General features: G+C 46.7%; 1 protein-coding gene across 1 annotated transcript; it reads right to left on the reverse strand.

Annotated features, from left to right (window-relative positions):
- Positions 1-6,415: 6,415 nt before the first annotated feature.
- On the reverse strand, positions 6,416-59,975 carry LOC119394427 (39S ribosomal protein L32, mitochondrial; the record flags this gene model as incomplete). The annotated part of the gene is made up of 3 exons (XM_037661730.2): positions 6,416-6,708; positions 47,812-48,042; positions 59,843-59,975. Coding segments are annotated over 3 exons (555 nt in total), but the record flags the coding sequence as incomplete, so codon positions are not given.
- Positions 59,976-72,089: the final 12,114 nt, after the last annotated feature.

Raw genomic sequence — 72,089 nt, forward strand, 5'->3', positions numbered from 1 at the left:
ATTCTGCAATCTCTAGAAACGTAAGCGATTGACATTTAGGTGTAGTTATGCCATGCTAACCTTTAAATGAGCTACCAGTAATGAGTGCAGAGCTGAGGCCGTCTGCCGTTCCCTCACAATGAATGAGCTTGACCCAACCCGGCAAGCCTCTGCTGATAATATTGCTTCAGGCCTAACCGGAATACCTGCATGCCAAGCTGAGATTGTGGCCAAGACAAACAAGCACAAAATTATCGGCATGAGTAATGTCAGACATCAGAAATGAGATATACTGTGTAATCTGTAGAAGCAGAAGTGATGCACTGCTTTATTTTATACACTTCTGCCTAGCCGTTTACTGCGGTTGTAGCCAAAGAAGTTACTTTTAGGACCTTTGATCAAAGGTAAACGTTTCTGTGATGGTTGTGCAGGCTGCTATCAGTCAGTTCCCATGACCCGACCCGGTCTTCTAAATAATTCCATGACAAGTGACTTTTCTAGATATGTCCCAATCATAGGTCGGCAAAAAATGTGGAGCTCACTCAGACTCACTCATGAAATATATTTTGCCCTTAGAGCTCACTCAGGCTCATACTCACCAAAATTTTCAACTGGACTCACTCGGACTCGGACCCACTAAAATTTTTCTCAGCCGGACTCACTCGGAAAAAAGTTGTACTTGTAAAACCTGTTGTATAGGAAGAACTATTTATTTCCTTTCGATTGAAATATAAAGCTAATTTTTAATCGGAGGATCACGTGGTGTAAATTGCGTCTCAATGTGGGCCAAAATGATTATTTTTTCAACTTCGTGACTTTTTTATCATAAAATTACAAAATGAGTGGTCTGAAAACATTTTTAACGCAAGATACATCTTCTGCAGTGTAAGTATTCATTACTCAGATAATCATACATAGCACAATATTATAAGGGCAAAAATGCAAACATAGAACGTTTTGGCAAACATTCAGGAGGCATATATGACAGAAAACTTGCAGTAATATTATTCAGCCTTTAACACCTGTGACAAACGCCTTTGCTTAATACGTAAACCGAATTTGGTACTGAAACAAGAAATGATACTCTCAGAATAATTTTTTCGACAGACAACACTCGAACGACATTCTGCTAAATTTGGAAGGCTCCCAAGTCACCAAACAATTTTTTCTCTCCGAAATATTCTAGTAATTCGCTGTCCTCAATGCAGTAAATCCGCACGATGTTTTTCGAGTGCACTTGAGATGGTCGCCAAAATGGCTGGGACGTCTGGCGTGGAATGACCCATACGGAAGAAAAAGGAATGTTCGTACCCTGGGGCAACCATTGCTTTATATGCCGCAAACCTGAAACGATTGAACATGTCTTTCTTGATTGTTGGGGAGGGTATTTCTTTTGGGATATTCTCCAAAGGACTTTAAAGAAAGACCTTCCATAGACAGTTACGGCATTATATTTTTGCCGGTTGACAATGAGGAAGGCATGCCTTTTGACATGGTGATGCTTCTGGGCTTGCATAGTATTCGGTTGTCCAGAATGACCGTACGTCACACAGATCTCAACGAAAGGCGAACAAGGAGTTATTCCTGCAAACCTGTTAGCCGAATAATTCAAATGTACAAGCTCCAAGAACCAGAATCGGACTGGCTTCTCAGAGTAGAAACGCTCATGCACATGCCCGAGTATTGATTTGTCCCTTGACAGCCTATGCTTGGCTGGTATGTTCGTGGCTTATTTCTTGGTCTGAATTGAATACAGGCAGTAAAAAAATGAAAAAAAAAAGCGCCGGCGTGGCTCCATGGTAGAACGCCCGCTTGCCATGCAGAATGCCTGGGTTCGCTTCTTACTAGGTTGTATTATTTATTTATTTCTATCCTGAATTTTCGCTCATGGAAAACGATGATTTTTCGCTCACAACCAACGATGCCGACGCCGGAATTTCTGCGAAACCAGCTCTTTATAACGCTGCCACGTTAATATTAACAATAAGAAAAAGACATTCGGCCCAAGTGAGAATCGAAACCGAGCATTCTGCGTGGCAAGCAGGTGTTGTACCATAGAGCCACGCCAGTGCTTCAAAGTGAAGCCCCGGCCACACGCTCGCGTATTCCCTCTAAAAGTGGAGAGTACTTTACATTATGCCGACTTGACTAGGCAAACAATGTTGCATAGATGACATTGCGCGCGAAAGCACGGAGTCTTTTTTTTTTTTTTTCAGCATAAACTCAACCACCTGTCAGGTACTACCCCCCCGTCCCCCCTTCCTCCCGAAGAGCCAGTGTTTTTCTAGTGGTAAGGTGGCAACCCTAAACAAGGGCGATGCAAAGCTCACATCATGAAAGCGCCCCTGGGCTGACCCTGGGTTGGGGTACATTAAATGTGAAGCCAGGCCTGAAGGGGTATGTTACCGCCATCAGGTAGCCTTAGCACTGGCTCAACCTCCAGCATCATAATCTCGTTTTGCTTTAGCGCAGCTAAGTTTGAGCTTGAAGGAAACACAATAGCAAAGAAGGAAATGACAAGCAACAGGATGAGCGCTAAACTTCCAACTTGTTTTTATTTCATAACCCTATGGCACATTATATGCGCTTGCTTACCGCACACGTGACGCTGCACGATCAAAAAACAGAATTGAGCGTGTGACCACGCACACGCACACACACACTTAAAACCAATATCAAATCTTTCAGTTTACAAGTTTACATCAGCACTTCGCGAAACACCTGTTGTCCGCCAAAGAAAATCAAGTTCTTTTCTAGATAAAGCTACAAGATGGCTCCCTCACGCACAACTTGACACATTTCGTGATAGAGTTCCACATGGCTGCTAGTTTTGCTCTATGGCTGCTAGTTTTGCAGGACAAAGTAAGCGATTATCCATAGCACGCTATCCGATGTTATTGCAGGTGTCCATGGCTGACTGCTTGTTGTATGCTTCCCCAAGGCGGGGATGGCAGCAGAACTATGGAGTGCCCGATGGTAGAAAAACGAGCGTGATACCACATGTGCAACAAGTTTTGCATCATTTGAAGAAGATTGCAGAGAGAGAAAATGTCGGCGTAGTGTTCTCTGCTCCAGAGAAATTAGGTCGGCTGTGCAAGCTTAGTATCCCACGAAGGATATGGAACCCGTATGTGTGAAGAGGCGTGCGATCAGGTATGTTGGATGTTACCACGCTGTCGTGTATATGTTCCCTCTGTTAAAGGGACACTAAAGGCAAATAACAATTTATGTCAGAGTGAAAGCCCAATGTATGACAACTTCTGAAACGGCAATATTATCAACAGCAGTGCCCTACTTACCGAGAAATTAAGCTAAATGTATCACATGATGAGCGCCACGAGTGGGACATTTTCGAAGTGATCCCGATGACGTAGGGAAGTCGGCCTACAATAAATCACTAGTAATCAAACTAGCAGCAGTAAAAAAAGGACATTCCAAGCATCAAAAGACGTAATAATATGCTGTTTGTTCGTTTCCGCTTGATTCATGGAAAACAAAACCTCCGTGGCGTTTCCATGGGAACGGCGCGCGTAGTTCAAAAGGTTCCGTTTTCGCCGAACTGCGCCTCGCCCGTCTCGGTCGTAGTTTCGGGATCGCGTACTGCCGTGCGTGTTTTGCGCGCTCGCGAAAGTCGCTCTGACAGAAAGTTCGACAAAATGCCGCATGCGTGTGATATTGCCGGATGCCCGAATGGTGCACAACGCCAGTGCTGCAGCAAGGAAACCGGTGTGTCTTTTCACTGGGTGCCGCGGAATGAACCCTTACGCTCGAAGTGGCTTAGTGTCATGCCATTGCGCCAGTGTGCTAAACAGTCAAACCTCTGCGTGTGTGCTCGCTGCACTTTCGTACTGAGGATTACGAGACCAACTGCAACTTGGTGACGGCTTTGAATGTGCCCATCCGAGCAAGTCTTTGCCGCAGCGCCGTTGTTGCTACTGTGGCTCTCGCTACTTCCGCTCGGCTGCTACTAGTGTCGACGGCCGCGCAGTAAAAGCGGGCAACGTTGGGCACGGCAGCAGTGACGTATGAGAGTCGTATTTTCAGGCGGGAGATTTGAAGCGCGCTAACGCGATGCGGACCACTAAAAACGTGATTTTATTTCAAAATGAGCACTTCCTTGGCACAAAAGCAGCACTACGAGGTTTCTGAACCGCTATTTCAACAATCAACGTCGACTTAATATTTGCCTTTAGTGTCCCTTTAAGCAACGCGGTCTACATAGGACAGAATTGTAGGTGTGTCAATGATCCGACTGCGCGAGAATTGTTACAATGTAAAGAACAAGGTTTCTTCTGGTGGTTTCCTGGCAATGCGTTGTAAGACATGTGGATGCAATCCAGTGTTTGACCATTGTGTCATTTTGGGCTGCAGTCATAATCAGTTGACACGCGAGATTATTGCAGCGAATTCTATGACAAAATGTGTCAAGTTGTGCGTGAGTAAGCCATTGGTAGCTTTATTGCGAAAAGAACTCTTTTTTTTGGGTGGACAACAGGTGTTCAGTGAAGCGTTCATGTAAACTTGTAAATTGAAGGATTTGATATTGTTTTTTAGGTTAAGTGCACTGCACCACACATTTGGTGAAGTGTGCGGCGTCACGTGTGCTGTAAGCGAGCCATATAATGTGCTGCAGGGTTATGGAATAAAGACAAGTTGGAAGTGCAGCGCTCATCCTGTTGCCTGTCATTTCGTTCTTTGCTATTCTTGCTTTCTTCAAGCTCCAAATGAGTTGTGCTAAAGCCAGATGAGATTATGATGCACCAACTTGCCCAATCTGCAGAGCTTGTCCCCAGCATCCCATTTTTTGCCAACACGGCACACCCTACATGGGAGAGGGTCAAAATCCTTCGCCATCTCGGCTCCATGGTGGCACCACTCACTAAATGACCGCTGAAGCAGATGTCCCTGAATACTGAATCAAGTCCACAGCACACATTTCAACTACATTTGTCGCCACATTGAGGAACCTTGAACAACACATTAGGATTCGATGAGCGGTACATAATCTAAGGATTCTATAGCACTTATCCATGCAGTAAAATTGTGCCAACACTCAATAGGCAGCCCATATCTGAGTGAGCTTCTTTCTCAAAGACTGCAACGTTGAGAATCCTAGAGTATCAACATTGTCAGAATACTTGTGCTTAGCAAACACCTCTGCTGCATGATAGTGACGGAGTTCCCCATAGCACATATTTCAGCTGCTGTGCGAGATCTTACTTTTCAACATCGCCTTTATAGTCAGATACAACTTGAAGGGCCAGTAAATAACCCCGCAGTCCCAAATGTGTGATGAAGCTAAAACTATGCATTTGTACGATGTGAACATGCTGCTGCAAGAATTGTGTGAATAAGCACTGTAATAAGAGAGTTGCAGGGTATAGAACAGCCCACTTCAGCTGATTTCAGTTTCTAGCTCGGCCTTCGTGCCCTTCTCAGCACCGAAGAGGGATTGGAGTGGCCTGTCGTCGTGACTACGCCCAATTCGGCAACGTAACACAACGTCAGCGATTACATCATCAGCACGCAGCCAACGACCGAGCAAGACTTCAGAGCGACGCTAGGGTCACCCTAGTGGCAGGGTGGCTTCTGTCAGCCTACTAGTGGCGCAGTGAAAGAAGCGCGATAAATGTGTGGCCAAAACCGTATCACCGCAGGGCCAAGGCGCCATTGAATAGTGCAGAGAACCAATCAATGAAGTCGGTTGCACACGGACAAGATTGTGTCACTGCGCGTACAAGGAGGATTGGTCAGGCGATGGAGAGGGACGTGGGAATTGTTTTTCAAAATGGAGCGCCTGCACGACACTGTGATATTCATAAAATGTGATCGCCGCAGCTTTCTGCCCAAATTGGTGAGCTTGTGTGGGAGATGTAAAACCTGTTTACTGACTCTTTAGGAAGTCCAGAGAGGCCCCGCCAGAATGACCGAAACGAAGCAGCCGATCACCTCTACGACTAAAGAAATAGTCCCGCTCATACACTTGGCAATGTTCTCCGAAGGTAGGGTCACCGGCCCTCCAGCTCATGATGTTAGTCTGGAGTGTGTGCTCATTGGTGCCGTCTTGTGTGCTTCCGCCTTTGAGGAGGAAATGATGCGGACTTCTAAAGCTGTATCCGACCATAGAGGCGGACAGTTTTGAAATGTTTAGAGACTGGTGCACATCTGGGCCTAGTGCAGCCATGTTTTGTTCGCTCCTGTGCAGTCCGCTTCACTATTTATTAGAAAGATACTACTGTTATTTATTCACTACATAAATATTACTATTATTTCCTTTCATTTCCACAAAGTATGAGACTTTTAAGACAAAAACGTGCCGACATCTGAATTATTCATTTTTTACTATATGGGCGCGTGTAGACCCAGCCTCTGGTTTAGGATACAGACAGGTTGGCTCAATAATTTTGAATAGACAGGTTGGTTCAATTATTTTGAATACTGGTCTAAATAGAGCTTTTATTCACTATATTACATACAAAGATCGCTATGGCAAATCACAGAGAAATATTTTTATGACTAATAAGGCCCACAAGGAAGATTATTTCATCAGGTTCTTGCTAAACCATGCTGGTCGGGGCCTGTCTACTTCAGCCACTACACAGTGTCCCTGCTTCTTTTCTCCCCGATATGCAACAACCACTTCAGTTTCCACTGGATCCAGCTTGAGTTTTTGTGCAATGGCGTCACGCAGCTGCTCAGTCTCCTCCTTCACCTTTCCATAGCAATGACCTGCAATGATGCAAAGTGATTTAGGCCACCACATTTTCTGAACATCTATTGTAAAAGAAAAGCAATATTGTAATGCACACCAAGTTATTCACAGTACATTCAGGGTAGCACAACAAAAGAAACAACCAATTTCGAGGAACAATTTAGATGCCAAAGCACCACCAGAAGAGGCAGAATAAAAGAGCGCCACTTGGAGCTGATTTTATTCGGAGGAGAACAGCAAAAAAAATATATGACCCGCACCACACATGTAAACAGCGCCGCCTCACCTAATCATTACACATCAAACACGGGGCACTGCAAAGCCATTTCTAATCGAGCAAAAAAAGTACAAAATTCAAATTCAGACATGCATAAAACCACAGATCTATCACTTATACACAATTCACCTTTCTTTTTATCCAAAAAGCTTCTACTACTTCCAGGGCCAAAGCATCTGAGCTTTTCACAAGAACGGAAACGCCGGAAAACTTCGCCTCACACAAGTAGGACACTCAAGCAGTGTATCCGATGTAAACCAGACCACAACTGAGTGGGATTTCATGCACCATGCCAACCGAGCAATCCACATATGACCGAGCGTGTTTCCTCCCACAGGGGGAGGGCCTCGGTGGTTTAGAAATGCGTGGACATAGGCCAGCCAACTTGCGTGGTGCAGAAAAAACCACAGGCACACTGTACCTGCTAGCCACATTCTTGAGGTTGTGAGCTACCTCATGAACATATAGTATAACCACTGGTCTTTTGAGCATGGGCTGCCTGCTTTTCCTAGTGCCCTTCAACTTTTGAAGGAAGGTTTCGGAAACGGATATGACGACAGAGTTAGGATAGCCAGCTGAATGCTGCCACTTAACCTGACTCATGAAACTACCCTGCATGCTGTGAGGGCAAGATTTCACCAGTGCCCCCTCAAGGCACATGGTGGCAATGGCCCCTTTAACAAGTTTCAAATAGGCCGCATCAAAGGGTAAAAGCTCTTTGCGTGAACGTGGGCGGTAAACCCAGCACACATATCACTGCAAGGAAGTCATGTTCAAGTCTAAAAACTGCAATTTATAGTCAGTCAGAAGCTCATGCGTGAATGAAACACCATTAGCATGTCGCCAGTACAGTGCTAAAATTTCATCCACTGAGTTAGCGGTGGTCACAAAAGGGTTAAGTGTTTAAAATTACTAAAGAATCGTCAATGTACCCACCTAAAGACCTTCAACACCTTTGCATCAACAGGTGCTTGAGCTAATTTTCTGTCAAAGGCTGCTAAAAGCATGTTGCACAACATTGGAGAGACACACAAATCAACACAAATCCCTCTTCGCTGAACATAAAGGGACATGTTCAGCGAATAATGAGGGAGGTGCATCCTATACAAAGGTGCAAGATATATACTGGAAAATACAGTACTCGCACCGAGAACTATTTCTTCACTGCCAATGACGACAGTGTCACCTGCGGTTAACATACCGCAGCAGACATTGCCAGAGCTTTTGACATCGCAGCTTGATGCTTTGGCCAGTGAGAAAGCAGACTGTGCACGCTGCTGCAGTGACTGCCGAAATGCAACATGTGCTTGACGTACTGCAGCACATGAAGACATTGGCGAGGTCATGTGTGCTCATTTTTATGACCAAGAAGGTGACCATGGACGATTCGAGCAAAAAGAAAATGCAAATGGATATTTAAAATTTTTCTGCCACAAATAAGTTTTTTTTAATTTTGGGTACTTTTTGATGGTATGAATTTCAGGAGATAAATTGCAAACCATACTGGTTTAGTATGTTCCTTTGGCTAAAACAATTTTTACAATTAGAAAACACTATTAAAAGACACAACTACCGTGCATCTACAACCGGAACAGCTGGTTTATTTCCACTGGCAGTGATTTCACTCATCCAGAGACAATTTCTTGCTGCAACATAATGACTTGAAACTGTGCATCTTTCACGAGTTCTTTTGTCTTCAATTCAAGCTCTCTTACAAGAGCAGCATCCTATTCTCAATGTCTGACAAGTCCAACAGCTCCCGCTTCTTCCTCTGCAATTCTTCCTTCCATCTGAATCTATTTAGCACGATGAACTACTTCAACCATTGTCTGCAACATCAACTTCTGCACCATGACCAGCTGCAGACACTTTCATAATAGATCAACCACTGTGTTGCGAGCGACTCTTCTTTCATGTTTTTCACAAGACATTCCCTTTCATTTTGCACCAATTAGTCCAGTCAAGCACTCCGCTACATTTCTTGGATATTGAAAATCCTGTCTCCACAGACGAATTGCCACATGAAAGGCAACATACAATCTCCACAAATAGCAGTAGCTCTTTATGAGCACTTCCACAGAGCTCGACCCACAGTGTTTCCAAGTGCTGCATTGTGTGACCAAAGCTTAGTGATCACACTTTTTCAGTGCTGGCCAAGCACACTTGCACAAATGAATGGCTTGCCTTATCCATTTGTAGGCCTGTAAACCACTCGTGCTCTACAAGCACGTTCAGAGCAACGGCCACGTGTCACACACCATCTAGCTTTGACAGCAACCTCCAAGATTCCTTACAGGAATCGAGGCTGGTGTGCTTCCACCATTTGCGTGGTCTCCAATGGAGACAGATTTAATTCTGCAATCTCTAGAAACGTAAGTGACTGGCATTTGGGTGTGGTTATGCCATGCTAACCTTTAAATAAGCCACCAGTAATTAGTGCAGAGCTAACGCCATCTGCCGTTCGGTCGCAATGAATGAGTGGACCCAACCCGGCAAGCCTCTGCTGATACTATTGCTTCTGGCCTAACCAGAATGCCTTCATGCCAAGCTGAGATTGTGACCAAGACAAAAAAGCACAAAATTATCGGCATGAGTAATGTCAGACATCACAAATGAGATATAATGTGTGATCTGTAGAAGCAGAAGTGATGCACTGCTTTTTTTTTACACTTCTGCCTAGCCGTTAACTGTGGTTGTAGTCAAAGAAGTGACTTTTAAGAGCTTTGATCAAAGGTAAAGGTTTCTGGGATGGTTGTGCAGGCTGCCATCAGTCAATTCCCATGACCCGACCAGGATTTTCAAGCAATTACATAACAATTAACTGACTTTTCTAGATATGTTCCAATTCCCCGACTATTCCAGGTTTTTGAAGCTGGTAAACACCCTGCTTGTACAATCAAGCCTGGCTATACCAAACTCGGGTAAATCGAATTATCCTTTATATCAAACTGTTCTCGAAAACAACAATGCTTTAGCATCAATGAGTACCGTAAAATGCCGAGCAAGCCTGCCCCCCCCAACGGGGTGCTTACTCGGTCCCGAACCGAAATTAACGATGGAGGCGAGAGAGCGGCTAATAATAAGAAATGCCCATCCATGTTTCTAATGAAATGGTTTATTTTCTTACTGTTTTTATTCCCTCTCATCACTCTCAAGCCATTGAAGCAGCGACTGGTTTGACCAATATGCGACCGGCCACACGACAACGGAATTTCATAAACAACGTTAGATATGCATTCAGTGTACTCATTGTTGTCGTTCTTTTTTACACAAGCGATGCCTGTCTTCACAAAAAAAGTTGCCGCAGGGGAGGAGGGGGAGGGGGGGCGCTTGCTTGGTAAATGGTGCCTATTTCAGATCTCCCGAAAAAGGAAGGGGGGCGCTTGCTCGTGTGGGGCCACTTGCTCAGCATTTTATGGTAGAAAAATCTATGGCTGCATTGAACACAAATAGCCACAACCCTTGACGCATCGAACATTGGACAATGCGAAATGCCCCTACAAGTTGGCTTTCCCTCATAAGGGGACATCACCACATGCATTCATGAAAACAAGTGGTGCGATTACAAAGGTGCCAAAGAGGGCAAGTAAAAACTACCACTTGTCATTACATGCTTTCTCCCATATTTGCTCGTCACATCCATCGGCCCGGTCACTATTCACTCCTTTGCAATAGACCTTTTTCAAGCGATCCCAGAACCCCCCGCGGGCGTGCGAAGCACTATGGGAAAAGTGTGTATGGCGAGCCCGCCGGCTGTTCCGTCGCTCGCTGCTCGTTGGTGCCGTGGAAGCACCAAATGAAAAAAACGCGTCGCCGCTCGTTGACTATTATTAAATCCTAAATACTACACACGTCTGAACGCACCTGCATGTATTTCTATGCATGAAATGCGAAAGGAATGATGAAGTCAGTGTAGGTATCACCGAGCGGATGTATACCGGATGTAGCAGTTAAGCGGCATGAGAGTTATCACGTGCCCATACATGCAGTCAAAACGTGCTATCGTGAGCAATGTGAGCTGGAACACCGAATTCGTATTTATTCAATGATTGCTTCTTCACAAGCCGCTATGGCATTTAATGTTATAGCGGCTCGTGATCGGGTTTAACCAAACTGTAGGTGTTACACTGCTCAGGTATACAGATGATTTTAAATGACAAGTCACGCGCTGTACAAAGCAGTGAGCACATTCTAAACGTGTTTAAAGAAGGGATGGGACTAGAATTCACTTCAGAGATGCCTTGCTCGGATAATTTGCAGTTTCTTGATACATGCTTTCAAGTTTCACTTCGGAGCATGTTTGCGGGCAGTATAGCCCGCGTTCAGCGAAATCGGTGTTTAATTTCGCGTCGGTGCATTCAAATACAGTGAAACCTCAGTGATACGATCACAGCTCATACGAATTTCGGGGTGATACGAATTTTTCGTAGGTCCCGGCCAAGGCCAATTGGGCTGCAATGCAATGGAGTACGGTTGTTGCGAACCGATTTTCACCCAGCGACGTTTGATACGAACGTTCGCTGCAACCCAGGTACGAATACGCTGTCTGCGCTGTCGCGGAACACGCGCCAAGCACGTGCGAGCGCAGGAGCGCAAGCGTGGGCATGCGCGCCGCACCGCCAAATCGTCAGAATCACGGCGTAGGAAAAACATTTTTCCAAACAAGCACTTACCCGACCCCTGCGGCACTGCACACAATGTACCCTGAATGGTTCCCAAGCCCGGACTGCCCCTTGTGTGGTGGTTATGCGGACTTCGAGCATGTCCTGTGGGGCTGCGCCTCTGCCGGTCCCCCTTTCACCCAAGCGGAAATGAAGAGGCTCATTAAGGCCCAGGACCAGACCTCTCAAATCCTGGCCGTCCAGAGGGCCCGCGCGAGGGCCGTCAGGTTTAACCTGATGGTCCCCGAGTGGGCCTAGCCAGGTGACGTTGAGTTTACTCGCGTCTATTGTGGACCGAATAAAGTTGTTTCACTCACTCACTCACTCTTACGGTCAGAATAAACCTTCAGAGACGCGTCACGGCTTGCGAGTGTCGTGGGTCACAACGCACCTGGTTCATTAATTAAATACACGCGTACGGGCCGTGTATTTACGAGTGCTAGCTGGTATGATTGCCGACATCTAAAAACTTAACTGACAATCGTTCAGGATTCTTCCTGACGTTGCCGCAGCCCTGACAAACAAAAATGAAAATGTACGCCAGCTTTCTTTTGTTGCATGCTAATTTTCCATGCTATTTGGTGAAACGAATTTCGGATGATACAAATATTTGTGGTGGTCCCGTGAGATTTGTATCATCGAGGTTTCACAGTATTGTTAAACGAGGAATTGGGATGTCATGATTACGCACAGCATTGGAAAAAAACTTGCGCACATAAGATGAGCAGTATTTTCCAGCTGCAATGTGATCAAAGAGGCGGGATATCCTGCGTATCGCAGTATCGGTTTGCGAAAATCTGTTCGCATGGCAAAGAAAGATTAACACGGACGTCCTCCATCCGTAAACAATACACTAGAAATATTGCAGTTATTCCACATATGTATAAGAAGTCGCATGGCCTGAAGAACGTAGGGAAGCGATGTGGGGGTGAAGGTTGTGTTTGCCGCCCCAAATAAGCTTATTCGCATTAAGGTCGCAGGGGTTTGCGATGGGCAAAGAAAAATGCGGTCAGAGGCATGCCAATTGTTTTGTAGATTGTGTAGGAGTTAACTACAAATTTCTCTTTCTTGTGTCCACATGTACATCCCCCAGACTGGTCGATGTATTAATACGCGCCTCAGGGAGCATCGGAATTCATTGAATGGAGCCGTCTCATCACGCATCGCTATGTCAGTCATGAAAATGTAATCCCATCTTCGAAAGCACAGTAATTTTGTACCATCAACCTAATCGGACCACGCGAGAAATTTCGGAGGCATGTCATGTCACAAATAACGCCACACTTTGTGTCAGTCAACCTTCTCAGTCGTTACAAGACAAGGAGTTCAGCTTTAATAATCGACTGTAAGCACGCGCCTTGGTTGTTTTGACATTTTGTGCCTCTTTATGACACGCGCGACGCACTCCCATTTTTGTATATATGCTTTTTTTCACGCGCTCAATAAACTTTCAGTTGTGCGTGAGCGCTGGTTTGTGCATTTCCTTCCTTGTACTGCTCCTTTCTTTTTTCGCTCTAAGTATTATTCCAACCTGTAGTTATAGCACCAACGAAGGTAAGTAGGCACTTATCGTTCGTTACATATAGGATGTGAGCGACGCAATGAATGTATCTCATTTCCCCAAATGCCGACTACACTCTCTAATGTACTCTTTAAATATCGAAGCTCACACTGTACTCGTCGACAGTGGTGATGGACACTGATTCCAAATGCCTTCGCGAATCACAGACCGCTCCAAGTTGTACTTTTTTTTTCATTTATGCCGTAAAGCACGCTGGCACCAAAAATAAATAAATAAATAAAAGGTGACGCTTCTGGGCCACTCAACTGCTCCAACAGTGGGACAGATGGAAATCGTCGAGAGGCCGTCGCAGCTAAACACTGAAGTTCGTGATTGAACTGCGCAGTAACATGTTGCACCTTGCCAATTTCAGTGTCTAAGAAGTCCTGGCACGGCGCAAGCGGAAATCTACAGCGCGAGGCCCGCTCGCTCGTCGCGGCGACTGCTGCGGCATACCCACATTTCCCACGAGCGCTTGCGCGCCCGTTGGTGGTGCTCGTGTGCTTGAAAAAGGTCTATTCTTCGCTCCCTTTGTTAACGCAATGGTTGTTGTGAAATGGAAGAACGCAATGTTTTTACATTTCACGCTCAAGATTACTGAAGAACAAGGCCAACATCAGGGCCAAGGCGAATAAGAGACTTCCGGCGCTTGACGAGTATGCGAAGTTTCATATGAAGATGTTGAGGTGCTGTTTACATCAATCCCATATTCGCGCATGCATAACCCGCCCCTGCATATAACCCGTACCACCAACTACTAACCGTGGAAAAATAAAAACTAAAGAAAAAAGGTCCTCCATATGCCATTAAGCTGCTCTCTTTGCAATATCGTGAATCAGTGATATGAAGCAAACATATGCACCGAAATTCGCAACAAAAGTATGGTACGTTCTTTCAAAGATATCTAATTATGTATCTAATTAGGTCCCACATTTTTTAGAGCTCCACATATGTGGGTTTGACTGTACAATCTCATTCAGCCCAGTCCAAGCAAGAGATCAATGTAACCAATTCTAGATTTGTGATGTTCGGTGGTACAGCTTTGGACAGCACTCTTTCAGCTCAGCAGTGAGACAGAAGCCAATTATGAACCCAAATGTATAAACCTTTAGAACAGCTAACTGGTACAGTTAGTGGTGGTTGTGGAGATAGGTTTGCATGAAGTTGACCCTACGAGCGTGACCGATGGGATGCAACGCTCCTCCACCACTGTAGCGCACAAAGACGCTACTGCGCTATGGCCGGGTTTGTCAGCTCTCCGACATGACGCAGAAAACATACTCGAGACAGGTTGTCAACAAACACTGGTTTACTAACCCAAGACGCAGCACTGTGCGACAATCACAGGATTGCAGGCCATACAGGGCAACTCCGCAAGACCGATCAAATATGTTTGCCGGCAGCGCTACAACTATCACACAAAGGAAGCAGTCGAGCGCATGGACAAGAAGCCGCCTGCTAAAGCAGCGCGTGAACTTCTTGTGCAGGCCTGAAAGCAGCAGCCTGCGGTGAGCAAGTTCCAGACAGAAGCATGCTCAGGTGGAGAAGGGGGCTGTCACTGGTGGCCCCCTCCTAAAGACCGGTCCTGGGACAAAAAAAATCGCTCCTAAACTACCAATCGGCACACATTCCAAGTTAGTAAAGAATGGCATCGCTAGGTCATGTATCAGGGCGTCTCTGACAAAGTCTTGCATGCACACGATGGGAAAGTGTTTCCGAACAGATCAAGAGATTGGAAGAAGCCACTTATACTACACCAGTGGTGCACATGGAAGCTCTTAACCCCTTCAGGGTTTTCGCCGTACATGTACGGCAGAAGCTTGCTGGTACCAAAGGGTTTTCGTTGTACATGTACGGCATAGCGTTTATTTTTAAAACGCGCGCCTTTTTCGATCATTTCTCTTGCTTGGCCTGTGCTGCCACACTTCGGGAATACGTGGAATTTTTTTCATGCGCCGATGTCTCTCCGTTGTATTTTTTTTCGCTTCCCAAAACGGCGCGCCGCCTATCGCTTGCCCATCCGAGCGCGTTCGCGGTGCAGCTGGTTTAAAGTGCGCGCCTTTTTCGATGATTTCTCTTGATTGGCATGTGCTGCCACGTTTCGGGAATACGTGGAATTTTTTTCATGCGCCGATGTCCCTCCGTTGTTGCTTTTTTTATGCTTCGCAAAATGGCGCGCCGCGCGCCAGCTATCGCTTGCGCAACCTAGAGCGCCCGCGGCGCGGTTTGGTTTCAAACGCACGCCTTCTCCCAATTCTCTTGCTTGGAATGTGCTGCCACGCTTCGGGAATACGTGTAATTTTTTTAATGCGCCAATGTCTCTCCGTCTTTTTTTTTTCTTTCCAAACAGGCGCGGCGGCTTGTAGTCTCGCATCAGAACGCGCGCACGCGGTCCGGCTAGTTTTGGTTTCGTCCTTCGGGTGGTTTTCGCTTCTTGCGCCCGCAAAGCTGATAGCTGTTTGGTTTCTAATCTCTCAAAGGGTTACCGCTTCTTACTCTCTCGTTTACTGCACCCCGACGCGCGATTTCATCTGTTTCCGTGCGGCGGTAAATTACACAAACGACGCCGCCGTCATTGCGTTTCCTGTTTTGGGGTCTCGGAAAAACTAACTACGTCTTGTTGGCGATAAGACGAAGTATTGCTGTAGCTTTTTCACGCGTTTTGCTTTCCGGAAGGGCGCAGAACCATAGTTTTCTTCCGTGCGCTCACTGACGCCGTTCGCTTACGCTATGGAAGCGCGCGCCGGTTGCGCTGCTGCCGGTGAGTCGAGCAGCGATTCTTCCGATGCGGACCCCAAGTGCCGAATCGGAATCTGATTCATTGGATTTCAGTTCGTCAGACGAGGATTTTTTGACGAGTTCCGACTCCGATGACGATCAAGGAGCGACATCTGAAACACGTGCGCGGGGAGCCATGTTTCAAAGACTATCACACGCTGAAAAGTTTTTAGTGTTATAGCACGAGCGTTTTTAACCGGAAACGTACTCTGGTGCGCTTATTTTTGTATGTTTTGAGCTATGTTTAATACAATGCATAATTTTGTTCATAAAAAACTGTGAAGCTTTTTTTTAGGATTCTGCTTGATTTTACTACGGATAAACCATATGTATGTAACAACAAAACTGATTTTTTTTGTCACTTTATGGTCACGAAAAAAAATTTTAGACAATTTTTTTCTTAAATAGAATCGTCTGAGGAATTTATTTCAGCAATAAAAAAATTACACATTTTTGGACTAGATTTCGCGAAAAAATTCGACCCTCAAAGGGTTAAAATGGTCAAGGTCAAAAAAATAAGGTGAGGACGAAACATACAAGAATACCATTGCCCTCCCGTATGTTCATTCTGTGTCACACAGGCTAAATAGATAGGAAACAGGTACAGAATAAAGGTGATGTTTTTGGTGCAAAACAAGTTGAGTGAAATTTGTTCAAGTATAGAAAAGAAGACTCAAGGAAAAAATGGCAGCTACCAGTCAACGTGCACGGTGAAATATCAACAGAGGTTTGTCAACTGCATAAGCGTGGTGGTGTACAAGACACTTATTTCATGCGGACAAATGTACATAGGACAGACAGGGCGGTGTTTTAACAAAAGGTTAAGCGAAAAAAATGGACAACCTGAAAGGTATCTCTGGATGCTTTCATTTGGCAGCGCACTGAGGAAATTACAAGGACAGCACATGTCGTCCTTTGTTCGACCAAGCTACCGTTTTGTATAGACACAAGGGTACCCTATCTAGAGAAATCATGCAAGCATTCTACATAAAAAAAGAAGGAAGGCAACAGCGTAAGCTGGCCATCTGTCGCCCTTCTATGACAGAGAGGTAGCACTTCTGGACTTCGGGTGAGCAGAAAAAGGACTGACACATAGAAACTCTTTCTCATCTTTTCTCATATTTAATTTTTGCAAGTATGTATGCCGCAGTTACTGTGCGCAGGAGCGCAAGTGTGGCCTTCCCTACATTGACACATTTCTTGAAAAAAAAAAATTCAGTTGATAGTCAGCGCTGTGTCCCGTCGTGTGTGCCTTAGCTTTTCCTAGTTCTTGTCACGCTGTGACATAATGAACAAAATCTTGGTTTTATTCAGAAGCGGTTGCCACGTGTTATTGTTACCTACTTTACACTTCCTACAATGCTTAGACACGTGTGAATAGCCATCTGTAGAGCAATTGTTAAAGGGGCACCGACATCAAATTTACGCATGTCAAGATTTTTGCATCCACGAGTAGTTATCGATCCCCTAGTAGTTATTCGTGACTTAAGATGCAACTGAGGGTCGAATAATCTGTTTTATTGATTTATATCCTCAGTATCTAGCACAATTCAAAACGGCCGGCAGGTCCACCATTATTTAGCGCTGGCAGTGCTTCCTCGCAGTCACCTCCAGACCGCGCCCCAGCTGACAGCTTGCCTACAGAAAGGAGTCACGTGAGACGCAGCCGCTCAGCTAACATCTCGTCTGCTAAGCGTGCACGATCAGTCATGCCTTGTCACCAGCATCGCCTCTGTCAAAAGTGTCAACTAGTGTTTAAGACGACATTCTGGAACTCAGAATCGCCAAGATACGTGACGTTGCAGATCATTTTCGCTTCAACCCTTAGCAATACAGCAATTCAAAAATGGATGTCGTTCCAAGCAGCAATTAGGAGGTGCCTGGGGACGCACGCTCGAGTCATCCTCGCTGGCATGTCTCAATTAGCTATATCAGAGAATTTTAGCGTGCCTGGCATTCCGGTATACGCAAGAGGGTTTATGGAATATCGGTATAGTGACTGCACACCAACAGAGAAATGTTCTTCTTTGCCCAGCCAGATGGCCTCACCTATCCGGCCTCTCACGGTTATGGCTGCAGTAACCCAGTATTACGCTACCGCAAAAAAGCATATGGACAAACTGAAATTCACTATTAATGCTGCCTGCGTGTTACTTGTTGGCGATTATATATTTATTTCTATACGCCACTCCACTTGATAGTGTGAGGTCGTGTTGACGTGCACCAGGGTGTCGGAACGGAACGAAAACCAAAAACGAAAAACGAAAAAAACGATATTTAGGACCGGAACGAAAACGTAACCGAAACTTTATCTATTATTTTGTTCCGGAGTGAAAACGAAATTTTTTCAATCATTTTTCGGTTCACGAGAAAACTTCGCAATCCGGAGCAACTGAACTCGTGCACTGTGAGCATATCTTAGGGTACGTTATTAGCGCGTACCTCAGGCAGGAATTCCAAAGCAAACATATGTTAAAATTGTGCGAAAAACGAAAACAGTGGAAACCAGAGATGTTTATATTAACGCAAGTGGATTTTTGCGCGCCTGTCACGCAGGCCAAAGTGAAGAGGGCGTTGTCGGCGCTGAAGTTTGTTACAGCGAAAGCTGTTATGAGATCACAACAGCTGATTTTGGCGCCATAGTTGTCCACTGCCACCGGTGTCCATGACTGCTAACACGTGATATAAAAAATGATAAATGAGAAACAAATTTCTAGGATAGGATGGCATTTCAACCCGCGCCCTCTGCGTGGCAGTCGGGTCTTCCACAACAGTGTCACGCTAGTGCTTCTGTGCTTGAGAGGAGCGCTTGACAAGCGTTAGTGCTGACGAGCAGTGCGGCCCAGTGTTCCGTATTCAATACAAAGGCACAAGGTGCCCGAGTGGTGCACTGTTCCAACTAATACCAGTAGATCTAGAGGGTCTTATTCCTCATTAACCAAATCTTATTTTTCTCCATATTCACAACCGCTCCAGACGCATGGCAGAACTGCTTAGTTTTCTTGAATACTACTTTTGTCAGCATAAAAATAGGCTACGTCATCATTTTAGCATTAACACGTTTAAGCATACACAATATAAAAACACCACCATTCGTTCAAACATGCTGACCATGCAAATACTATAGGCAGCGGGAGAACTGCCCCTATGGGAATTAGTAGGGTGGTTGTACTGCACGAGATATGTAATCAAGCTACTATCCCTCGATCTTGGTAACCTGTTTTGCGTACTCTTGCAGTTCTTAATGCATCTGATGCATACCTGCCAAGTTTGGAGAAACGGAATCCGGGAGATCTACTCAACGGGGGGGGGGGGGTACTGCGATAGCAATTATAGTGGTCGCCGCTGATCTGTACAGAGTCCAAACCGATAACAACGCTTACGCATCGTCTGTTTCACGTGCGAGTAAAAGCGCACTAGCGCTAGGGAGAACGCAGTTGAAGCAGAGATGAAACGACCCGGCCGTCACCGTCGCGCGAAGGGCACATGCGATAACATCGCTCCGCGTGCGAGGCCTGTCGTCGCTTGCTAACCAGTTATTTCGTCGGGAAAGATTTTGTGTGTACACAAACGCATCACCTACGAAATACTGATGGCTGATATAACCTATAACACATTTAGGATGTGGCCAGACGTGGCCAGACAAAGCACTGGACGCACGGGGCAAAACTGGATTTCCGGGAGATTTTCCTATGACCCGTACAACCGGGAGAAACGTTCAAAATCCAGGAGTCTCCCGGGTAATCCGGGAGACTTGGCAGGTATGCTGATGACATCAGCTTTATGGGGCGTTCATTCTTAACTCGATAAAACTATCAAGGTGCCTTTCTTATGTGGAGGAATTACATTGATGGAATTGAACTGCCCGGCCATTCCCAGAGTCTGAATGCGCTAAGTTTTTTCATTCCGAGGAATTGAAAGGAATAGAATTGCAGCAAGTCCTAATTCCCCGCAATGGAATTGAAATGGAATGGAGGCGCCCATTCCGCCACACTGCTTCCCACCCACTGCAAAGTGCTCAGCCATAATTCTTTATCATCATCAGTCACAGCGCAAAGTGCACATAATGCCTCACATATGTGTAGCGTGTACCACGAGACTCCGAAGAATGACGAAAAATGACATAGTGAGAACTTCTCTACTTCAGAAGAATTGGGATGATTTATGACGTAGTGGGTACCTTGCATGTGTACTTGTATTATTGCCCCAAGAGACTCTCAAACGGGCTCTACAAAGCCCGCTCTTCCAGCTTTCGTTGTGACTGTGCTGCGTGTGTCACGCAGGCCTGGCGATCTCTTTATGAGAACAGCGGTCTCGCACATCAGAGAGTACACTCAATGACGTGCTGCTTCTGAGATCGTGCTCACTCCCTTGACACAAAGCATTGAGCCCACTGAAAAATTCGTATTTGTCTTTTGAGAAAATAAATCCTATGACTTTGAAATTAATACTGGTTTGTGCTAGTTGGTAGAAATTCGTGGTACAGTTACTTCCGCTCCTCTGAAGAACGTATTTTACCCTTGTCCAACTTTCCTAAAAGCAGGGCAAGTAACTACATCACAAGTCCAATGTTCGTAATGATTACCTTAACTTCAAATTTTTCCATAAAAAATACCGTTACGAACCGTTACGGAACGTTTTTTTTTTTTCGTTCCGGAACAGAAACGGAACGGAACTTTTTGCGGTGGAACGAAACTAAAACCGAAACGAAAAACATTTCGTTCCGACACCCTGACGTGCACCATATGCATAGGTCGGCAAAAACATTGGAGCTCACTCAGACTCACTCAACAAATACATTCTGCTCTGAGGGCTCACTCTGACTCAGACTCACCAAAATTTTCCTCAACCAGACTCACTCGGACTCAAACCGGACTCGCTCGGACTCAAACTCACCAATATATTACTCAGTCGGACACACTCAGACTCATGGCTCGACTTGAGTCGGAGTGAGCCTGAGTGAGTCAACTTATGAGTCCGTGAGCGTAAAACTGCCTTTTTCAATCTTGCTCTTTAATGCCAATATCTCACGTAGTCGGTAGTCTTCCATACGCCTTTTGACCTTACACCTTCAACTACGAGTTATCACTGCTCCAGTAATCCAGTAAGGAAATTTTTATGAAATACCCGACTCAGACAAGACTTTTATCAAGAACTTTCCGTGAAAGAGTATGCGAGGAGGAGGTGATGGCACAATTCACGTCTCTGATCAATAAATATTGAGGTGGCTCATGAACATGAGTGCGTTGGGATATGTGTGAATAGACTTGAGTATTAACGTAAGCCGATATAAGGCTGAAACTAATGCTGAAGATGAATAGATACGACTATAGGTCGGCGATAAAAGGTGGAACCAACTCAGACTCACTCAAGAAATATAGGTAGTTTGTGCTTAGGGCTCACTCTGACTCAGACTCGCCTAGATTTTCCTAACCGGGCTCACTCTGACTCAGACTCACCAAAAAAATTCAGCAGATCCCACGTACCGAGGGAATCGACGTTATGCGAAGCATGCGCAGGATGGTGACTATGGCGTAATGTTTCACTTTGGGCGAAACGTTACGGAATGACGCTAGAGAAATGTGGAAGTGGTATACGCACACTTATATGTTGAAGAGTCGCATATGTATTATATAACCAGTTGTTTACAGTTGCGTAACGATGCCAACAGTAACATGGGTGTTACCAACACCAGACGCGGTAAGCTGATATGTAGTGCTTATATTCTTCAATACTGGATATCGCGAATCCGAACAGGACAAAGAAGGAACACAGATGCACAGGACAGGTTTTACTCGCAACTAAGCTTTATTCAGGAAAGTTTAACCTAGATATATACACAGCCGAGTGGCATGCACAGGCGCACTGCACGGACGATACCGTCACAGTTGCAGTTGTTACAGTTGCGTTAAGTTGTTATGCTTATATTTGTCCGTGATGACGAAGAACACATGCAGCAGATCGGGATGGACTTGCTGGGGCCATTTCTGACATCAACGGGCGGCAACAAGTGGATCGTTGCAGCCATGGACTACCTTACCTGCTACACTGAAACCAGGGCCCTGCCTAAAGGTAGTGCCGCTGAGGTAGTGACAAGGTGGTTAAAAAAAAAAAAAATTCTGGAGTGGAAGCTCTCGCAACGCCTTGCCAGCAGAAGTGAAGCCAGCTTATGCCCCAAAAGATCTCGGAAACATGCTCTTTTCTGGTGGTGCTTACTTAGAGATCAAATTGCTTTGATCCGTTAGTGTAAATACTACGTTAATTATATAATAAGAGATCGTGGTTGCCGACAGAAGTAACCCGTCGAGAGGAGTATTGGCAATTGATCTCCAATAAAATTTGCCATGACCTGGAGGCTTATTTATGAAAACTAGTAACACAAAGACACACTTGGAGCAGTATCTGAGCTGTAAAACCAGGGCTCTGCCTAAAGGTAGTGCCGCTGAGGTAGTGACAAGGAGGTTAAAACAAAAAAATTCTGGAGTGGAAGCTCTCGCAACGCCTTGCCAGCAGAAGTGAAGCCAGCTTATGCCCCAAAAGATCTCGGAAACATGCTTTTTTCTGGTGGTGCTTACTTAGAGATCAAATTGCTTTGATCCGTTAGTGTAAATACTACGTTAATTATATAATAAGAGATCGTGGTTGCCGACAGAAGTAACCCGTCGAGAGGAGTATTGGCGATTGATCTCCAATAAAATTTGCCATGACTTGGAGGCTTATTTATGAAAACTAGTAACACAAAGACACACTTGGAGCAGTATCTGAGCTGTAAATGTTGCCATATTAAACTCGTCTGGCGTGCGAGGAAAACGCTCGCTTTCCTTCGCCGAACGCCGATGGTTTATCGTGCCCCTACTAAGATGGCGGGCGCAGCTGCCATCTTTTGGTGGGCACGGCTTCACTCTTGCGCAATAATCGCCACTCCAGCAGTTCTTTTTTAACCTCCTTGGGTCGTGAAGTTCTTCACCGAGAACATCCTACTGCGTCACGGTGCCCCGAAAGTCCTTATTATTGACATGGGTATGGCTTTTACAGCAGACCTAATACAAGCGATCTTGAAATACAGCCAGACAGCTCACTGACACACAACTGCCTACCAACTGCTGATAAATGGCCTCACCGAGCATCTGACATGCCTCGCTTACATGCTGGCAATGTACGTCAACATCAAACACAACACTTGGGACGCCATTCTTCCGTATGTAACTTTTACTTACAGCACAGCAGTGCAAGAAACACAGATCTGATGTGAGAAGTGCGCGAGTGTGACCAAAGGCGCCGGTGCAAGGAACAAAAAGACAACAACTGAATGTGCGGACGCAAGCTCTCGTGATGGAAAATCAACGAAGAAGACAATCTGCAAATGGGGCGTGCAAAGTTACGCAAGACGAACTCCACCAATGAGGAGTCCCTATGCTGGGTTGGAAGAAACATGGATGTAGAACGAGATGTGACGGAGTGAAGAAGGCGACCAGGGCATGGGAGTGGCGCCTGGCAGAGTTCCTGTGTCGAGGCCGCTGCAGGCTCCCACTTGGACACAGATCCAAGCTTCTTCAATCATCTGGCGTTGGCCAGGTTCTTCCCATCGTCTGGCGTTGGCCAGGCAAGCCTGCGTCTCCGGCTCAAAGTCCAAGCATCGGATGATGAATGCCGAAAGGTTGCTGACATCGACTCGCCCGACACTACCTTGCCTCAGAGCAGCGTCTTGCTCTGAGTCTACCATGTGAGCGTCCCTACTGCATCCTGAGCCATCGCTGTCTGCGCTAGCATGTCTCTGCTGTGGGTCTGCATCTACTGAACGGTGACACTGTCCTTTTTTCCTGAACAAATCTTCTGTGAACTGTCAGTGTCTTTTAATATTTTCCTACTCCTGTTAACTTCTTTTCCGTTTTGCATGATCTGTTCTTTTTTTTTGTAACTTGCCCTCTTTGTTTTCTGTTGTTTAAACATATTGTGCTTGGTTTCCTGTGTGCACAAACGCTCTTGTCTCCATTCTTGATGACGGTTATACAATTCCCTATCCTACGAACATACATGTGAGTGAATTGATTCAATAGCCTCATGACAATTGGCATCCGTGGTGACAGGATGAGATCATTTTGTGCAAGTTATTGCTTTGCACAAGGAAAGAAAATGAGTGTCAAAGTTAACGGCGTTGGTGATGCACATGGAGATAGGAGATGAGTTGAGGTCATGGCTGGAGGAACAGGAGGAACGAGGTCGCAAAGATAGGGCAACCAAACGAGAGGCAAGAAAGCAAAGGAGAACATAGGTGGAGTTGGAACAGCAACTTGAGGCAGAATGTCAGAACACTATTCAATTGCGTCTTGGATTTCCTGAGGTGGAAGGTGCCAGAGATGCCGCGGCATCAGACCAAGGTAGACAAGTGCGAGCACCATTTAAGGGGAGATGCGGGTCGAAAAACGCGAGTTTTCTAAAAAATTATCGATTCTTTGTTTTCACCTGTTTTGTTAAGATTAGTACCTCTACTGTTCTGAAAAAAAATATCAATGTCGAGACTCAACTGGAAATGCTTTAAAATTGCGTCTAAAGAGCACAAGGTGGCTGTCAAAAGGCCGAAAGTGTGTCATCTTCGAGCACCTTGCCGCTGATAATGCGCCGCCGCTCGCCATTGTCGACCGCATGAGGCGAAGAACCGAGCCTCACTGTTCAAATAACGACGGTTTCCCGCGCTGCTGCAGCGCAAGAAATAATAAAGAGAAGCACGCTTTTGCCGCCTTTTTCGAGCGCCGCGACTGGCTTTAAATCACGTGGTACGGATCGGGAGCCGCCATTGGCCGCTGCGCGCCTCTGTGTGCTGTGAAGCCTACTTGCAGGATCCGTGTCTCGTCCAGCAGCGCAGCTGAACAACGCTTTTCTTAAGTGCTTATCCGTTATGGATGAAGAAAGCCGTAGGAAGCGCGGTCACCGGTCTGTGAAGTTTCACGCGACACACAAATTTCGAGGACGCCAGCGCAAATCAAAGCCGAACACTCAAACCACGAAAAGATCGTCTGCTGCCGCAAGGCGTAGTGGCAGTGACGCCGATGCGTCTGACGAGTTTGCCGCGGCATTCGAATATGTGAGTGCCTCCCAGAAAAAGATCGGACTCTTCGAAGACGGAGAAAAATCACAGGACGACGAGTCTTCGTTGATTGCTGATATGACAGCACTGAACATGTTGGTTTAATCGAGGGCACTCCAGTTTTGAACGTGTTCTGGAAGAGCTTAGCGCGCTCCCGCCTCATGATCTGGTTGCTCTTGGCACATCATGGGACAGCACACGCCAGAAAAAAATGTCTCGAAAACTAACAGGAGAAGCAAGGGCTCGTCGGCGTGCGCTGAAGAAAAAAATCTCTTGTCGAGGAGTCAGCTCGAAAGAGCCGTGAGGGCCAAACCTATGGTGCTGGCGCATTTTAATGGCAGTGGCCACTACAAGGAGGATTGTTCTTTCTTGTGTACAAATTTCGTCGCATTCAATGACATCTTTGATAAATAAACCTGCAATTTTGACTTTAAAACTCGTTTTTCTCAAAACACAAATTTTGGCATTTTTGTCAATGTGCCCCCTCCTTTTTCGGGTACTTCTGGTGCTCAGATCTGTATGAAATTTCTCCCACATTTTTTCCAAAGTACGAGAAATGCAATTATCTAGTTTAAGTTTCAATATTCTTATTATATAATAAAAAAAGTTATGTAAACTTTTACTAGGGTAGGAGAAATATGAACTTCCCACGTTAAAATTTTTCACGTCTAGTACATATTTTGTATGGACTTCCTGATTAGTTATTTGCATTCCACACTTTAATTGAAACATTATGAACTATCAATTGTAAAAAATTATTGAAGTTTAGGTCTGAAAAGAGGGGGGGGGGCAAAAGGCTTAAGTTTTTCACTTTGTCATGTTGCAGAACTAAAAGTATGCAACTTGCTAGAAAACTAATTATATATTTGAAATCAGCATAAAAAAGTTCTATAAGCAGCTCAAGTTTCATTGCTCTAGGGTGAATATTAAAGAAAAAGTGTCTTCGAGTAGCATCTCCCCTTAACGTTAACGTGCACAATTCCATACTAGGATTTAATGAAAACTGGCATTACCTGAGATGCTTACTTAAAGAGATTTGAGAATGTCGCCACCAGTCACGAATGGCCTTGGGATAAGTGGACTCAGCACTGAGTCTGTGCCTGGCCGGGAAGATCTCAAGGTGTTTGGTCGTTTGTCACCAGAAGAGGCATTTGACTGCGAGAAATAATAATAATAATCATATCTGGGGTTTAACGTCCTAAAACCATGATACGATTGCGAGAGACGCCGTAGTGGAGGGCTCCGGAAATTTCAACCACCTGGGGTTCTCTAACGTGCACCTAAGTCTAAGTACACGGGACTCAAACATTTTTGCGTCCATCGAAAATGCTGCCGCGGCGACCGAGATTCGATCCCTTGACTACGAGAAAGCGAAGTTGGCATTACTGCAGCGATTTCGTTTCATGGCGAAGGGCTACCAGGAGAAGTGCCGGCACAGCAAACATGAAGATGGCGAAACGGGCAAGCAGTAGGCAACAAGATTAGCAAGCTTTTCTGACAGATGGGTGGAGATGTCCAAGATGGAAAGGGAATAATTGTCCATTCAAAATCTCATGGTGGCTGAGCAGTGTTTTGTGTTTGGTTTCTTGTGTGCACAAATGGTGTGCGCCTCTTTTCTTGATAATGGTTACATGATTCCATATTATACAAACCTACACAATGATTCAATAGTCTCGTGACAACCGCACATGGCTCCACTCAAGCTGGTCTATAGAAGGAGCCTGGCAACGACGCTCAATGCAATGCTGCCAACTGCCACCAACAAAGACAATCTCGTCATTGCACTTATTTGAAACTGGCCAAAGAAGCTCTACAGCTCGCCCGCCAACGTATCCAGAACCAGCAGAGGATCGACAGCTGTCACTATAATCTTCGACAAAGCCACATGGAATATCAGCCCAGTGACCGTGTGTGGGTCGGGATGAGAATACGTATGCCGATGCGGACTTAGTGAGAAGCTTCTGCGCCGATATTTCGGCCCTTACAAGGTACAGTCGACGTCCGATTTCCCAGACGCCCGAAATTCCGGACATGCCCGATTTCCCGGACTCATCTGTGGCACCGTCAAGTTCCCCATAAAGTCAATGTATTAAAAAGTCCGAAATTCCGGACGCTTATAGCCTTCGCCATCCGATTTCCCGGACTTTTTACTGTTAACCGCCGACCCAAAGTCACCACAGACGCCGCCATTTTGGTTGTTTTCATATCCTCGAACCCACCATACTCGCATCGCAGGTGTGGCCAGCAGCACCGCCGCACCGCACCGCGGATGCCGTAACCTTGAAACCGCACGTGTCAATCCGTTGCCAGCCGTAGTTTATCCAAGCCAAACCTCACTGTGCTCGTTCACGTGTTGTTTTGTCAGCTCTGCCAGCTCTGCGGTCGTGTCTGCGGTTGATCGTTTGCTGCTGCGCACTATCTTCAGTGATCACGTTTCCCGACCGTCAGCATCCACCGAATTCCTAGCTGTTTCGTGTTGCGCTTTTCGTCGAGGGGATTCGCCGTTTACAGCGATGGCACCGACTGCTCCTTCGTCTTCGTCCGCGCCTTCGAAGCGCACAAAGTCCCCTCGTAGGCTCACGATGGAGAAGAAAGCCGCCATCAGTCCAAAGCGGTCGGTCGCAGACAGAGGTGGGGAGGGAGTTCGGAATTTCGAAGCAAACTGTATCGGACTTCATCAAAAACAAGGCGAAGATCTTGGAAGTGGCTGCCAAATCAACCGGGGCTGGAAGGAAGAATGTGAGTCACAGTGTTTACTCGCAGCTCGAGGAAGCGCTCCTCGTGTGGCTCAGTGCCATGATCGCTAAGAAAGTCCCGGTGTCAGGCGACATCCTGAAGCAGAAGGCAGAGGTTTTCGCGCTTCAGATGAACGTGAAGGACTTCAAGTTCAGCGATGGATGGCTTCGCAATTTCAAGAGCCGCAATGACTTGAAATTCAAGAAGATGTGCGGAGAAAGCGGCGCCGTCGACGATTCCGTTGTCGCCGAATATCGGGATGGAAAGCTGCAGTCCTTGCTTCAGCAATTTCCACCTAATGATATTTTCAACTGCGACGAAACTGGACTGCTTTACAAGCTGCTGCCAGAGAAAACGCTTGCATTTGCTGGTGACCCCTGCCACGGCGGCAAGCACAGCAAGGAGCGGCTCACTGTCCTCGTTAGCAGCAACATGTCAGGCAGCGAGAAGCTTCCGTTACTTGTAATAGGCAAGTCGAAGCATCCAAGCTGTTTCAAGGGGGCAGTAACTCTGCCTGTTCTCTATGAAGCTAACAAGAAGGCGTGGGTAACGCAGCAGCTATTCGAAGCGTACGTGCGCAAGCTGGACAAAAGGTTCGAGCAGCAAGATCGAAGAGTTCTGCTGTTTGTGGATAACTGCGCTGCGCATGGCCACATCAAGGACCTAAAGGCTGTACAGATTGAATTTCTGCCGCCGAACACCACAGCAATCCTGCAGCTGATGGACCAAGGCGTGATTTGTAACTTGAAGCATCATTACAAATCACGCGTGCTCAGCCGCATGGTGCTCTGCTCCGACAGCGGGAAAAGCTACGCTGTTGACCTCAGGTCTGCCGTTGGCATGCTAGCGGAATCGTGGAAGGCGGTTACGCAAGAGACTCTGCGGAACTGTTTTCGCCACGCGGGCTTCACACTCGACGCCGACACGGCCGTCTCGCCCCAAGTGGACAGCATGTGTGACGAACTGCCATCCGCGGACGTTGCCTTCGACGATCTGCGCGCTGCCGGCGTGTTGATTCCAGCCGGGATAACCTTTGAGGGCTTCGCCGACGCTGACAAAGACCTCGAGCTATGTGTGGAGTTGACGGATGATGAAATCATTCGTCAAGTTACGGAGGATTCCGACGACACCGAGAACGAAGAGCCAGCTCCTACGCAGCCAACGAGCTCGGAGTTGACACGAGCACTGATGACACTGTCATCGGTGTACAGCAGCAACATGAGGTTGAATGAAATTGAGGCAGACATGATCGCGGGCAAGCGGAACACCGTGCAAAAGAAAATAAGCGACTTCTTTGCGGCCAAGTGCTGACCTATGAGGTAGCGCCGGCCACGTCGTATTTCTTTTGGTTTTTTTTTTGTATAAACGGCTCTTTTCAGAGCCACCTAAATGATGCATTGGCTGAATTGCAATGGGAATCTTGTACTCCGGCCGTGACCCTCTCTGTCAGCGAAAAACACCTACCAAAAAGATGCGTTTTCACGTGCATTCATTTTTCCGGACTGTCCGATTTTCCGGACATTTTCGCGGTCCCTTGAGGGTCCGGGAAATGAGGTCATTCCGGACGGCATTACAAACTCGCAGCGGAGCAGCACACAACCTGAAGTCGTTCATGTCGTGTGCCTTAAACTATGTATTCTATGTGTGTTAAAGAACCTGAGGACTATGGTTTTTGCTTGCTTTATTATCGTTCCTTTGTATTGCATGCACTTTTTTCACTTCTATATTCCATTTTAAGCATTGAGGCAATGCTTATTCAGAGGGGGGCAGTGCCACGCGGCCTTTATTTCTTTATTTTGATGTATTTGGGTTTCACCCACGAAAACTCTTAGCAATGCTCAGTGCAGACCGCGCCACAATGTTTGGGAAGCTCTGCGATTGTTCGAGATCATTCTGTTAAGAGTGCGCACGGGACCCGAATAGCCAAGTTTATACGAGAGCTTACGCGAGCACCAGCGATAATGCGGGAAGGTTCGATGACTGATGTATAAAAGATGAAGCGTTCCACCGATGATCAAATTACTTCAAGGCCGACAGCATTGATTGCTTCTACCCCGACTTTCAATTTTCCGGGAACAAGGTCGTACAAATGAAGAGTACCGTATTTCCCAGTTTTCTGCAGCCCTCTTCACCATCACAACCATATTGTCACGGTAATAAAAACGAAAGTCAATAACAGCCCGGCTTTCAGCACGTCAGTTACAATCGAGCTGAACGTCGTTGTTCTCTTCTACTAGCCGCCAAAAAACTCCGCCACGCACAAATAGCAAAACTGCCTCACACAACAGATAAAGACCCACTGTATGCACGTGTCATTACTCCCCCTCTCAAAAAGCATCGCCTCGATGCTTTCGATGTTGTAAAGGCAAGGGGAAGTCCTCAGCGTGAGTGATATGGCTTCATCCTAGATACGTGGACTACGTCCGGTTGTGGTGCACGACGAGAAGATCGTGTGCTGCTCTCAGGAATAACTCGGTAGTTGATGTCGCTGAGGCGTTCGAGAACTCTGTAGGGCCCGAAGTAATGACGTAGGAGTTTCTCGGACTTGCCGCGTTGGCGGACGGGAGTCCATATCCATACTTTTTGTCCGGGTTCGTACGTCACCTCTCTATGACGAAGGTTGTATCGGTGAGCGTCGTATTGTTGCTGAGAGCGGATACGAAACCGGGCTAGCTGACGAGCTTCTTCGGCGCGCTGAGCATACTCGGCAGCATTTTCTGTGGTGGTCACAAATGGGTCAGGTAGTAGCATGACGTCTAACATCGTGGTAACCTCGCGGCCGTGAAGCAAGCGGAAAGGTGTGAATCCTGTGGTCTCCTGGACGGCGGTGTTATATGCGAAGGTTACGAATGGTAGAACGCGGTCCCAGTTCTTGTGATCCACGTCCACATACATGGAGAGCATGTCAGCAATGGTTTTGTTGAGCCGTTCGGTGAGGCCGTTGGCTTGTGGATGGTATGCTGTCGTCCGGCGGTGAACTGTGCCGCTAAGTGTCAGCACTTCTTCCAGAAGTTGGGCGGTGAAGGCGGTGCCTCTGTCGGTAATGACCACTGATGGTGCGCCATGACGAAGGACGACAGCATGAATGAAGAAGTCGGCGACATCACTAGCGGTGGCTCTTGGAAGAGGTCGCGTTTCGCAGTAACGTGTTAAATAATCCGTTGCAACTACTATCCAGCGGTTACCAGTTGAAGATTTGGGAAATGGACCAAGTAAGTCCATGCCAACTTGCTGAAAAGGCGCTCGTGGGGGTTCAACGGGTTGTAAAAGACCAGCAGGTTTCATGGACGGAGTCTTGCGCCGCTGGCAGTCTCGGCAGGTTTTAACGTAGTGCTTGACAGTGCGGGAGAGTTTAGGCCAGTAGTATTTGTGGCGGATATGCGCGAGAGTACGCGTGAACCCGAGATGTCCAGAAGTTGGTTCGTCATGACACGCACTGAGGATCTCTTCTCGCATCGTGGATGGTACCACCAGGAGATCGGTTTGAGCGCTAGGGTCAAAGCAGTGCTTGTATAAGACGTTGTTGCGGAGAAAGAATGTCGAAATCGTGCGTCTGAACGTCCGCGGTGGATGGGTAAGCTGTCCCTCAAGAAAGTCGATGAGTGGACGAAGCTCCATGTCGTCACGCTGTCGCTGAGCCAAGTCTGACGCTGTGACGGCACAGAGGAAATTGTCGTCGTCCGTTAGGTCAGGTGTAGTCTTTTCGACTGGGGCGCGTGACAGACAGTCAGCATCGGTGTGCTTGCGCCCTGACTTGTAGACTACCGTAACGTCAAACTCTTGAAGGCGCAGACTCCATCGGGCGAGGCGGCCTGAGGGATCTTTGAGGCCTGCAAGCCAACACAAAGAGTGGTGGTCGGTGACTACTTTGAAAGGTCGTCCGTACAAATAGGGTCGGAACTTGGTTATAGCCCACACAACAGCTAGCCACTCTTTCTCTGTAGTGGAGTAGTTGGATTCAGCCGATGACAAGGTACGACTAGCGTAGGCGATCACCCGTTCGCTGCCTTCTTGCCACTGCACAAGGACGGCCCCGAGGCCAACATTGCTGGCATCCGTGTGGATTTCAGTGTCGGCATCTTCGTCAAAGTGACCCAGGATCGGTGGAGCTTGAAGGCGTCGCTGCAGCTCGCAAAAAGCATGTTGTTGCTCTCGGCCCCAAACAAAAGGGACGGTGTCTCTTGTAAGATAGTGCAAGGGTTCGGCTATTTTAGAAAAGTTTGGTACAAAGCGACGGTAGTAGGCGCAAAGTCCCAAAAAGCGACGGACCTCGCCTTTGTTCGTAGGAGCTGGGAAGGCAGAAACGGCTTTCGTTTTTTCGGGATCCGGCAGAATTCCATCGCGGCTTACGACATGCCCGAGAAATTTGAGCTCTTCGTATCCGAAGTGGCATTTTTCGGGCTTCAGTGATAGACCAGCCGTTCGAAGCGCATTAAGTACTGTACGAAGACGCTGAAGATGCTGCTCGAAGGTCTCCGAAAAAACGACGACGTCGTCTAAATAAACAAGACATGATTGCCACTTAAGACCGGATAAGACTGTGTCCATCATTCTTTGAAAAGTTGCAGGGGCAGAGCATAGTCCGAAAGGAAGCACCTTAAATTCAAAAAGCCCATCAGGGGTAATAAACGCAGTTTTTTCCCGGTCACGGTCATCGACTTCGATTTGCCAATAACCACTGCGCAGGTCCATGGATGAAAAGTATCTGGCGTTTCGAAGGCGGTCGAGCGAGTCGTCGATGCGAGGAAGCGGATAGACATCTTTCTTTGTAACGTTGTTCAATTTGCGGTAATCTACGCAGAAACGCAGTGTGCCGTCTTTCTTTTTAACTAGCACAACTGGTGACGCCCATGGGCTTGTAGACGACTGAATGATGTCGTCTGCAAGCATTTGTTGAACTTGTTCGCGAATGGCGTCCTGTTCTCGTCCGGAGACATGGTAGGCGTGCTGTCGGATGGGTCTTTCGGTGGGTTCGGTTAAGATTCTGTGCTTGGTAACGGATGTCTGCTTGATTTTCGACGTAGTGGCGAAGCAGTCGCTGAATGAAAGCAAAAGAGCGCGAAGACTATCTTGCTGCGGAGCCGACAGCTTGGAGCTCACATCTAACTGGACAGTACACTGCTTGTCGTCGTGAGGACCGGAGGATAGTTCTGCAAATAATGGACTGGTTCTGAAGTCGCTGATTTCCTCAAAGTAGGCGACAACGCTCTGCTTTATGAAGTGCTGGTACTCCTGACTGAAATTCGTCAGTAGAACCTTAGCGGGCTCTTGCGTCAGTTCCATGAGGCCGCGGGCGACGCATACTTGACGAGACAGGAGGACAGATACATCGCCTTCCACAATTCCGAGGGCCATTCGGTCGCTGTCGCTCATCACAGTAACCAGCACACTGGAACGGGGCGGCACCGTCACGGAATCGTCGCATACACGCAGCGCGACAGTGCGGGATTCGCTTTCGTGTGAGTCCGTGTCGCGTGAAAATGTCACCAGCAGCTCTCGAAGGTTTATGACAGCCCCATATTCTCTCAGAAAGTCCATTCCTAATATGACCTGCCTCGAGCATTCCTGTAGTACGACAAAAGTGCCGGTGAAGGTTGAGTCACCTATATGCACTCTGGCAGTGCATCTACCAACCGGTGTCACCAGGTGACTACCCGCCGTACGCAGCTGGGGACCATTCCATGGTGTCGTCACCTTTCGAAGAGCAGCCACGAGTTCACCACTCATAACCGAGTAGTCGGCGCCGGTATCCACGAGAGCGGTTACTTGGAGATTGTCGATAATTACAGCAATATCAGCGGAAAGTCGTGCGTCGTTATCAGAAGATGGTGTAGCGGATAAATCGGCGTCGTCGTCGTTACTGGGTCGCGTCGGAGGATGTTTGTCAGGTCGGTCAACAGCGGCCCTACCCCCAGAGGTCGCTGTCCTCAGTTTTCCTGACGTGGGCGAGGACTTGGGGACCTTTGGCGAACATTAGAGAACGTGGAGTAACGACTGGGTGAGGTGAAGCGCCGAGGGGACGGTGAACGGGACTGGTGCCTTGGCGCAGGAGGGTATGACTGCTGAGCTGCCAGGTACTGCTCAATCTCGCGTGGGCGCTCACCATTGCTTGGTCGACGTGCGTTGGGGTGGAATCCCTGAAGGCCCATTCTGCGATAATGGCACTGGCGGTAGAGGTGGTCCGCTTCACCGCAGTGGTAACAAAGCGGCCTATTATCGGAGGTGCGCCACACGTTTGACTTCCGGATAACTTCGCGCGGGACTTCGAAGTCATAGGCATTTGCAGCCGCAGCAGGTAATTGTCGTGGCAGTACAGGAAGAGCGGAGGGTGGGCGACGTCCCATAGATGGTTGAGGGGTCCGTAGCGCTTCGGCATAAGTCAGAGCTGGGGCTCCCGCGGGCATTGTCACTAATGGCTGGGTCACGTTCCTGATCTCGTCACGAATCATGTCCCCAAGAACATTCGCGGTCGGCTGATGAGTAGGGTGGCGAGCTTTCTCAAGCTCCTCGCGGACAATGCTCCGCACAAGCTCCCGGAGCGCTGCTACGTCGTGTCCACCCGTGAAGGATGACACGGCGGTGACAGTACTTTGGCGCTCGTACTGAAGAAAGCGTTGCTGAAGCGCCCGTTCCATTGTCATCGCTTCGGTGATGAACTCAGCGACGGTAGATGGGGGCTTGCGCATGAGTCCAGCAAAAAGTTGCTCCTTCACCCCGCGCATTAGGAAACGGACTTTCTTTGCCTCAGCCATTTCTGGGTCAGCACGTTTGAACAAGCGTGACATGTCCTCAACGAACATAGCCACGCTTTCGTTGGGCTTCTGAATTCGGCTCTCCAGGGCCTGCTCGGCTTTCGCTTTTCTTTCAGGATTCCTGAATGCGTCACGCAGCTGTCGTTCGAATTCTTGCCAGGTGTTCAGAGAACTCTCATGATTCTCGTACCACGTACGAGCGTAGTCTTCGAGGGCGAAGCAGACATAGCGCAGTTTCCTCCTTTCGTCCCACTCGTTGGCTGCTGCGACTCGGTCGAAGTGGTCTAGCCAATCGTCCACGTCCTCGAACACATCGCCATGAAAGGACTTTGGGACACGTGCTGGATAGACCACACTCGGGATGGCAGTGAGGCGGTCTACGTCGCTCTCTTGCGTCTGACTTGCCGTTGTGGCGAACATTCTTGCTGAGCTCAATGGGCCGAACTCGGGAGGTAGTCCTAGCAAGCGACGGCTGTGCCGAAGTGGCCGGTTTTCCCCGGGATCGTGGAAATGGTGGTAGGAACTCGTCTTGAGGTTGAAATAGCGCAAAAGGGTCGTACCCAGCACTTCCACCAGTTTGTCACGGTAATAAAAACGAAAGTCAATAACAGCCCGGCTTTCAGCACGTCAGTTACAATCGAGCTGAACGTCGTTGTTCTCTTCTACTAGCCGCCAAAAAACTCCGCCACGCACAAATAGCAAAACTGCCTCGCACAACAGATAAAGACCCACTGTATGCACGTGTCAATATGACAATATGAGCTTTCATAACGAAAAGGACGCGTCACCATTTCCACTTCGCTGGGAAGAAATTTGACGCAGACAGACTGCAGTTGAGCACGAAATGAGCCTGTGCAAGCCAGCTTCAAAATGTGTCCCATTTGCCATTTTGTCATAGATATGTCACTACATCTGCCACTAGCAGTTGTTGTTCCTAATGCTGTGAATGTGGTTTTGATTTCGTACTCGATTGAGTCGTTTTGCGAAAGAGCTCTCCGAATAATGTCACCACGAAATCAGCCTGCAATATAAAATTCATTACTATCACCAAAAAAATGGTGAAATGTGAAGCTATCCAGGCTCGTGGCAATAATGCACATTACATCACCCGCGTCACTACGCGAATTTCGTTTTCATACAGCGGACAGTGTGCTGCCGCTAGGTCTATGGGTTGCCATGAAAAAGGAATTATTTTCTTTGTGGCCATGTTTTGCACTACATCTTAATGCAAAAGTGTTGCTTGGCCAGGTGTGCGAAAGCGCACACTCGTCTGGTGTCTGCAAGTGCCATGTGTGTAAAACATGTGACCTCTTCCACCAGAACCGACGCTGGTGCCATTAAATGCAGTAGAAACCACTCGCAGCCGCGAAGTAGGAGAGGGAAATCCCCTCTCCTACTAAGAGGAAAAATAATAGGCATTTGTTTATTGTTCTATTGATACGCTCGATAATTTGGCATTAAGTTAATTTGGACATTTTTTCCAGTCGCATGAAATCCGATGATGATGATGTATGGCATTTTATGGCACAAGGGCCAGTGGTGGCCAAAGAGTGCCAGGCCATGATAAAGGATGTGTTCAATGATGATGTTAAGTGCCTGCATAGAGTTTCATACAATACCCTAGAGAGGAAACTGGCGCTGCGATCGTTCAACCACCATGGGAATGATGGGAAGTACAGGCTTCGGATTGGATAGCGTTAGCTAGCGAACTGTCTACGGATCTTTTTCTACAGTTTCGTTCTTCGCGAGGCGTGGGTAGTGGGGTGCGTTTCAAAGCATTCAAGCAGCGCCTTTGTTGTTCAAAGAGGCTGAAGACCGCTAGATCTCTTGGTTTGCTGCGACGCTGCAGCTTTACAGGTTGTATTTGACAGTTTTAGCAAAGCGTCGTGCACTCACCGCTGCGCACAGATGTAGCGTCCCATGTCAGTGCAGCAAACTGCATCGAGTTCACGTTTGTTTGATAAGCGCGTCTTACCAAAACTCGTTCAAATCAGCTGCAAAACGACAGCGAAGCTAAGTAGACGCACCGCCGCGCTCCTCTGACTTGACTTCACAACAAAACGAGAGATGCGTTGGAGGCAGACCACTTGAACAGACGCACCTGGCATCGCAGCAGACGATACGTTAAGTGTTTCTCACTCAATACAGTACTGTTATTTCCATAAATAGAGAATGCGTAATTTCGAGGTAAAAACAAGCGTGTTTCTTTTCAAGTGTTGTACAAAAATAATTCATTATTTGGTGATGCCAAATCTGGAACACAGTTGCAGAGTAATGCATACCCTGGTGGCTGAATTTGTTCAGGTTTCAGTTCCATCTCACAGTCACGCAAACTTTTTGCAATAAGTTTTACACACAAAAGAATTAAGCAAGTTTTAATTGGCATTAACTTCATATCACTTTGTTTTACACTCGGCAAACAAGCGTTGCGAATCTCAAGAACCTAATCCATCCGAAGCAAATCCGAAGCCTGTACTTCCCATCATTCCCATGGTGGTTGAAGCGCGTCTCAAGGAGCCCGCGTAGACACTAGCGCCAGATTCCCCTCTAGTTATTATTGTAAGAAACTCTATGAGTGCCTGTATACGGGCCTAAATTCTTTGCACTAACGGTGTGTAAAATATATAATTGCTACAATCATGAGAGCGACATGAAATGTGTGCGATGAGGATAGATAGATAAGTAGTGCTTGCGATGCTAAAATAGACTGCAAGAGTAGCACTAAAGCCTCTAGAATGCCTTTGAGGCCAAGGGCCCTGAGGTAAGTGCTTTCATTTAATGAAACTACTGCAGCAGTGGTTTCTTTAAGAGACCGTGCTATGGATCGCCTGTATATACTATGACATGAAAACTATTGATGAATGAAGGAAGGGAATTTTGGGGACTCATTTCTTTGTGTGACACAACTTTAATGAAAACTATCAAGTTCCTTAAGAAATGCTAAAAGACATTCATATTTCAAAAACAGTTCCTTAGCTAGAAACATTACTGGGTGGAATAGGATTTGCTGTCACTATGGTGCTGGAAAATGCTTTTTCCTAGTTTCTTCTAGTTCCCGGCATTCCAGCAAGACATGAAGGATTGAGAGTGGCTGGCCACATTTACACAGCTGGGTGGGTCACCCCCGGATAAAAGGTAGGCGTGTGCACTGTGTGTAATGTCCTAATATAAGTCTGCAAAGTGTGACTTAAGTATGGCGTGTCTTTAACGTGACTGTCCAGTTACTGAGTTACTTAATCACGTGTAACTTATTACGTATTTCTAGATCCCATGACCTTTGCCAGTAGGCCCTGAGCTTTTTTCTTAAAGAGGGCTTCAAGTCCATTACAGGAACATGCAGATACGAATTAGCAGCTTCCGCTTGGACAGATGTGGCTAACCTTTCAGCAAACACGTTTCCTTCAATGTCATGGTGCCCTGGCAGCCACATACAACATGCTGCTTGGACGCATATGTAGTGCATAAAGTTGTATAGAGCATTGAAACTACAGTATTTCGGTGCATTCTATGGGTTTTCAAGGCCTTTTACTACACTTAAGGAGTCTGTGTAACTGACTGACTTTGAAGTATTTAGTTTTTTTATGTGCTTAACAGCTGCCAATACTGTGTAGGCCTCTTCGGTACAGATGCTTGTGTCAGGGGGCAAAGAACTGGCATCTGAAAATGATGGGCCGACCACTGCATAAGACACGCCAGCATGAGACTTGGATGCATCTGTATAAAATTCAGGATAAGAGTACTTTGCTGCAGTTCGAGGAAGTACATACAAATATGTGCAGCAGGTGCATGCTTTGTAACTTCCACGAATAATACCTCGCAGTCTATAAGCTGCCACTGCTACGGCGAGAGCTATACAGCAGGAGCCACCAACCGGTGTTCAAGGAGTGCCAGATCGATTTCCTCAGCTGGACCCCTCACATGAAGTAAGTAGGGCTGTCTCACCAAAGGATGGTATTGAAAGAGGGCAGAACCGGACAAATCATTGACAGCAGAGTGCGAGGTGTGTTCATTGTTTGCCTGCACCTTCAGAAAATACATGAAGGACATGTAGCATCTCGGCAAGTGGAGCAACCACTCGTTTGATTCGACGTGGAGGCTTTCTACGGGGCTTGTCCTAAAGGCACCTGTAGAAAGGCGAATGCCTGGATGATGGACAGGGTCCAGCACCTTCAAGGCACTTGGTGTCACAGACTGATAGACAATAGTCCCGTAGACAAGACGTGTGCATATGATGCTTTTGTCCAAATTTATGAGACAATTTCTGTCACTGCCCCATGTCGTGCATGACAAAACCCTCAGTATATTCATTGCTTTCACGCACTTGTTTTTAAGATTTTTTGATGTGCAGTACAAAAATCAACATCATGTCTAAAATGATGCCTAAAAATCAGTGTTCCGTTTTGACAGGTAACAGCTGACGATTCAGGTTCATATTTAGATCGGGGTGCAAGCCTGTTTTTCTAGAGAATAGGACACAAGTGCTCTTTTGTGGATTAAGGCTGAACCCGTTCTCGTCTTCCCATTTGGTTACCTTGTTCAAACCAAGCTGAACCTGCCGCTCACACATTGCAAGAATGCACGATTTAAATTCTATCTACAAATCATCAACATAAGTGCAATAAAACATATTGTGTGGGATGTACAGGCGCAGGGAATTCATTTCAACAATAAAAAGTGTACAAGTGAGGACACCACCTTGTGGTACTCCTGTCACCTGAACAAATGCTCGTGACAGAACGTTTCCCACTCGGACACGGAATGTGCGATCTGACAAGTAACTCTCCGTTATGTCTAACATTCTACCGCATGCACCTAAGTGGGACAGGTCTCTCAATATTTTGAACCGCCACATTGTATCGTACGCTTTTTCCATGTCAAGGAATACCAAGAGAAAAAATTGGTTATGGATAAATGCTGCACAAATCTGTGCCTCAATGGGTATAAAGTAGTCAATTGTGGACCAGCCTTCTCGAAAACCACACTGATGTGCATCAAGCAAGCAATCTGTTTGATTCAAGCAAATGTATTAGCTGGCGGTTTATCATTTTTTCGAAGAGCAACTTGCTAGCGCGATAGGCTTGCAACTTGTGATGGAGGATGGATCCTTGCCGTTTCAAAATAGGGATCACAATAGCCTCTTTCCAAGAAGTAGGCATCTCACCGGAAAACCATATGGCATTGTACAGGGAAAGCAGTATTTTTTGTGTTTTGTGGCACGAGTGTTTTAACTTGTGCGAATAGCAAAATTTTGGGTGCGAAGCGAATTCGAATATTTTTAAAATATTTTTCGAATACGTCGAAGCAAAATTGCAGTTAGATAGGTTTCCTAAGCATATTCTTATGAGCTAGCAACATGAAAGTGTTTCTTTTTGCTAGGTTGATGAAGCACTGGAGGGGTGGTCTTTCATAGTTTTCTTATCAAGAATAAGGCAAGGTAGAGGCCGAATTCTATTTATATACATGATATGGTGCAACCAAAGTGTTGCCGACAACACTTTACACGTGCTAGGCAAAGATGCTATTTCCTCGGCCTCTCCTCCTTTTTCAACTTCTGTGGAAGCCCTACAGATGTGGCGGACAAGGGTGTGCTCCCTTTAAGTCCGTAGTTCCAAATCTGCCTCGCAGACGTCAATATATAAGGACATCTGAAATTTTGGATGCTAAAAAGCTTCGGCTTCCGATTTTTGGACTTCCTGCCCAAGTCTCAGGCCCAAAACAGCATTTATTGAGCCCTCACGTCTGCCACATCTTTCATCTCCATGTTGGAACCAGCGTTTTCTTGAGTTAATACATTTGCGACTGTAGCAGAGCTTGAAAGGCAACTTTGCCACAATACCGGGGTGTGATGAGGTGAAGCATATCGAAAATTTAGGGACCACTTCCAATCTGACGTTGACTGTGTCTTGGCAAAGTTCGACCGTAACGGAGCTTGAAAGGCAGCTTTGCCGCAATATTGAGCTGTGATGAGGTGAAGCATGGCGAAAATCTAGGGACCACTTCCAATCGGACGTTGACTGTGTCTCGACAAAGTTCGACTGTAACGGAGCTTGCAAGGCAGCTTTGCCGCAACACCGGGCTGTGATGAGGTGAAGCATATCGAAAAACTTGGACCATATCCCCGAAGGGAACCCTGATGGGATGCGAAGCAGCAGCGGTGCGCACGGCGTTGACCCGGTTGAAACGGGCGTCGACGTGGGTGCTGGAAGAACGGTTTGAAGCGAAACTCGGGTGTAGCGTTTACTCGAGTAAACGTTTGTTTGAAACGCAAAGATACGGGAGGCGGGTTGGGTTTCGTGTAAGTTTCATTAATGCGTTTGGCAAGACTTCGTAGTTGTTTTTTCAGAGTCGAGACACGGGCGCTGGACCGGAGCAGACGCGTGTTTCGCATTGACTATCACGGGTAAAGCGAGAGAGAAGTGACACGGTTTAGAGGTGTTGCGAGCGGGCGGAGCAGCCGGCAGCTGCGGGCGATACGGCAAACATGCTGCGGGTGAGGGAGAGAGTGACGTCAGCGTGCACCTGCGAGGGAAGCATGACGTCAACGCAAAGCTGTGGCGTGACCTACTTGGCAACGCTCTAACACCTACGGCGAGGGGAACGCATTGCGGCACATTCGTACGGATGCACGTAATGTACGGCGTTACACACGTGAGTCAAAGAGCTGCTTCGCATCTAATAGGGACCACTTCCAATCGAACGTTTACTGTGTATTGGCAGTTCGACCGTAACGGAGCTTGAAAGGCAGCTTTGCCGCAATACCGGGGTGTAATGAGGTGAAGCATATTGAACATCTGGGAACCACTTTCAATCGGACGTTGACTGTCTGAGCAAAGATCGACCGCAACGGAGCTTGAAAGGCAGCTTTGCCGCAATACAAGAGTGTAATGAGGTGAAGCATATTGAAAATCTGAAGGGGTCAGTTTCAATCGGTCGTTGACTGTATTTGTTTTTGGGAAGTTCGAATAGCCGAATAGTAAAATTCCAGTGCAAATCGAATCGAATAGCAAACCCTATTCGAAAAACCACATGGCTGATCCCTCCGTCATAGGAATCGACGAATCGGTAAAACACGAAAGTGAAACGTGTCTACACAGAAGTAGTGCTTATTCTGTAGTGATATATGAGAGCTTGTACAATGTCTATTCCTGCTTGGCAGCTATACACCAGAGCACGCCTGTCTCGCACCCAGGCTGCTGGCGAGCCGAGCGGATACTCTCGCACCCAGACGCCGGGCTGACCGGGGCTGCCAAAGCGCGCGAGGGCTGCACCAAGTAAACAGGGCAAGCTGCAGTTCTGAGGCTTTAAAGTGCGAAAAACTAGCCGTTCACGCCGCTTCAGCGTATAAGAGCTCGTCTCGGCACTACTGCGTCGTCTTTGGATGCCAAAACAAGCTGCGCAACAAATGGATATTAGCGTTGTCTGCGACGATTACGATGCGCCACGGAAATAGTGCCGGTGCGGTGTTTTCAGCTTCGCCGCGAGTGGATAACTGTGATTCCAGCAAAAAAACTACGAGCCGAGTGAAAATGCGCGAGTAAGTACACTAATAGCGTGTATTCTGCAGTGTGATGCCCACCTATTTCATTTTGCGAACCTAATTTGCGTGACACGCAGCTGGGTTGAAGGCAGGCGAGAACTTTATGTGGGGGTGCACTTCATACCTTTGAGCGTTTCCTTTGACGAAAATCTAGTGCAAGGTAGGGCTTTCAAGCACAAGCAATCAGCATGCTTTGCCACTTTCAAAGTAGTATTAAGCTTTAGTGCTTTTGATGGCATCCACGCCTTCGAGATTTCGTCTTCAAAGGTAATAAATGGCACGGTGCTCCTCAACAGCTGGCCAGAATTTCGTGCTTTCATTTCAGTGTTTGATGTCCCCAAATTTATTTGGACACGAGGCATCCAGCTGCACCTAATACATATATTGGCACGTAAGTAAACAGTACTCGCGCCAGTGTCCTTTGCGTCGCAGGCGTAGCTAACCGGCTTAACTAAGAGTAGCACAGTTTCGCTTGTAAAGCACCATCGTTACAAGAATAAAATAGCGCAGGTAGCTTCCAAACGGGATCGCTGAACGATACTTCAGGTTATACTCTCTGATAGCACGCTTTTGTGAGCAAGACGCATTATTGTAAGAGCGCCCGTGAACCAAAAATTACGTTCCGCGAAACTACCCGTAAAGCGTACTCTAATTATTACGCGATGCATGCTGAAATGATGAGCTTTCACAAAACTTTGTGCACAACTTGTAATATGGGGCAACAAAACATCGTTTCACTCTTTCGCGAGCTGCACTGCAATTACGATTCACGCGTACTACAGCGAGAACGTTTTTTTTTTTTTTTACAAATGTAACAGCATACATATCTGAGGAGGTTGCTTCCGCAGCCCACTCAGCACGTACTGTATACATTGTGGACTTGCATGAGGAAGATGTTCTTGATGTTCCAATAAAATCAGCGAAAATGTCCAGGCTAGAAAAGACGTGAAACACGCTCTCCGACGGGCTGAGTTTCGGAAGTTTCACGTTTGCTCTGTGTAGAGTCTGCTGGCGTGGCAGCCCGCGCGTGTTGTTTCGTCGCGTGTGCGATAGATGGCGTGACGCGCGATGCAAATATGGCGATGCGCATGGAATTCGCTGTGTTCTGGTCTATAGCACCGATTGGCGTTGATGCACCCATGTTCACGCCTAGTTCGTAGAGGTTCTTTGCTTGAGCCGCAAACACGTGCGTCCCGCTGGCTTCTATCTCGCTCTACCAAGGCACGACATTTGCCCGTCGAAATCGTGTCCTTTCTGCAACACATATTGCAGCAGTTTTGTTAGTCGGTGCTCTCGCAATCGAAGTAGTCGGCGGCAGAGAAATCTCGTTGGTGCATGTGGAAGCTGCACCACTCCAATGAGCTGGCGCACGCTCACATGAAGCGAAAGGCAAAGAACGTAAGTGCATCTAGGGTGCCTCGGCGACACCAGCAACGCCAGCGCGGCCAGTGTCCCTCGCTGGTATCGAGATGCTTTAACCCTTTAACCATGACCTCTGATATCGCGCGAAATCTCGGAGTAAGCGCTAGTAAGTGTCGATTGTGACGCATTACTTCTTTCACCTCTTGCAGAGGGCGGCACCGCCCCCGCTCCGCCCCACCTATCTACACCGCCAGCAGAGCACCGTGCAAGAGAGAATATGTGAAAGATATAAGGCGCGTTCGTGAGATGTCCAGCATCTGTCAAGCTAGCTTAGTTGGTTGAGCGTCCGGCACTTACCGTCGCGGCCGCGGCGTCGTGGTTTCGAATCCCAGCGGCGGATCTTTTTTTGGTTTTTTCTTTCTCACCCGTTGGCGTCCATTTGGCGTCCAAGTACCGTATTTGCACGAATATAACGCGAGTTTTTGTCTAAAAATTTGCGAGTTAGAAAGGCGCCTCGCGTTATATTCGGGTTCGTGACACAAATAACCCAAATATAGCGCGAAATTTTTTCCAGCTTTTTTTTTTGTTTAAAAATCTTCGTCCCTGTAGCGTGCGCCGCACGTTCCAGGGCCTTGGCGGGTTCGTCGCACCATATAGCACATTTTATTCCTACTTGCGCCTCCGGTGACCGCGCGCGGGAAGGCACCATGTCGCCGACGCCTGCCTGGCGTCTCGGAACACCGCCGCTCAGTACGGAAATCCCGTGCGTATCGCAGTCGACGCACGCGCCACTACGGTATGCTGCGGCGATCGCATTGTGCCGCTAGCGCTGCTAGCGCCATGGGAGCCACAGCGGCAACACGTGGATAACAATAATTTCGGAATAAGTTCGCCTCCTTACGCCTCGCGCTCGCTCGTCACTGTGTTCGGAACGCACTTTCTTCCGCATTGCCTGTCATAATGAACAAGCGGAATCAATATACTGCCGCGTTTAAAAAACAGGCGATCCTGCTGGCCGAAGAGAGGGGCAATTCGAGTGCGGCGCGGCATCTCGGAGTGACGGAGTGAACCGTTTAAGGCTGGAGGAAGTGCCGTGACCGCGTCTTCCAAGCTGCACCGACTCGCAAGGCGTTCCGTGGGCCCAAGACCGGCCGTTTCCCGAAAATCGAAGAGGACCTGGCAGAATTCGTGCGCCAACGTCGCGGCCATTTTCTGCCTGTCAATGCCGAACTCGTCCACATCAAGGCAAGGGAGCTTGCACGTGAAGCCGGCGTGCCCCGTGACACCTTTAAGGCCAGTCGCTCGTGGGTGCAGAAGTTCAGGCGTCGTGCGGGATTCTCGCTTCGCCGAAGGACTTCGATTTGCCAGAAGCTTCCAGCCGAGTACGAAGAGAAGCTAATTGAGTTTCAGCGCTATGTAATTAAGATGAGGAGGGAGAAGAAGTACCCCGTAGGCCAGATTGGAAACGCGGATGAGACGCCAATCTTTTTGGACATTCCGGCTGGCTACGTGATCAATGAACTCGGCACCAAGGAGGTACGCATCCGCACAATGGGCAACGAGAAGACTCGGGTGACTGTGATGCTGGCGTGCACGGCGGTCGGGCGCAAGCTGCCGCCTTTTCTCATATTTAAAAGAAAGACTCTCCCAAAGAATGAGACATTCCCACCCCGGATGTACGTCAGGTGCAACGAGAAGGGCTGGATGGACAGCACCATGATGGAGTAGTGGATCCGTGTTGTGTGGGGAAGACGTCCGGGTGCGCTCCTCAACACTCCAGCTATGCTTGCGCTAGACGCATTTGAGGCCACTTGACCGATGAGGTCAAAGAAGCGCTCCGCAAGTCTAACACCGACCTTGTTGTCATTCCCGGAGGAATGACTTCGCAGCTCCAGCCACTGGATGTCTGCATAAATAAGCCCTTCAAGGATCTCGTACAACGGGAATACGAGCAGTGGCTGGAGGCTAGCAATCGCCAACTGACTCCATCGGGTCGCATGAAGCGAGCGTCAGTAAGCAAGGTTGCTTGATGGATTCATAATGCTTGGGAGGCCCTGCTGTCGGCAATAGTGTCACGGGCATTCCTGAAGTGCTGCTTCTCGAACAGTCTGGACGGCACGGACGACGACGCGGTTTTTGCCAACAGCGACAAGGACTCGAGCAGCGAGGAAGAGTAATCAGGCGAGCAAGTGGTTCTAGCATTTCCGACGGATGTAAATGCAAATAAAGCCCTGCACGCGACCACTTTTTGACTGCTGTTTACAGTTGCATCACCTCGCGTTATAATCGTAATAAACTTTTTTTTTTTTTTTTTCGTCCAGGCCGATAGTACCCCCCTCGTGTTGTATTCGCGGTCGCGTTATTTACGTGGAAATACGGTACTTGGTGGACCCCGGCATAAAACACTTTCGTGTTAAAATATTCGAAATTTCGAATATTCGCACAGCCCTAGTTTTAACATGTCATTTACACTACAATCAGAACCTGGAGCAGATTTGTTGCAACAGTTCAGTGCTGCTTGTAGCTCTGCTAAGCGGAGTGGTTCATTGTGGGCTTCGTTCTTTGTAGATTTTCTTTCCAACCTTTGTCGTTCCTATTTCATTTTGTACCTTTGGAAGGTTTCGAAATAGTGCGTCGAACTGGATATGAATTCAAAATGTGCTCCCAGAAAGTTAGTTTGGTCTTCCAGGCTTTCCCCTGGGTGTCTATTAAGGCTTGTTGACCTCTTACTTTTTTCCCGCTATTCCAGAGCTTAGCCCAGGCGCGCAGCCAGGGGGGGCCCCGGGCCCCTCCCCCTCCCCAAAATTTTGATGACACATGGTGTTTTTCTCAAATAGTCAAGGCTTCCAGCAAGTGCCCCCCCCCCCCCGAAAAAAATTCCTGGCTACGGGCCAGGCTTAGCCTCATCTCTACAGCAGTTTATACCCGATAGGAACCTTTGCCAGCTGTCCCTCATAGCCTGCCGGCGCATTCTCCGGCCTTGAGATATGATCTGTTTCAAATTGATGAAATTTTCTGCAGTGGGGGAATCGCGCAGAAGCCTTCACGCTTTCTTGTGCTTCTTATGTCCGCTGTAGCACTCATGATTCCACTTATCGACACCACATGATGATGTCATCACATAACGCCACAAATTTTTATGATATGTGACGTCCCGATGATGTCACAACATGATGCCATCAGTGACATATGTCGGCTTTTGTATCACTTCATTCGCCTGCTGTGCTTTTGCCTTAACGCTTTCATGGTCAATGATGTACATGTACGTTATCGCTTGTATGTTTAAAAAGCCCACCTTTTTCAATCATTTCTCCTTCATGGCATATGTTGCCACATCGGGTATACATGGAAATTTTTTTCATGCGGCAATGTCTCTACAACTTTTTTTTTTTTTACGCTTTACTACAGCGGTGCACCGGCTATCGCCTGCGCATACGGTCACACACAGCAGCTAGTTTCGGCTTCGTCTTCGCCCGGTTCCTGCTTATTGCGCCTGCAAAACTGATGGCTATCTGATTTAGAATATCTCAAAGGGCTACCACTTTGTCACTCTCGTTTACTGCTCCCTGGGGCCCGATTACACCTGTTTCAGTGCAGGCGCTGATTTACACAAACGATGCCACTGCTGTTGCGTTTCCTGTTTTGTGGACTCACAGAAACCACTCCCATCTCATCGGCAATAAGACAAAAGATTATTATAGGTTTCTCACTTGTGTTTGCTTTCTGGACGCGCACACAACCATACAATTTTCTTCAGTGCGCTCACCCGCGCAGTATGCTCGTGCTATGGAAGTGCACGCCAGTTGCTCTGCTGCAAGTGAGCCGAGCGGCAATTCCTCTCAATCACCATTCGACTGCCGAATCAGATCCGATTCATTGGATGTCAGCCCGTCAGACAAGAAGTTTCTTTTGAGTTGAGACTCGAATGCTGATGAACGAGCGAGATCTCAGAAGTGTGCGCAATGAGTCATTGCTAACTGGATCAGCAGTGACTTTTCTCCCTCCATGTTTCCATTTGACGACACTTCGTGCACTTACATTTGTACATCTGTGAACTATGCTTATTGCTATGCATCATTTAACATTCGTATAGGCTTTTTTTAGAATTTATGTTGCTGTTACATAAGAATCAACCATGTTTATGCAACACAATCAATCTTTTTTTTTTTTTTTCACTTTATGGGTCACCCTAAAAAATTATTTTTTTTCTTAAATAGATTCGTGTGAAGAATTTAAATCAGTAATAAAAAAATCAACCCTGGGGGGTTGCATTTGGCGAAAAAATTTGACCTTCAAAGGGTTAAAATGAAACCTGTCCACGGTGGCCCGTTTGTTGGGGTCACTGCTTTTCCCCCATTGGCTGGTACCTACCGCAGATAGTGTGAGCCAGGTGGAAGTGGCCACACACATGGCAGCTCTTGATGTAGTCCTTGGGCTTGATGCGGAAGAAGGGATGTGAAATGCGCCGCATCAACCGACGCTCCAGACTGACCCGAAAGGTAGGCACTGCCCAAACAACTCCCTTGTCTTGGAACTGGTCACCAACCTGGGCTGGTGTCCAGCCTGCACCCAACTGGTCGCCAACGAGGGCTGGTGTCCAGCCTGCACCCAAAGTGATGGCAGCAGTTCAACACAGCCAAAACAAAAGGGAAAAAAAAAGAAAGCACGCAGAGCTTGAGTGTCAAACTTGGCTGTGCAACCACAGAAACGCTTGCATGCGTGAACACAATTGCCCAATACGTACGGTGCTGTCTACTAAAGTTGAAATCTGATATCAATGAGAAATCAAGGGGCATAACTTTGCCTTCTTTAACATGATTGCCTCGACCCAAGTGCACCAATGCTTATTGAGCATCCTTTGCCTTTCATCACCTCTCTCTTCTTGCAGTGCTGGTTGTGCTCACTGAAAAGCAAAAATAATTTGGACAAGGAACAGGCAAAAACAAGCACTACTTCTAGATGCTTAATGCTGTAAATAATGCAAATTCGTCAGATGTCTTGAGCATATGGGGCACTTCCGTTTCGTCAGGCGCAAAAAACAATCTTTCAAAAAACCAAGCTCACCTTGGTGAAGTACACTACAGTTGGATACAAGTTAAGAAGGCAGGTAAGGCCCCACTCAGATGACCCAAGTGTGGCAGCCGATTGCCTCCACGACTAAAGAAATAGTCTTGCTCATGTACATGATGATGTTCTCACATGCAGCTGGCGGGGTCGCCGACCGTGCGACTTATGATGTCAGCCTGGAGTGTGCACTCATTGGTGCAGGCTTCTGATAGTCCACCTTGGACATGGGGACGCTGCTGCCTTCTAAAGTTGTAACTGACTACACACAGCTCACTTATGCAGATATGGGAACGCTTGTCAATAATAACAAAATTTTAGAGGCGACCCTAATCCTTAAATTCGGTGTCTGGTAGCAGCACTCGCCCGTCGGCAGTTGTGTGCCCTGGTGTATTCCTTAGCGCCCAAGGAGACACCGGCGGTGTCATGCCTTCGACATCAGTGAGCCCTCTAAACCTCTTGTTGACTGCACCATGGCACAGCTACAAGAGCACCTGGTTATGTAAGCAGACATCTTATATGGGGGCGGGGAGGAAGAAGAGCGAGCGCTCGAACAAGAGCACCATACCTGAGCCCAGTCCTGTGATGCACATGAGGCAACACAGCTGGTGCAACGAGCGGGAAGAACGGGAGAGTGTGCATAACGAGGAGGGTGTGACGTCACGCACCAGATGTTCACGGCCCTTTAGCACATTTTAAGTTATGACATAACTTAATGTCCACTCTACCTTATACAAGCCTTAGCTTAACCCATTCAATCACTTCTGTATACATTTTCAGCGTTTGTGTGCACTTGTGTACTACCGAGGTGAACTTCGTGTTTTGCGCACTGTCGAAGCCACATAGAAAAAAGTGCATGGTTGAGTTCAGATCCACCAGGGATTCTAACTAGCCCGATCCGACGGGTTTCTTAGATGCAATTGCTGTTTCTACTAATTTGAATCAATCGTATGACTAATTTCAATTTATGGCATACCTGAATGTCCACTCTATCATATACAACCCTTGCCTTAAACCATTCCATCCCTTTTATCTTTTAAAAAAATTTCTATCAAAGGTTTTGGACAACATGCACCGGCGCTTGACAGATGGTCTAGAGCAGGGGTCTCAGACACATGGCCCGCGGCCCCCACATGACTTGCCTCTGTCCCACATTTTTTTTTCATTTTCTTAGTAGGTAATATGTTCGTGAGCTACACAGACCTGACTGGTCTGAAGCATTGTTTTCGTGAGACACCTCAGGTGGTCACCATGTGTTGAAACATTACTGTGAAACAAAAACTGTATTCCAGAATCGGTGCCCAGGTTTTAGTCATTTTGGCAATCAATATCGACATGCTGGTGGAATCCTGGCGCCAAATCTCGTTTACCAATGACCCGTATATGAGATATGGGAAAGGTTTTCTCTAAAATGGCAATGTTAGCTGACAATTTGTGCAAATACCCCCCACTCCCCCAACGCTTTTACTTTCTTCATTGTCATGGCCCTTGCAGGACTAAACTGTGGGACTGCGGCCCGTTGGCTGAGGTGAGTTTGAGACCCCTGGTCTAGCGAGACAGCAGAGGGTCACTCAGTACTCGTACCACTAAAACAAAAAGACTCAAAACCGACTTTTTTGTTTTATCACTAAAGTACGAAAACAAGATCAAAAACAACTTTCTCTTTGGACTCAAAGGCCAATGAACAGACGGTGCAAAACCAAGTAAATGGAAATTTACAGAAGAAACTTAATTTTAACAGCCAGAAATGCAGTCTCAGAGAGTGCTCACTCAGTTACATTGTTGCATCACTACATCCTAAAGTTGCCCTAAAAGGCACCTACGATCAAATAAAAAAAAACATCAAGGTTAACCTTGTTTGAAATTTTTCTACTTTATCATAAGCAAGCATGTGCGAAGCAATCTAGATGCTGAACTGGCGCCAGCCACACTTTCAGATATACCTGACGTTTCGTAACCTGTTTGGTCCCTTCCTTCGGGGATGACTGCATCGGTTGTGGAAGCGGCGTCGTCTTTTTTCTCTCCACAGAACCGTGAAAGCTGTGCACGCATGCAGTGGGCAACAATTACAACAAGCAGTTTTGAAAGCACCACGACTCAAGGAGAAAGCTTGTTGCAGAGTTTTTCTGAGCGTCCATGACATATGGGAGACGGCTGCACCTCCGCAGTGATGGCCTCGGCAGTCCGTCCAGGCCCAGTTGCATCTGGCAGCGTCCAGCTGAGCTCCGGCCACAACACACACACCGTCTTCTCTTCTATTACACCTCCACGGCATCCCTCCGGCAGCCCAACCCCACAGACAAAAGCACCTTCACCTTCAAGATCAGTTACAGTCAACCCTTAAAGGGACACTAAAGGCAAATATTAAGTTGACGTTGATTAATGAAATAGCGGTCCAGAAACCTCATAGTGCTACTTTTATGCCAAGGAAGTGCTTATTTTGAAATAAAATCACGTTCTAGTGGTCCGCATCGCGTTAGCGCACTTGAAATTACCTGCCTGAAATCAGACTTTCATAAGTCACTGTTGCCGTGCCCAACGTTGCCCGCCTTTACTGCGTGGCGGCGTTCGGGTATCCGGCAACATCACATGCATGCGGTATTTTGTCGAACTTTCTGTCAGAGCCACTTTCACGAGAGCGCAAAACACATGCAGCAGTACGTGATCCCGAAACTACCACTGAGACGCGACCGCGTGAGCGAAGCAGGGCGCCGGGCAAAGCGCAGTTCGGCGAAAACGGAACCTTTGAACCACGCACGCCGTTCCCCATGGCAATGCCACAGAGCTTCTTTTTTCCATGAATCAAACCGAAACGAACAAATAGCATTTTATTACGTCTTTTGATGCACGGAAGGTTCTTTTTTTATTGCTGCTAGTTTGATTACTAGTGATTTATTGTAGGCAGACTCTCATACGTCATCGGGATCACTTCGAAAATGTCCCACTAGTGGCGCTCATCACGTGATACATTTAGCTTAATTTCTTGGTAAGTAGGGCACTGCTGTCGATAATATTGCCGTTTTAGAAGCTGTCATACATTGAGCTTTCACTCTGACATAAATTGTTATTTGCCTTTAGTGTCCCTTTAAGGAAGCGATCAAATGGGTCTTGAAATGTCAGGTCTATCTAAAACTCTGGCCGGTGCTAGTTCAGCTTTTTTCACCCAGCCTGACAGATCTCTTGTCAAATGTGTGATGCAATGCATAGCACAGAAACAAGTGGAGACAACACAAGTAAACAAGACACTTGTGTTTTCCCCACTTTGTACTGTTCAGCACACTGCTTTGCACATGCCCTTTATGACTGTAAGTCACCAACTAGCCCACCTGTTCACTGTTGAACTCGCGACCATCCACTAAAGAGGGTTTTGTTAGAACAATCGAAATGTAGTGCTACGCCTATGAAGGGGGTAGCCAGAAATATTTTTGGGGGGAGGGGGGAGTCTGGCTGCCATTAGGTATATTTGTGTGCACGTTCACACATAGCTAGTACAATATGTAAAAACATTAAGGGGTGGGGCGAGGGGGCTAACCCCTCCGCCAAACCACCCCCCTGGCTATGACAATGACACCTATCACTCCTTGTTCTTTTCTTATGGATCCATATTTTGCAGTTGCTTAGATGATTTTTTTTTCCACCTACACAGTAAATGTTTCTTGCATATTTCACTTGCCAGCTTGAGGGCATGGGCCCGGAGTTTGCCTCCTACTACCCCAGTGGGAACCCCTACGGCCTTCACACCCGTTTTCCACTGACAGGCTCCCGTCACAAATATTTCTTTTTTAACTACCCACAGCAAGGTCCTGACATTTACGACCAAATTTAACTACACTGGCTTATCTTCCCTAATGTTGGCCACTGGCAGCAAAGCAAGCTGGCTCAAATGTTTGCTAGTGTTTTGCTTGTTATATCAACAATGTTGTTCTCATTCCATCTCAATTCAATACAATTCAGTTTATTTCAAGATCAAAGGGGGCATTACAATAGTCACAACAGTGGTGCTGTGGGATCAAAGCAAAAAGCCATTAAGGCTTGACGAAGGCTTTCACCCCATTTAGCACATAGCAACAGCAGCATGAAATCGTTAAGTCATCATACAACATCAAAACATATCTTTGAGGATCATATCAATTTGCATGCTCAAACAAGCTTAGAAAGATGTTCATAGAAAGAAATGGTATAAATAATTAATTGTAAGAAAAAACAGTTTAATGTTCATTCCAGTGATGCCATTCTGCAGAAATTTTTTGGTCCAGTTCGCCATCTTAAACTAAAAATTTCTTACTGAAAGCCTGTTGCGGGATTGCTGGTGCACAAGTATGCTCGGGTGTGCAACTTGCCATCTCTGCTGTATTTCCACAAATCCACAGGGCTGGCCAATAGCTGGCTCAGCTGTAGCTTTTAACTAGATGTAATTTGTTTGTACGCACACAGAGAGACAACGATATATAAGGAACCAACGCCACAGTTTTCATGATGCATGCAGCGCCACCTTGGCAGTCACAGCATGCACATCTTGGCTTCCCCGCAGACGAGAGTGGCAAGAATGGTGACTCGCAAAGGCAGAAGCCAACGGTAATGTTGTGTGCATATGCAAGAGCTACAGCTACGTAGAAATGGGAAATCCTTCTAAACACTACGAACATGAATGGAGCCGGCATTAGATCCAAGCAGTCAGGCGAGTAGAGTGCGTTCTGCTTTTCCCGTCCTGTCTAGCGGCGTTAGGCTGCTTTGTAAAGCGAATTTTGCATAATAGTGATGACGGCTAGCAGTGGGAGCCAGGACCAAACAAGAATCTGTAGCAGACATTTAGTCAGGTATTAAATTGGTAGTATTGTGCAGCGTTCAGTACATGCACCAATCATCTTTTTCATCAGAATAGCACCGCCAAACTCATTCTGATGGCCCTGCATCAAGTGAACAATACAATAGGTGAGTAGTTTACATTCTTTGCAAAGATCCATGTGGGAGGGAAGCTGCCTTGTCATACGAGATGCACGCGGGGGACATGTGACGAAGCTGCCAAGCTGTTACAAAAAATAGGCACACAATGGAGACATGACACTGAAATGCCTACGTTAGTTAGTGCTACAGACAGGGTTCCTGTTATGGATCAAGCAGCAAACTACTCGGCGCTTAGCTTGCCGGAGTCAGCTGGTGCTGTAAAGGTTTCCTCTGCAGTGGCAAAGTGACATCAGAATTTATGCCTAGCTCAGCAATGTCAAATGTCTTGAATTTTCACCTGTCGATTCGCCTAACATATTGTTTCAACTTTTTTATTTACTTCACTGTGTCTGCTTAGAAGTACAGCGCTTAGAAGTAGGGCAGCACGGCAATGATGCAACATGAAGTTCAAAATATTGAAAACTTGGGCTTGTTGGTGCAACATTAGAACCCAGCAGTCCGCAATCACAACAAGGCCAGAGGGAAGAACTCACCCTTGTGCTGAACTTGCAACTATTTTATTAGAAGAACGTATTTCTGACATATATAGCCAACCAACCACATCAATGTGCATGTCACAAGATAAACACCCTAGCATCAGCTTGTAAACCCTAATAGCAGAAATCGCAGTTCTTTACTAGATAACGGTACCAACGTAAACCTAACACACCAATTACCCAACCTATGAATGATCTCCGCTTTTGTTATCTCCCCTACGTTCTTGTTTTTGTGCTCGCAGATTACTTCCGCTTCACCTAGGAGTGGCTAACAGGCGTGTTCGGGACAATGCAGCACGAGAAGACCACCTTGGCCTTTATAATATTGGTATTGTGTTCCCTGAATGTTTCACTGACACATGAGCCGGTTTGGCCAACGCATCGTTTCCCACAACTTACAGGCACTTCATACACTACACCCGCAACGCTGTCGTGACACTGAGTTTTGCATTTTTTCACACATGAATTTGGCTCATGACCACTGATTGGTCGACTCAGCCTGCACAGAGAAAACTTTAGTGGGGCCAAGAAAGCGATGGAAGCCTGAGGTAGACTGAAGTACGGACAGGTTAGTGCAGCAAGAATGGCAGCGATAGCGGCACAAAGTCCGAAGTTATTCATTTTAGAAAATTCTAAATACAAGAAAAAAAAAATGACACCCTCAACTTGATTTTCGCGATGTCACCTGACCTTTCACTCGCCCTGTGACATCTGAGAGCGCCCCAATGATATGAGCTGAAAGCTCCTATGTAGGGGCAGCTGGCACGATTATTGCTTGTCCTTTTTAAAGTATTCTTGACATCGTTGCCATAGTAACAAACGTGGTGCCTGACATCTGACTTGTCAGAACTTGAACAGTTGCTACTGCTTCGAAGCGAGGCTTTGGCTGCTGTTCCTCACAACGACATTCCATGTCCCTCCCTCCTCTCAATTTGAGAAGAAAATTTCTGGAAAGACAAGGGCGGTAAAGCACAGTTGCCCCTACACGGGTTGCTCGGAGAGCCGCCTGACGAACTAAAATGGTGTAGGAACATCAATTCAACGAAGGAGATTACTTGCACCGCTTCAACAACAATGAAGAGTCTACTGTACGTGCGGAAAGAGGCAGCTCGCAAACGTACAGAAGCAGGAAGAGGGAAGAGAGAGTAGCCTTTCGTATGGACATCCGACGAGCGCAAGCAATAAATCCAGAGGCGAAATGGCACTCAGCGCCTCTGTCATGCTTTGTAGTTGTAGTGATCTTTTTTTGTTACGACAGTGTCTATTTGGGGTTCAATGAAAAAGCACAGAAAAGAAAAACAAAAACACATTAGTAATCTCAGTTTTGATGCCACGCCACGATCTCTTCTGACATTGCATTTATCCAATCATAAGCTTGCGCGCTTAGCCGTCATTTCCATCCGCAATAGTTCTGGTGAGCGCCACTACACGCTGATGAGATTGGCAGCAATGTAGCAACTTTATTGTGCGATTAAAATACTAAATCAATTGATATTGGTGCTTAGACCTATGCTAAAATTATCCCCAGCCATCAGTCTACGCAAACCACAAATAAAAAATAGATGCTTCAAAAGTGTTGGAGGGCACCTTTAAGGTTATGTGACAGCACGTGAATGTAGGTAGTGACTTCTTTCTTTTCAAAGGCATTATTAGTCTGGGGTCACGTCGTACACGTTAAGTCTTTTAAGGAGCCTTTCTGCTAGAGAAACTTGCACATGTTCAGGATAACCCGCTGCTGACAACCATTCTGATGCCGCACAGCACTCATAATGAAGTGCAGACAAGATTTAGGGAGGGCATTCTTGAAACATAATTTTGCCTTACTTCTTTATACTATCTTGGAGTGCACAGACTGAAAAGGTAACAAAGGTTTGCCTGCTCTAGGCTCATAGCACCAACAAACAGGCTCATCACTAAAATGAAACATTACGTCAAGAAACCATAATTTTCCGAAAAGTAGACGCTCATGGGTTATGGTTAGTGATTCTAAGCATTTTCGGGCAATGTTTAGGATGTTATAAACATTTGATGCAAGTGAGCTCACAACAGAATGAATAAAAATCAAGTGGTCATCCACACACCTAAAAACGTTTTTGACCAAACCGTGTTCAAATCTGCTGCACAGAACTTGGTCAACATTAGCTAAAAACAAGTCCCGTAACACTGACGCTATAGCAGACCCAATGCAAATCCCCTGCTTCTGCAAAAAGGGTTGCCCGTCCCACGTTACAAAGGTGGATTTCAAGTAAAAAGCCAAAAGCTCCCACAAACATGGATTCCTGATTCATTGTGGAAAGCAACACTTCCATACTAATCTACAGTGGCTTCTACACTTACCAATAGACTCACTCGTAGGATAGAATAGTACAAATCTCTCACGTCAATTGAAAACTCACTGTTTCTTTCTGAAACCTGATCCTTTACAAACTTACGACAACAGAGATCTCAAGTGCGAAAGCATCATTGCATGGGAGCCTGTTTAAATGGGCCTTCAAGAAATGCGACACAGCTTTTTGCCAATATTCGTTCTCCGAAACAATGACTCCTAATGACCATTCAGGTTTACGACATTTTGTGCTAAAGAAAACACTAAAGTTATCATTTTTGCTACTGTTAATAGCAGCTAACAGACTAGCCAGGTTCAGCTTTTTGCACAACCGCTTCGCTTCTAATCGTAATTTCGGCAAGGAAACATGTGGGTGCCTATTGAAAACAGCGGATATGGCATCAGTTGCTCTTCCACTAAGGGTACTATGTTTTAGAACACAGAGCCCTCCTTCCTTCTCAGCCACAAGAACACACAAGGATTGTTCATTCAAAAGCAAAGCCACATTTTTAACATTACTAGATATTGCTGGTTTACATCTCGTTATGAGGTCCACTCCATCAGCAACAGCTTCTTTGTCACTTTCTGGAGCCAGACGGGAATTCGATTAACAATGGTATGAAGTTTTCCTGAACATTCGCAGTAGCACTGCGAATTTAGGCCCTAGCGAAAGGACGTCCTTGAGGTCATAGGCGGAGAGTACGGTGGGGCTGGGGGGCTCGGGCCCCCCCCGGACTGCTTCGTGGGGGGGCAGAGCCCCCCCGGTCCCGGCCCAGAATATTTTTTAAGAGCTTGGCTTAGGTCGCCAACCATTGACAATGGACTATTGGCCGTCCTGTCTGGCAGCTAATTGACAGGGGGCTGTTTATGCCCACTTTTTTTTTTTCAATTCAGGCTTTTAAAATTGGGTCATGGTCCATTGACAAGACAAACATTCACTGCGAAATGCCCCTCAAACGAATTTGTATGTGCCATTTTTGATGGAGGCGAAAATGTTTGAGGCCCGTGTACTTAGATTTAGGTGCACGTTAAAGAACCCCAGGTGGTCGAAATTTCCAGAGCCCTCCACTACGGCATCTCTCATAATCATATCGTGGTTTTGGGAAGTTAAACCCAAGATATCAATTTGTATGTGCAGAATATGTTGTGTTGATGAACAACTGAAGCGATCATTTAAGCAATGACAAGTTAAAAAGTCTGAACTGCGTAGCGACCGGTTTTCCTAACACAAAAATGCTAATAAGAATACAAGGCAATCGACACAGTCAGTCAGTTAATGCTTTCGCACACACTTGCTCTCCAATGAAAAAAGGGTAATTTCTTGGCTGTCTACAAATGGGTACCCTTCGACATGCTTGCCTATAAAAGTGCCGATAAAAGACGGTACGCATTTTTTATTTATCAGCAGAGGGTTTTACTACCAGATCGGTGACCGAAGAGCAGCTCAAATACTCGTCCAGAAAACAACCTTTGGCGGAAGAAGTTCTAACCCCATTCGCACAAGATGTAGGGGTAGCAAATGGTATTTGCTACCTTCCGAGAAACATTTTTGGTCATCCTAAATTGAATTCAATGGCGTAGTTAAAGCTTCCTGTGCCAGCATTAGCCTACTCTCTCCTGTTTAGTGCATGTTTTAACAAAGTATAGCATGTCAATAAAAAAATTCGTGAGATCCCAAGCATTGTGGGAATTGATTTTATGCGATGCAGTCAGCGAGTAGCAGCCTATGCGTCCCTCTTCGCTATGAGCCAAGCATTACGAGGTCGATCGATGTCTATGTGTAAATTTAAAAATAAATCTGGAGTCTCCAATAGAGACCTTCATAATGAGATCTCAGTGTCGGCACCTAAGCGACTAGTTATATTATGTATACCGGCTGTCCCAGCTAACTTGGACCGAGATTTTTAAAAAAAATGTGCTCATGGAAGTTCTACCTGTTGTGTATTAGCGTGTGTACATACAACGTGTATTTTTTTTCATGACTAAGCGCTAATCAATTAATTGGTTTTAATTAGGCAACTTTCTAATTCTTGCTCGAATCGGTAAAATATTAACCTTACGTTGTACCTCACCTCATATAACCTCAGAATCAAGCATTTGTTTTCGAGAAAAAAACAAAATCACACGAAACACGCCAAATATGAAATACACGCACGCCCAAGCGGCGCTACGCCAGCGCTTTCAAGCGTTCTTTATTTACACGGCTGCATTCATACATCACCGCATTGTACAGGGCTTCACGCTCAATGATAGAAGCGTCAGCAGCATGTTTTGATGCGCGTCCATCAAATATCGTGAAGCTCTGTACAATGAACGAACGCCCATATATATATATATATATATATATATATATATATATATATATATATATATATATATATATATATATATATATATTGGGAGAGTGAGAGAGAAATGTGGAAGAGCTAGCAAGTCGGGCCCCCTCCCCCTCCGGGAAAATCAAAACTCTCCGCCTATGCTTGACGTTATTAGGTAGTTACACATCTGAAGTTGTGTGCACGTTGCAAGGCCTCGCGTCAGAAAAGGCATTTTCGGCTGGATCAACTGGTGCCTCCAGATGAATTCCGTTGTCTGGTTCACTAAGACATAGGCACTCGGCAAAGTGCCGAACGTAAGCTATATATGTAAGAAATATGTTCTTGTAATAAAATTGTACGTTCAGTGCGGTGGTGTGTTCTTCCTTCTTGTCCTTGTCGTGATTGTGTGCTGGTGGGTTCTAAGTTCACTGCAAGTGCCATTCATAGCAGTTCTGGGAACCGTAGTTGGAGTTGAGCGGGTTGAGAGACGCAGGCGACGGCTGGCATTGTTGGCATGCCAGTTTCCGGTGCATAAAACATCGCCAAGCGTGACCTCCTCTAGTTCATGGCGCGGCCGCTGGACGAGGTAGTTTGTGAAAAACGCATTAATTCATTATTTTCCCCTAGTTTCTGCCTGAAATGATGGTTGCGTCTATCTATTTAAACATTATTAAATTTTTCAATTTGGCTGAAAATCTTGGAGGCAAAGATTTCGTTTAGAATCCCTTTCTATTCTGGCATTATGTCAACAGCTGCCCAGAACATGCATAACTTTGCGGAGCATGTCAGCGTCAGCACAGCTGATCTGAGAAGATGTCATCAAATGCAGAGAAATCCCGGTGCATGCACGGCACTACACACAGAGCCTACGCATCGTGAAGCGAAATTTACCCAAATTGAAGAAACGACATGATGATGAAAAGTGTCTCGAGTGCTCTTTACACTCTATCTCAGTCTTCATCTTTTCTAGTTTTGTGCGCTGTTACGTGTGTTGCAATGAACCAACTAGCCCAGCAGGCAACCATTCTCGCACTTTGCCGTCGCGTCATTTTCGCGGAGGATGATCGCTGCACAGATATACACAAAAACACAACACTGGTTGGTCAGTTTCGAAAACCAAGTTCAGTGCACCAGACGTCGCGCATTATTCGACGAGAAAAGGTAACAAAAAGCCACAGCGCACAACGTAAGTTCAACAGAATCTACCTGCGAACGACGACGTCGCTCACAAGCACGTGTGCGCAAACACTCACGTTGTGGTTGGCTCAAACACGCAAACCGGGCGGCACCATTGAGGAGGGCGTCGGAAAACTTGAGAATTTTCTCTACAACGGAGAAACAGTGCCATGGCGAATCGGTAGGCCAGGTGGACCCTACATATAATGTTTAGAGCATCAATAGACGTTGGACCTAAATGCAGCCTGAACGGCTTGAACACCGGCCCACGGTGGTAGTATAGGCTAAGTGGCCAAACTAGCGCCGCAAACGAGTCGCCGTGTACTCTCGCGTTTATTAAAATGACCGCCAGGTGGCGAAATAAGTTAATGGGCTATTAGTGGCAAAAACCAGATGCGCGCGGTAGGTAGAAGAGTAGAAGAGGTGGCCACATAAAGTTATTATACTGATTCAGTATATGAATTTCATGAATTAGCGCACAAAAGGACAAATTAACACACTGCTTCAATCAAATATCACGGCCCAACGAGGCCATCAGTACAAACGGCGCTGCTTCGCCAATGGACCGCGCGTTGCGCGAAAGCTCTCAAGTTGCTGCTACCTTGCAAAAGGTGGCAGCAGGGGCACTGTGGGCCAATTTTTCCGCTCCGCTGTTCTTGAAAGTACGTAGCCGGCGTGCGTCGCGAGCATTCAAACTGCATTCTAACGTCTCTGACTTTGAGAAATACCTTCGCGGTGTAGCGCTGTACACCAGAGAGGTCTTGAATAACACTGAGGAGTTACTGTCACTTAGAACGAGCTTTTCGCGTGGATTTCAGCTTGCAACATGACGCAGGTGTGTTGTTTTTTTGCGTGTTTATTTGATTGGCTAGATGATTGGTTCTGTGAAGTATAAGGTGACTAATGCACAATTTCCAAGTGAATAATCTGTTTCATCCATAGGCGTGCGCAGGGTTCCCCATCAGGGGGGGGGGAGGCAAAGGTACATCGCAGCGCCCCCCCCCCCTACTAAGTCAATGTATGGGGCAGATTTTGCGCCCCCCTCCCTCTTAGGTGATTAGGGGGGGGGCGCCCCCCCGTGCCCCCCTGTGCGCACGCATATGGTTTCATCTTATTACAAAATAATATAAAGGCTGTTTTTAGCATTCACGACAATCCAGAAACAGCATGCAGTTACCGTTTTCATAACGATCTGCTGGCGTGCTGGCATACATGATTATATATGGGTGATTCCACGTAAGATCGAACAAACGATGGCTGGTCGACCTCTTACATTTATTTCAAAATTTTATATATTATTCCCTGATGAGAGGAAAGAAGAGATCCGCAATTTGTGTTGCCGCCAAAAATTTTTTCGAAGCACAAGAAATCAATAACGACGAAGAGGTGGAGTGGAGTGCTCATCCGCTCTGCTGTTTTGGCCAACTTTTCGTTATGAATTGCACAAAAAATATAAAAGTTAACTAGCTGAAATTTCTTTACCTAAATATATGCATATATTTGCTTCTGCTCAGGTATTTTTAGTTTTTATGTGTCGTGTAGATGTTTTTATAAAAAACCTCAAAAATGGCTTGAAGATTTTATCTCAAAAAAGCCTTGTAGCAGAGCGACAAAAATTACACATTACGTTCTTCGCATGCTTATCTACCAAACTGCTGAATCTTATATTTATATAGCTTTTCAGTAAAGAGATATGATCGGGCTAAGTTCAAGAAAACACTGAACAATGGAAAATTCTGACGACAATTAAAAAAAACCAATTTTTTAAATTTCTTAAACTTTGTCCACTTATTCTCCTCCACATCAGCTTTCACAATCATTAAAAACATGGTGCATAATGTCGTTGCACTAATAGTTACGGCCCCTCCAATGAGACCCTTAGGCAAGGATTGGCAATTCCGACTTCTTTCCCAGCAAGTGTATAAAATGCAGGCAGGATTGAATTTCTTTTTTATTAAAAGGCCAGCAGGTACCGAAAAAGGTGTCGCCGGCACTGAAGACGTTAATTTTGAAAATATTTGGTCACTGCAGCGGCCACGAGCGCGGGGCTACCGATCAGGCGCGCGCGCAACCGAGATGCTCGTTGTAAGAGACGGCGCAGTGAGAGCTCGTTTTCGCGTCCTCAGACCGATTGAGTTCGAAACAGCAAAACCTCTCGGGTGACTTGAACGCACGTGCACTGGAGCTTCGCTATTCTATCCGCCCTCTGTTCGCATCGCAGCTGGGCGCTGATAGCACGGCGGAGATGAAAGCAAGATGCATGGTAACTCTATAAGGGAGCTATGAGCGCTCGCTTCACGCACGCTGCTGCAACAGAAAGTGCGCTGCGCCAGTTGCGATCAGTGGAAAGCATGAATGTGGCGCTCCAGTGGCAAAGCAAAATATGGAATGTCAAAGGAAAGAAAAGCAAAACTATCGGTAACCGGATGCGCTTGCCTATATTAGATGTCAGCAGCAGACGGCCTGAACTGGCCGCGCGTTCGGTGCGCTGTTCACACTTCATTCGGCGCAGATAGTTCTTGCGCTTTGCTCTTACTCTACTCCTCCTGTGCGTCTCATGGCGAGAAAGTATAGCGCTGAATGAGTGTATTGTGGAGACTACCTTTCGAAGCACAAGGAGTACTGACACGAATTTTTAAAAATTTCGGATTGTTGCTCTAAATTAGAATACTGGTTTCGAGAAACCTAAACGACTACTGTGGTGCGCGCCTTGGAATGCATCCTATATATTTTAATTAGCGCCACCTTAAAAAGACACTTTCGGTTTAGATATCGAGGGGGTGGCTTCTCAGTATCGTTTCATAGCAGTGTGACGTCACGGAGATACAGAAACTCGCGACGTGCTAGCGGCAAATCCGTCATCTGCTCGTGGTGCACATAAACAACAATGAGTGAAATGTCGTCCAGTGACCCTGACAGTGATTTCTACGATTTAGGCTGCATGCAGGACGCAGAACTCGCGAACTCGGGGGAACTGTCTTGACTCGTCGGGATAAAGTCCTAATTGCAGTGTGGCTGGCTTGCAGATGCTCAGCGACGAAAACTTCAAAGTGAAATTAAAATATTTTATACGTGTTCTCCGACTCCAGTGTGTGGACAGCATGGACACTGCATACCAACGAAGCAAAAAATGTCCCTTTTGCGATGTCTCAAAATCGTGTCAGTACTCCTTTAATTATTGCAAAGAAGCCAAAATTTCGCAGAGTTACCGACCTAGATATAGATGCTTTGAAGGAACGTTTAACGCCCCGAAAGATGAGTGACTGTCAGTGAGACGGACTACGTGTGCTACGCGTGCTTTTGCTACCAAATGAAAGATCTTCACGGAACGCACAGTTTAACGATGACATTCTTATGCCCCCTGAAAAAGAAATCGACGCCATTAACCAGATCACTGCGACTACCGGTGCACGTGCGTTCAAGTCACCCGAGAGGTGTTGTTGTTTCGAACTCAATCGGTCTGAGGACGCGAAAACGAGCTCTCACTGCGCCGTCTCTTAGAACGAGCATCTCGGTTGCGCGCGCGCCTGATCGGTAGCCCCGCGCTCGTGGCCGCTGCAGTGACCAAATATTTTCAAAATTAACGTCTTCAGTGCCGGCGACACCTTTATCGGTACCTGCTGGCCTTTTAATAAAAAAGAAATGCAATCCTGCCTGCATTTTATACACTTGCTGGGCAAGAAGTCGGAATTACCAATCCTTGCCTAAGGGTCTCATTGGAGGGGCCGTAACTGTTAGTGCAACGACATTATGCACCATGTTTTTAATGATTGTGAAAGCTGATGTGCAGGATAATAAGTGGACAAAGTTTAAGAAATTTAAAAAATGGTATTTTTTTTTAAGTCAGAGTTTTCCATTGTTCAGTGTTTTCTTGTATTTAGCCCGATCATATCCCTTTACTGAAAAGTTATATAAATATAAGATTCGGCAGTTTGGTAGATAAGCTTGTGAAGAACGTAATGCGGAATTTTTGTCGCTCTGCTACAAGGCTTTTTTGAGATAAAGACCTTCAAAGTAAAGAAAATTTTGCCAATTGGGCCATTTTTGAGGTTTTTTATAAAAACATCTACACGACACATAAAAACTAAACAGACACGGAGCTCCGTTCTCGCAAGTTGGCCGAAAGACCACCGGACAACATCACTGACGCAGTCACTGCCCAGCCAGCACCACCGGCTGTCCCGTCCCCCTGCACCGGCGCTACTCGTCAACGAGACCCGCCCATCATCAGCGGAAGTGGTGAGCACGACGTCGAAGACTGGCTGTCCTTATACGAACGCGTAAGCGCCAGCAACAAGTGGGACGACGATTCTAAGCTCGGCTACGTTATCTTTTACTTGGCTGACGTCGCTAACTTTGGTTTACCAACCGCGAATCCGCCATCGCCAAGTGGTCAGCCTTCAAGACCCTCGTCATCGAAGCATTCGGCCGACCAGAGGTCCGCAAGCTCCGCGCTGACCATGCGTCTACGCCACCGAGCACAGCAGCCTGGAGAGACATTTCCCAGTTACATTGAGGATGTGAGACCTCTGCAGGCTGGTTAACCCATCTATGCCGGAAGACGAGAAGATAATAATAATAATATCTGGGGTTTTACGTCCCAAAACCACGATATGATTATGAGAGACGCCGTAGTGGAGGGCTCCGGAAATTTCGACCATCTGGTGTTCTTTAACGTGGAAGACGAGAAGATCAGACACATCCTCAAGGGTAACTTCGCGTCCATCATCGCACCTTTAACAAGTCTGCTTGCCGCCAGCAAAGGTATATATATCTGCATGGTCACCTGCATGTGATGACGCATGCATTTCGCCAGTTGCGCCGCCTGTTGACCTCGCCGCCTATCCTTCGTCACTACGACCCCACTGCTCCCACAGAAATTCACACCGATGCAAGTCGGTCTTGGTGCAGTTTTGGCACAACGCAAAGGCTCCCAAGGTGAATACGTTGTCGCTTATGCAAGTCGTGCTCTCAAGAAGGCTGAATTAAACTACTCCGTGGCAGAGAAGGAGTGCTTGGCGATAATCTGGGCATTGACGAAGTTTCGCCCGTACCTTTACGGCCGTCCTTTCGACGTGGTTACAGACCACTACGCTCTATGTTGGCTTTCCACCTTGAAAGACCCGTCGGGACGCCTGGGTCGTTGGGCACTTCGATTACAGGAATACGATATTCGTGTCGTATATCGTTTCGGTCGCAAGCATGCGGATGCTGATGCACTCTCCCGCTCGCCATATACACCAGATGTGGCTTCTCTGTCACCCCTCTTTACCACCTTGTCACCACTCAGCACCACTGACATGCTTTCAGAGCAGCGTAAAGACCCATACCTTGCCTTGTTGCTCGACTATACCTTACCGATCCGTCTGCTGTTCCTTCGAAGAGAGCGCTACGCCGTCAAGCAGTCCACTTTTCCGTGCGAGAAAACATTCTGTACCGCCGCCACTACACGCCAGGTGGTCGGAAGTGGCTCCTTGCTGTCCCTAGTCATATGCGCTCTGACATCTACTCGAATTTCCTCGCAGATCCCCAAAGTGCTCACACCGGCGCCCTGAAAACCTATGAGAGACTGCGTCAGCGTTATTACTGGCGAGGAATGTATCGCTTTGTGCAGAAATACGTTCAGTCTTGCACTACATGCCAACAAGGCAAGACACCACCGCGACATCTTACTGGCACGTTGCAGCCGCTTCCGTGCCCGGCTCGCCCATTTGACCGCGTGGGTATCGACCTCTACGGCCCCCTCCCGTATTGGCCGCCAATTTCACAAGGAGGCTGCCATTTTTAAAGCTGGATGGATGGATGGATGCTATGAGCGTCCCCTTTAAAACGGGGCGGTGACATGTCTGCCACCAGGCTCGAAAAAAAAAAAAAAAAAAAAAAAAAGCTTCCTTGTTTCATGTTGGCCAAATACCTTATCTACATTGATTAAATCTATGTTATACCAAAAAATATAAATTCACGGTCCATCTCTCTGCCTCTTAAGGCAGAATGACCTTATTTTTCCCCCATTATTTATTTTTGTTCTTTATCTCTACTTTTCTGCCACCAATACTCTAACCGTCTCTTACTTATTTCTATCGCGGACGTGTTCAGCTTTCCATTGTTGTCCCTAAAACCCAAGGCTTCATGTAGACTCGTGCCCACACGTATACCTGGGTGAATATCGCCACATTCAATCAGTACATGTTCCATCGTTTCCTTAGTTCCCCCGCAGCATGTACATTGTTCTTCTTCGTTACTAAATCTCGCTTTATAACTACGCGTTCTAAGGCAGCCCGACCTTGCTTCAAACAGTAAAGCGCTTCCCCTTGAATTATCATAAAACCTTTCCCTCCTTATTTCGTTTTTTCCTTTTCGGTAGTTACTCAGAGCCGGCTTCTTTTCCATCGCTGTCATCCAATAAGTCCTCTCCGCCTCTCTGACCTTCCGCTTAATGCTCCTTGTTGCCATATCGCCCGCACTGCCAGCCGTATATTTACTGGTGAGCCTCCTAGTTCTTTTTCTCCACTGCGTGTCAACGCTTTTTCTATACAAATACCTGAAAACCTTCTCTGCCCATCTACTCTCCTTCATTTTCCTCAGCCTCTCTTCGAATCTCATTTTGCTCTGCGCTTCCCTCACTTCAAAGCCTGTCCATCCCATATCACCCTTTACCGCCTCATTTGTCGTCTTCCCGTGAGCGCCCAACGCGAGGCGGCCCACCGTCCTTTGATTTACATCCATTCCTGATTGCACCTCTGACTTCATGCACACCACTGAGTTCCGAAATGTAAGCCCCGGAACCATCACACCCTTCCACAGCCCTCGAAGCACCTCGTACCTATTGTATCCCCATAAAGCTCTGTGCTTCATAATTGCAGCATTCCTCTTTCCCTTTGCTACCGATGCTTTCTCTTGTACCTCCATATATCTATCCCCCTCATTTACCCATACTCCGAGGTACTTGTACTCGCTTACCCTCGGTATTTTTTGGCCCTGTATTAATACCGTATGGTCTCCGTGATCATTGAATACCATCAATCCACATTTTGTTGCACTAAATCCTAGTCCTAGAGCCTCACACTCCCTTCCGCATATATCTGCCAGTCGCTGTATATCATCTTGACTGTCCGCAAATAAGACAATATCATCAGCATAAAATAGACCTGGAAGCTTCTGCTCAACCATCGCTCCGACCTGTTTGTGTGACAAATTAAATCCAATGTTGCTACCTTCTAGCGCTTTTTCCATTCTCGCCATGTACAGCATGAATAACAGCGGGGACAAAGGGCATCCCTGTCTCAGCCCCTTGCTAATTTCAACGCTGTCCTTGCTACTTATTCCTTCCCATTCTATACAAACTGTATTTCCTCGGTATATTTCCCTCAAAAGCTGTACGCAGTCGTCACCTATGCCCACTTCCTTCAATATATCCCACAAAATTTCCTGATTAACGTTGTCATACGCCCCGGTGATATCTAGATAAGCTACGTATAAGGGCCTGTTTTCTATTTTAGATATTTCTATACACTGGGTAAGAACAAACAGGTTATCGTCTAACCGCCTGTCGATTCGAAATCCATTCTGAAGTTCTCCCAAAATATCATTTTGTTCTACCCACGCTTCTATTTTTAATTTTACTGCCTGCATCGCCAACCTGTATAGCACCGATGTAATTGTTAGCGGTCTATACGAGCGAATGTTATCCTTTTCTCCCTTGCCTTTATAGATTAAGTTCATTCTACTTTTTCTCCAACTGTCTGGTATTTCCCTCTCCTGTAAGCACTTTTCTACGGCTTTCAGCAGTGCTTCTTTAGTGTTATGTCCGAGTTCGTTAATGAGGCTGACGGGAACCCCATCTAAGCCCGGAGTAGTGCGCTTAGGAATTTTTCCTTCGGCCTTCTTCCAATTGAAATTCTCTAGTACTACATCTTCTTCGGTTGCACTCCTTTGCGTACTTTTACTCACCGGGGGAATCCCCTGGGGGACCTTTTTAAACGAATCGGCTGTTATCTTTCGGATGTAACCTAGCGCTTCATATCCTTCCAATTTATTTCCTCCTTCATCTACCATATGTTGTTGCATTGTGACAGACTTCCTACCCAGCGCTTTTAGGTGGCTCCAAAAAATCCTAGGCGCGGCCTTCTTCTTTTCGCGAATCTCTGTCATCCAGCGTTCACTTTCACCTTTAATTTTTGCCTCGACTAATTTCTGCACAATGGATTTTTGCTCTAAATATATTTCCCATATTTGGTTGACTTCGTCCTGTGGCCGCTTCTCCTTTTTTGCCTGTCTGTGCTCCCGTGATGTCTGACGTCGCATCTCGATCGCTTCCCGGATTTCTTTGTTCCACCAACTTTTTGGCTTTTTCTTTCCTTTCCAACAAATGGTTTTCTTCTCTATTTCCATTTCTTTCGTGATTACATGTAGCAGCTCACTATACTTCCAGTCTTTGCCTGGTAGTTCGTCTACTTTTTCCTCGACTCTTGCGGCTATATTTGTTATTTGTTTGTCATTTAGATACGAGCTGCCAAACTTTGATTCTATGTTCTTATTTTCAGTTTTATATCCCATTTGTAATATTATGCGTTTATGATCACTACCCAGGCTGTTAATGCCTTCTTCGTCTATTCTCATCTCTCTAAGTTTGTCATATATTCCTTCTGTCATGAGACAGTAATCAATGCTCGATTGCCTGTTTCTGACTTCCCACGTGGTCTGCCCCTCACACTTAGGCCCCACGTTAACTATCTCAAGACTATGTTGCTCGCAGAGATCTAGCAATAACTTGCCATTGGTGTCTGAATATCCGTCAAGGTCATGAATGTGAGCGTTCATGTCCCCTAGAAGGATTATCTCGGCATCATGACCAAATTCTTTAATATCGGTGCTTATGCATTTCACTATCTCCAGATTCTTTTCTCTGCAGTTATTGCCTGTCCACAAGTAAGCTACACCTAGCCACGTTTTCTTTCCACCTACTGTGCCCGAAACCCACATGTGCTCTGAACACGTTTGTTTCACTCTCTCCCATTTTGTTCTGCTATGAATTAGCATTCCAACCCCCCCACCTCTCCTTTCTGATGTGATCCTGTTACATCCTTCCCAAACATAATTTTCAATATGTGGTGGCTCTTCCAAGTCTCTAAGGTGTGTTTCTGTAACCGCATAAACACCTATCTGTTCCTTGTTTACCTGTCCCTCAATCTCTAACCATTTTGCCTTTTTTCTGCCACCCTGCATGTTAATGTAACTAATTGCAACACGCGCCTTCTCCCTTCTTTTACCTTTTCTCTGTTTTTTCGCTATACTACCTGTCAAAGAGTCCCCCTGGTTGTTTTCCTCATTACAAGCTACCATGGGCACCGAAGGGCCCGCGTGCCCCCCAAAAAAGCTACTGCGCGTCCTGCAAGACGCCAACCCACCTCATGGCCAAGCCTCCTATCGAAGTGTATTCCGTCTCTTCGAAAACCACCCCACCTGTGCACCTCTCTGTTTATTTCCACTACCTCAATGCCTTTCTCTCTACTCATCTGCCATATCTCTCTGTTTGCGTCGACAACCGCTCTTTGCAGGTTGCCGTCACGCACCGGTACTTCCGGTATTGTGCATACCACTATCTGCACCTGAGGGGAAATGGCGCGCATGTCATCGACCCCTTTCGCCAATGTGGTCCCTAGTTCGGCTGATTCGTTACTCAAGACGTCGTTTAGACCTCCCGCGATTATCACGAGGTTACGTCCATTAGACTTAGCTGCGAGTTTTGCGTTAGCTTGTCTCATCACTGATCCCAGCCTATGGCCCGGGAACTTTCCTATTAAAACTCGTTTGTCGCCTCTCACCCTTTCCTTGACTGCTTCTGCGCATGTAGCTAAATTCGAGTCCCCGGCGATTATCACGTGATCCGACTTTTCTGGTGGACTCTCCCGCACCTGGCCACTGCACCTGTTACTAGCGCGTGCTACTGCTGTTGTTTTGTCCCCTCCCGTTCCCAAGACTACTTCGCGGAAGGTGGGTCCTGTGTCCCTTGCACCTGTCTTTTCCAAACCTGTTTCCCCCTTCGCGCCTACCACTGTGGGGGTCGATGCCCCATTTTTCCCGCTGTCGCCTGCTTCCCTGTTCCCCGTGGCTACATTTGCTGGCATGGCTACCTTTGCTGGCATGGCTACCTTTGCCAATCCCTCCTCGGCTGACTTAAGCCTTTCCGCCATAGCCATCGTTTTTTCCCGCTCTGTCGCTACCGCTTTCTCCAGCTCGGAGATTCTCGCCTTGAGCTCATTCTGGGCGGCCATCATTATTTCCATCTTCGCCTCTAACTCGCATTGCTTACACTTGGCGTCAGCTCTCTCTGTCGTCTCATCCTCACAAACCTCTATTTTCCGCCCCATTCCGCATCCTGAACACTTTACGGTCTTTTTGACCATGGCTATAGAGCATTCACGCGGCAGATTAGATACACTTAAAGCCAAATGATATCACAAAACTCCGCAAGTATGTTACACTTCAAAGCACCTGTGCACCTTTCAGCCACGTGGTGGCCAAAAAAAAAACAAATATTAAAAAAAAAAACACCCGAAGCGACTGTCACACCACTTTGTACCAACAGCACAAAGTTGTAAGCTCTATTAAGCTGCAATCTAGTGGCTTAACTAAAGAAACAAGCTCGAATCATGCAAAAAAAAAAAAAAAAGCACTTATCTGACGCTGTCATTCCGGAGCCCACGAAAAACACGTCCGTCCTCTAGCAGCGCCGCCGTCCTCTTTCGCCACTCCACCGCCGCAGCGCCGTCTATCGTCTGCGACGTTTCGCCGCCCTTCCGGTGTGTGGGGTTCCGCGGCGCTGATAAATAATCGCTAAGCTTTCAGCTTCAAAATGGCTGAAACAGCAAGCATCGGCGGCCCATGAGACGTTCCCGCAGCAGCGCCGACGATGAGAATAATGCCAATGCAGTTCTTAAGCAGCATGTATAAATTGGTAATTGCTTTGTATGTTTTGTTATAGCTGGCCGGGTGAGGTTCTTGGAATAATCACTATAAACGAGCGTTAACATTTAGGACAACTGTCGAAGTATAATCGGAGAAACGTAAATGGAGACGAGCGAACACGTAGGCCATTGTCCGGCTGCGCGCTAGGTGCGCGCATTAGTGTTTAAGATGGCTCCCGGGTTTCCGTGCCGTGATTATTCAAGTTCAACGTAACTCTAATCCCTAACAGACCATTTTGGTTCCGCTTGGCACGTTGCAATACAATGTTCACAGAACGAAAGGAGCACAAGCACCGATGTCTGTGTTTATTCGTGTCGCCGTCGTAGCTTGTGGCCTCTGATCCTTGCACAGGATAAGGAACAGAAGTACGACGTGTGAGCTCAAAATTCGGCGTAGAAATAACGCCGATGATAAAATAAAAATAAGCCTGTTGCACATCTGGAAGCGTGGCATGGCGCAAGTTCGCTTCGGCGCGAGCCGCCGCCACTAGCGATACGCCGAAAGGGCGCTCGTTTTTGGTAACATTATTGTCAATTTGTTTTCTGGCGAGTATTTCAGAAGCATTACGACGAGCGCACGTGTCCAGGTAACGACCTGGCTTTAACGAACGTGGGCCGATTATTCACGACGCCCAGGCTGCCGCGCGAAAAAAAAAAGTGCGGTTGTCATAACGCTGCCCCAGTTATCGTCACAAAGTTGACAAGCCTAGAAAGAGCGTGCTCTCGACGAAACGTTAGAAACGCGTACCTACGCCAAAGAACACATGTCGTACGGGCCTTTCTGTCATGTAGATTGAAAAGTGTTCATTCAATAATCTCGAAATTGCACGCACTAAGATGGAACATTTTCTAGCCGCAGGCATTGTAAATCATGTGCTGTAGCATAGAAATCAGAGAGGTTCATTAGAACTACTCTTGGCCAAACATTTTGTGTATTAATCGTCAGCCTTGACATTGGTTCTCTTTGGTGCAGATGATAAAGTGTACCAGCAACCAAGCACAATCACAAGCTGGTGTGGTGACTTGGAGAAATGGTCATAAGTGCAGACACCACATTTAATAATATACTATTTGTGGGAGAAGAAGGCGTGCGACCTGAGAGAAGCGAAGTCATTTAAAATTATTGTGCACTTCGCATGCCTTGGCTGCCAGTATTTCAGGCTTCCGTAGCTGTTGCCGCAGCCAAACACAGCGCAGTGGTAGCTTGTCGACCTGTCCTCGTCCGACATTTCGATTTGCGGCAGCACAATTGTTTCAGCGCGTCGAAAAATGCAAACACGCTGACCTCTCACGCACCACGCAGTGCAAAACTCAGGAATCCGCACACACCAGCGGCAGCGGTCGGCCGAGGTGGAGA

This window comes from Rhipicephalus sanguineus, chromosome 5 (genome assembly GCF_013339695.2).
Source record: "Rhipicephalus sanguineus isolate Rsan-2018 chromosome 5, BIME_Rsan_1.4, whole genome shotgun sequence".
NCBI classification, from domain to species: domain Eukaryota; kingdom Metazoa; phylum Arthropoda; class Arachnida; order Ixodida; family Ixodidae; genus Rhipicephalus; species Rhipicephalus sanguineus.